This window comes from Spermophilus citellus, assembly GCF_964194105.1.
Source record: "Spermophilus citellus genome assembly, chromosome: 3".
Taxonomy (NCBI): Eukaryota; Metazoa; Chordata; class Mammalia; order Rodentia; family Sciuridae; genus Spermophilus; species Spermophilus citellus.
Window position 1 is genome coordinate 30,340,414 of NC_138184.1, and position 60,948 is coordinate 30,401,361.

Sequence of the window (60,948 nt, forward strand, 5' to 3'; positions counted from 1 at the left end):
GAAATCTGGTATCGCTATACCGCCTGATTCACACTTCCTGTTTAGAATTGCTTTTGCTATTCTGGGTCTTTTATTTTTCCATATGAATTTCATGATTGCTTTATCTATTTCTACAAGAAATGCCGTTGGGATTTTGATTGGCATTGCATTAAACCTATAGAGAACTTTTGGTAGTATCGCCATTTTGATGATGTTAGTTCTGCCTATCCACGAACAGGGTATATTTTTCCATCTTCTAAGATCTTCTTCTACTTCTCTCTTTAGGGTTCTGTAGTTTTCATTGTATAAATCTTTCACCTCTTTTTTTTTTTTAAAGAGAGAGTGAGAGAGGAGAGAGAGAGAGAGAGAGAGAGAGAGAGAGAGAGAATTTTTAATATTTATTTTTTAGTTCTCGGCGGACACAACATCTTTGTTGGTATGTGGTGCTGAGGATCGAACCCTGGCCGCATGCATGCCAGGCGAGCGCGCTACCGCTTGAGCCACATCCCCAGCCCTGTTTGATTATTTTTTATAATCTCTATCTCCTGATAAAGATGCTTAACTTCTTCTTTTATCTATTTATTTAATTCATTCTCAATGTGTTCTTTCGCTGCTTGAATTTGCTGTCTCGTATCCTCTTTAAGGTTCCATTCCATCTGTCTAAGGTGTTCCTTGAGTTCTTTATATGACCATTTTTCTGATGACTCTAGGTCCTCCTGAATATTTAGGCTGTCTTGCATTGTTTGTACTCCTTTTCTTCCTTGCTTTTTCAAGCTGCTCATGTTACTTCTTGTTCTGTTTGACTGCTGAGTTACTGCTTACTCCTATAAATTTATTTGATGGGGGCTGGGGATGTGGCTCAAGCGGTAGCGCGCTGGCCTGGCATGCGTGCAGCCCGGGTTTGATCCTCAGCACCACATACAAACAAAGATGTTGTGTCCGCCAATAACTAAAATAAATAAATATTAAAAAAATTCTCTCTCTCTCTCTCTCTCTCTCTCTCTCTCTCTCTCTCTCTCTCCCCTCTCTCTTTAAAAAAATAAATAAATTTATTTGATGCTTAGGAGGAAAGGTATTAGAAGGGAAGGGAAGAAGTCACTAAAGAGAATGAGAGTAAGCAGGTAGAATTCAAGGAAGGGGGAATAAGAAAATTGAAAAGAAATGAAAACACAAAAGAAGGAAAAAAAAGGAAATAAAACAAGAAAAAAATTTTAAAAATAATAATAAAAAAATAAAAATTAAAATTAGAAGAAAAAAATTTTTTTTTATTGGTTGTTCACAACATTACAAAGCTCTTGACATATCATATTTCATACATTAGATTGAAGTGGGTTATGAACCCCCAGTTTTACCCCAAATGCAGATTGCAGAATCACGTCGGTTACACATCCACAATTTTACATAATGCCCTATTAGTAATTGTTGTATTCTGCTACCTTTCCTATCCCCTACTATCCCCCCTCCCCTCCCCTCCCATCTTCTCTCTCTACCCCATCTACTGTAATTCATTTCTCTCCTTGTTTATTTTCCCATTCCCCTCACAACCTCTTATATGTAATTTTGTATAGCAATGAGGGTCTCCCTTCATTTCCATGCAATTTCCCTTTTCTCTCCCTTTCCCTCTCATCTCATGTCTCTGTTTAATGTTAATCTTTTCTTCCTGCTCTTCCTCCCTGCTCTGTTCATAGTTGCTCTCATTATATCAAAGAAGACATTTGGTATTTATTTTTTAGGGATTGGCTAGCTTCACTAAGCATAATCTGCTCTAGTGCCATCCATTTCCCTGAAAATTCTATGATTTTGTCATTTTTTATTGCTGCATAGTACTCCATTGTGTATAGATGCCACAAATTAGAAGAAAAAAAATTTTAAAAAAAATTGAAAAAAATTTAAAAAACAACAAGAAAGAAAAATGAAAATGAAAGGAAAAACCCAAATCAAAAAAAAAAAGAGAAAAAAATACTAATAAATGCAGTCTTAGAGTTTGATTAACTTCTCTTCCAGTAGGTGGCGCTGTGCCCACCAGGTCAAGTTTCTCCTGTCAACATGCAGGAACCAATCACTGTGCAGCAGCTCCTCCCAGACTGGGCGAGTCTCCAATCCTGAGTGTCTAGGGCCTCCTCTTGTGTCTAGTCACTTCCCACTTTTCCCCTAGCCAGGCCCCTCTCGCGGGTGCCGCTCATCACAATACTGGCTACACGCCAGGTCTGCTGCTCCCGGGAGCCCTGTTTTCATGAACGACTGGGCACACTCTTCCAGTTTGCCATTCCCTCAGACCCTAAGTTTGTAGAGCTTGGGGCTGAGAATCCTCAGCGAATTTTACTTGCCCTCCGGTAGCCACGCCCCCGGTAGCTGGTGCAAGAGACCTCAGTTGTCAGCACTGGTGGGAGCGGTAGCCGGGAGTTCTGCGCCGCAGGTCCCGCGCCATGTCTGATTCCCTGGGTCTTGCTATCGCGCTCATGGGAGAGCTGGGAGGCGCCCTTACAGGAGAGCTGGGAGGGGCCCTTAAGGTTTCCCCGATGTGTGGAGAGGGAAGGCTAGGGAATTACACACTTGTAGCCGCAGGTTTCAATGAAGTTATCTCCTCCGCCGCAGTCTGGTGACGTCATTTCTCTGTCATGGTGGTGTCTCTTGCAAATGGCGACAGTTCATTTCCTTTGCCGGGTGACCAATGCAACGGGTGGGTCCTTACTGTCTCTCCCAAGCCCCGTTTAAATCCTGTGGCCACTGCCTATGAAGGCTCGGTAGGCATTTACCTCCGTAGGATCAGAAGGGCTGACCAGTTGTTTCAGCTGGATGGATTAGTGCTGAGTCACAGCTGTTCGTCTGCGGGAAGCAGGTGAACGGGAGCTTGAATTCAGCCGATCCGGGCTCAGTGTGTGTTCTGAGAGGCCCAGACTGTTCGCCCCAGATCCACGTCAGCTCAGCATTGCCTAGTGATCCTGGGCAAACAGAATTTAGATTGTTTACGACTCCCTATGCCTGCACAGCTGAAGAGGTCAGAGACTTGATCTCTACGCGTCCACCGCCATGTTGGAATCCTCCTCATCTTATTTTGTATGTGAGGAAACTCCGTCTTAGAACTGTGGAGCAGCTTGCTCAAGACCATAGCATTAGAGACAAATCCAGGACTCAACTTGATATCTCGGCTCTATGGGTACTTAAAATGTTGAGTCCATGGACAGGAAGTAATAGAAGTACTCGGTAGCTTGTTAGACAGAATCTGAGGTCCCACCCAAGATCTATCTGAGGGTCATGAGGGATCTGGACACTGTCAAATGGACGGTGAGTTGGAATTATCATTTCCTGGCCAAGGCACTTAATGCCTGGTGTACATCTTCTAAATCTTTCTTCCCCTTCCCCTTCATTGGTGATTTGGAAACCACATGTTGAGGTGGCAGTATCACAGGATAAAGGGATCTTGGTTCCTTGAATTGCCAGTTGGAAGAGATCCCTGCTGACTGGCACCAGTATGATGCACTTTGTATGTCGTGCTAAACCAGTGATATTTTGTGGTCTATTTGTTACTACAGCATAGCCTGGCTAGTCTGTCCTGATTAACACAGTTGGAAAAAATCTCAACTCCTGATGTCTTCAGAAGGAGAAGATCTAGCAACGCTGGGCTTGGATTCCTCACTAGCAATAATCTTCTGGAGATGAGAGATGCCCTTTAGGGTGGGCATACATTCTGGATTTCACCTCAGTCCCCAACACTCCCAGTATAGATCCTGAACAAGACAGCTGAGAGGCAGATGCTTTTTTTTTTTTAATTTTTTTTTAGTTGTAGATGGACATGATACCTTTATTTATTTATTTTTATGTGGTGCTGAGGATCGAACCCAGTGCCTCACTTGTGTTAGGCAAGCGCTTTACCACTGAGCCACAACCCCAGCCCTGAGGCAGATGTTTTTTTTTGTCATCACTGTTGTGTAGTCTTTTTATTCTCTCTCTCCTCTCTCTCTCTCTCTCTCTCTCTCTCTCTTTAATATTTTTGCAGTGCTGGGGATTGAACCCAGGACCTTGCACATGCTAGGCAAGTGCCCTACCAATGAGCTACATCCCTAGCCTTTGTTTTCTTATAATCAAGAGGAAAGTAAAATATCTCTCTATGAATATCTTTAACAAAAGTGGGAAAATTAAATATAGATCTTGAAAGCTGTGATTTTAAAGAAAATTAAAAGAGAACAGTGTTCTTCCTGGAAAAATAGAGTCCTAAATGTTTAATGTGCAAAGCGGGTCTGTATCAGAAGCAGATAATGTAACGTGCTGTTCTGAAGTGGCCCATAGGAAGAACTATAATGGGTTTAGAGAAGAGATGCCTGTGCAAAACTTATTACTTAAAAAATGGGGCTTAAATTTCAACAGGGATTCCTTTGATGGTAAATTAAAATAAATGGTGCTGTCGTGAAATGTAGTCATCTATGAAGTGAGAAATCCATAGCCCACTCAATTCACTCATTTGCCCACCGACTTCCTACAGGCTTTTGAGACGGTGGGAATCGAAAGAGACAATGCATGAAGAATATTTAACATGGTAGAAACAATTTCCTAGTTTGGTGCTTGACCTGGTATGCTGATGACTCCACAAATGCTAATTTCCTTTCACTTTTTATTCATCTTGATCCCAGGAAAGGATACTGAAATAACTTCCCAGCTTTACCCTGAAGCCCCAAAATTCAATGTGGAAAGACATATAAGTAAGAAGGCCAACATAAGGGTCACATCTAACAAGGTAAGGAGACCAGGGAGAAAATCAAGGGGGTAGGGACTGGAATACTCACTCTAAAAAAAAAAAAAAAATGCTGAGAGGAGACATAATCCAAACTCTAAAATCTTAGACAGAAGGTATAGAAAGTGAGGCTTCTGTTCAGTACATACTTGTCCCTTTCCTACCAGACCTCCATGGGAGAACAGTACCTCTCCTTCCCATGGGGGTTAGGTTGGCCATGTGGCTACTTGGCTAATGAATATAGGAGGAACTGACAGTGTGTCAGGTCTCTTGATCGTCACCAAGAGAAGAATATGTCCCTTGTAGTCCATGACCTTCAGTGGGGACCACAGAAGGAACCCTATGGTGCAGATCCATAGTATGCAGCCAATTCCATCTGGCCTGTGGACCCACAGTAATAGATACATGCTGAGTGTTCATGCCACTGCATTTTGGGGTGCCTTGTTATGTGGCACTATTGAAGCAAGAGCTCTGGAAACTATGTGAAGAACTTCTCTAATATACAACAAAGAACTCTACTTCTCTAAATGGCAGAACCAGGCTTCTAGATGTTGTTCCAGCAAAACTTCAAAAAAGAAAATATTTGTATTTAACATCTCTTCATTAAAGCCTTCATTCTTATTCTAGCTGTTTCTTCTTTCCACGGCCTCCATTGCTGGGCTTCTGGTATAGATTTTTCCTACCTCATTATTCCCTTAAAATGAGATGTCTATTGGGGGTTTTCTATCTCTTTAACAGTAAGACTATTACTAAATAACACTTTCTCTATGGCAGACATTGTTTTAAGTGCTTGACAAAGTTTACCTCATTTATCTTTGCAGCCACCTTCTGTGAGAAGTACCACTTATGTGCCCATTTTACGGAAACGGAACACACAGAAGTAACATGATGGCCTCAAATGACACAGAAGTAATAAGTAGCTGAGTGGGAATTTAACCTTGGTAGAACTGACCCTAGATGCCAAGCTCTTCCCCTTGACACCAAAGGGTTAAATGGATAAAGTAATCTACATTAACATTAATTTATTATCCAATTTTAGTTTATTACTCCCTAGGATAACAAGGTCCTAGCTCATTGTATATGCAGAAGGCTCAGAGGAAATAAATCTAATTATGAGATTGTGCCCTTATGACAAACCACCAGAGATAATTTGAAGGTGATATTTCTTTTCATGTCCTTCAGATTATAGATACTCTAATTTCTAGGAAGGCTGAAGAAATGAGCAAAGTCAAATCTTAGAAGAATAATTTTAGCAAAATAGTTGGGGAAAATACTAATTGGATGACTGATGATGAAAACTCAAGTTTTTAAATTTTTATTTTATTCATTTTGGTTGTTGAAGGGCCTTTATTTTTAATTTATATGTGGTGCTGAGAATCAAACCCAGTGCCTCACACATTCAAGGCAAGCGCTCTACCACTGAGCCACAACCCAGCCCCCCAAAAAACTCAAGTTTTACTTGGGGGCTTTCTTGCCCCCAAGGTTGAGGAAACCTAGCATACATCCTGCTTCCCAAGTCTGGGCTGCTCCAGCACCTCAACCTGGAGATGGAGTCTGGCTTCAACTCTTCTTCCTTGTGCTTACGTGGATCCTAGCCCCAGAGGACACTGTCTGCTTCAGTTCTGTGGTCCCTGAATCACCACGTGAGTCATAGTCAAAGCTGCACCTTCTCATGGCTCCTAGAAAAATATCACTAAGACAAGGCAGGTGATTGTTTTTCATTTTACTGAAGACATTCGAAGACATAGAGGAGGGCACACATCACAGATTATATCATGGCGTCTCCAACTAGTTCCTCGTGTTAAACCCTTTCAAAAGCCCTTTTACCTTCTTTACATGAATCTTTTTTTTGGTGGGCAGTTCTCCAGCTCTGGCTGCATCTTTCAAGAGGAACAATCCTACTAGACCATATGTTACTCTAGTTTTCAGCCATGTCTTCCCCTAGAATTTTCATAAATCCAAATTTCTCTGTCTTGTGATGGTAAAAAAAAATATTCAGAAAATAGGGAGGTCAATAACATGATTACCATTCCCCCACAAGAAGACCTCCTTATGGATAAACTACCGCAATGAATAAAGGCGTTCAGCAAAATTGACAGATGGAAGATTGATATACAAATATTGGTGGCATGTCCACTAGCAATAACAAGAAGAATGTGGTATTTGCAAAAATGACCTTTTGTCTAATTGCAAAAACTACAGGATATCTAGTGATAAGTTTCACAGAATTGTCTAATAGTGCAAATTAACTGTTTCAATGAAGGAAAGTGGATTAAATAAACTATGATTTACCCCCAAAGCATAATTCTCTATAGCAGTTAAAATAAATGACCCAAGATTTACCTATATATCCATGTCTCAATCCTTTTTTTATTTTTTAATTTTATGTTTTTTTTAGTTGTAGATAGAAACAATACCTTTATTATTATTATTATTATTATTATTATTATTATTATTAATTGGGGGGCTGGGGATTGAACTCAGGGCACTCAGCCACTGAGCCACATCCCCAGCCCTATTGAGAGACAGGATCTCACTGAGTTGCTTAGTGCCTCGCTTTTGCTGAGGCTGGCTTTGAACTTGCAATCCCCCTGCTTCAGTCTCCTGAGTCTTCACTGGGATTACAGGCATGCACCACAGAGCCTGGCCTTTTATTTTATTGTTATGTGGTGCTGAGGATTGAACTCAGTGCCTCACATGTGCTAAAATAAAATAAAAAGAACTGGGGATGTGATTCAGTGGCTACAACCCCAGCCCATAAGGTCTTAATCCTAAAAACATTGAGTGAAAAATCAATTTGTAAAGGACACATACAGTAAATCAGGTAAAAATTAAAAACACACAAAACAATTGAATGTAGGAATATACACGTGCCGCAGTCTGGCTGGGCACAATTCAGGAGCCACTTGTCAAAAGAAACAAACTTTATTTTTAGAACCACACGCCAAACAAAACAGCTCCTCAGGAAAAACCCTCAGAGCCCAACTGCCACCACCGGTTTCCCACAAGCCTCTCTCCTCCACAAGCCTCTCCACCTCCCACCATCCTCCTGCTCTTGAGGCCGATTGGCTGGGTTGAGTGGGCGGAGCCAAAATAGTCCCCCAATGAGCAGCTCCCTGGTCTGAAAGGGCAGGGAAACAGCCCAATGAGCATCACCACAGAGGAGCAAATCAGCTAGATGTTGCTGGGGCCGCTGTCGCTGTGAGCCAATCATCAGCTGGCAGTCTGAAAGTTTGTTGGGGCCCCTTGGGCTGTGGCTCTCAACATACAGGTGATTGAGAAAGAAATCTGCCTATTTTAAAAATAAAGACTACCTATAAACAAGAAGGGACTGGGTCAAATGGTGGTTCCATTCCAAGTTTTCTATGGAATCTCCTCTCACCATGCACAAGACTCAACTCAAAGTGGATTAATGACCTAGGAATTAGACCAGAGACCCTGTGCCTCATAAAGGAAAAAGTAGGCCCAAATCTTCATCATGCTGGATTAGGCTCTGATTTCCTTAACAAGACTCCTAAAGCACAAGAAATAAAATCAAGAATTAATAAATCGAATGTACTCAAAATAAAAAGCTTCTCTCAACATAAGAAACAATCAATGAGGTGAAGAGAGAGCCTACATTTGGGAGCAAATTTTTGCCTCATGCATGTCAGAGCACTAATCTCAAAGATATATAAAGAACTCAATAAACTTAACACCAAAAATGCAAACAACCCAATCAATAAATGGGCTAAGGAATTGAACAGACACTTCTCAGAACATATATATATCCGATCAACAAATACATGAAAAAATGTTCAATATCTCTAGAAATTAGAGAAATGCAAATCAAAACCAACTACTCTAAAATTTCATCTCACTCCAGTCAGAATGGCAGCTATCAAGAATCCAGATAACAGGGCTGAAGTTGTGGCTCAGTGGTAGAGCACTTGCTTAGCATGAGTGAGGCACTGGGTTTGATCCTCAGCACTACATACAAATAAATAAAGTAAAGGTCCATCAACAACTAAAAAAATATTTAAAAAAAAAAGAATACAGACAACAACAAATGTTGGTGAGGATGTGGGGGAAAAGGCACATTCACATTGCTGGTAGGACTACAAATTGGTGCAACCAGTCTGGAAAGCAGTATGGGGATTCCTTGGAAATCTTTTTTTCTTAGGGGCTGGGGATATAGTTCAGTTGGTAGAGTACTTGCTGCACATGCACAAGGCCCTGGGTTCAATCCCCAGCACCACAAGAAAAAAAAAAAAGAAATCTTTTCTTCTCTGTGTGTGCCTTGTGCACGCCAAGCAAGCACTGTACCACTGAGCTACATCCTCAACCTTAAAATCTTTTAAAATTAAAAATTATAATGAAAATTTTGTATGGGTTCAAGAAAGATTTCTTTTTTTCTTCTTTCTTTCTTTTTGGTACTGGGGATTGAACCCAGGGGTGCTTTACCCCTATGCTATTTCCTGAGCCCTTTTTATCTTTTATTTTGAGACAGGGTCTTGTTAAGTCACTTAGGGCCTTGCTAAGTTGCTGAGGTTGGCCTTGAAATTGTAAATCTCCTGCTTCAGCCTCTGAAGTCACTGGAATTACATGTATGTGTCATCATGCTGGCTTTGAGAAGGATTATATTTCTTCTTCTTTTCTTTCTTTCTTTATTTTCTTTTTTTTTTTTTTTTTTTTTTTTTGTGGTGTTGGTGACCAAACCCAGGGCCTTGTGCTTGTGTATGTTAAACAAATGTCCTACCACTGAGCTACATGTATAATTCTAAATGTCAAAGAAGAAAAAGTGTGATTCTTAACAGGAAATTAGTGAGGATAACCAAATGTAAAATGAGATGGAACTCCATGATTGAAAGTTTATCACACAGAAGAGTCAAATTTGATTTGTAATAATTTGCCTGGTTTTGAGAGAATCTTAGGCAATCTCGAGACAGGGCAAGTCACTTAACTCCACCCGCAGTTTTCCCCCTAGTGGTTGAGAGTGACCTCCCTTCCAGCTCTGTTGTTTTATGAACTCAGAGCTCTCTGTGAGGTATACATGAACTCTCTGTGAGATGAGCTTAGAACTCAGATCAGCTTGCAAGAAGGGACTGCTTCTGGCGAAAGTTAAGTGGCTGCTTTCTGTCAAGTTACAGATAAGCAGAAAAGGCTCCAAATGCAGAGGACAATGTTTGGAGATGCAATTGACACCTAGAGTGGCTGACCACTTAGGAACCAGCTGGAGTCGTGACAGGAGGGACACAGAGAATGTTAGACCTACAAAGCTGAGAGGATAGTTCCATCCCCTCTGATAACAGCAGTATTTAGAGAACAAGTGCACACACTTTTTTTCTTAAGTGTTAGGCTATTTTGAATTCTCTTTTTTTTTTTTTTTTTTTACTACATGGCCTGTAGTAAAAGTTGGGTAATTAAAATATGTATTATAAATTCAATAGTTACATTTTTGTTTGAAATCAATTGTAACAGAATTATGGTTATTTTTTTTAAAGGAAAGTAGTCTTATTTTTTAAAGATATGTACTGAAATATTTATGAATGGCAAGTTCAAGGCAAGCCTCAGCAACTTAGTGAGGCCCTAAGCAACTTAGCAAGACCCTTGTCTCAAAATGAAAAATAAAAAGGGCTGGGGATGTGGTTCAATGGTTAAACACCCCCAATCCTCAGTACAAAAAAAAAAAAAAAAAAAAAAAAAAAGCAATTCAATGCCTTGCATTGGCTTTAAAATAACTCAGAGATGCAGGAGGAGGGTGGGAGTCAAGGTAAAATAAGATTGGTGATATGCTGGTAGAAAGGGTTCATTATACCACTCTTTCTACCTTGACATATGTTTGAAATTTTCCATAATACAAAGGTAAGAAAAAATAAAAAATAAAGCAAATGCTGTATGACACAGCTTCTGTTCTCAGTCACCCATGTTTGTAGAAATTGTGCCCACTGACTCCAGACTCCACTGCTTGCCCGGGACATTTTCCTAATCTACCTGGCATCTGGTATGAAGTGATTTGCTTGCCATGCAACAAAAGACTTTTAAACCAATGTAGAAGTTGATTTATGACAGAATTCTAAGAAGTTTTCAAAAGAAATTTCAGGTCTTTGGGGAATGAAAACTATCACAGTCCCCATCAAACACCAGTAAAACTCCCCCACCCCCACCCTGGGAACTGTGGATTGACCCCAGATGCACTCTACAATTAAGCTACATCCCCAGCCCTTTTTGTTTTTATATTGGGATAAGGTCTCTGATAAATTGTGCAGGCTGGACTTGAACTTGTGATCCTCTTGCCTCAGCCTTCCCAGTTGTTGGGGTTACAGGCCAAGTGTCACTGCCTTGCCCAACAAAGCATTTCTTAAAGAAAAGCTGAACTTAGATGTGTTAAGTACCTATAATATCCCAACTTCTGTTTTAGTACACTAGTTTTTTTTTTAAATGAAAATTGGTTTAATTAGATATCAATATTATTATCATCATCTTAGAGATGATAAAGTTTGACTTTGGCAAAATCATGTAGCTAATATGTTTGGAGATAGGATACCAGTTCACAGATGGATAAATCCAAAGCCTGTTTCTTTCTATTGCACAATCTTAGTTTGTGGTCCTGTGTATGGATATCCACCTGGAAGTTTGTTAGAGATGATGAATCAATTGCAGGCCCTACTCCAGTCCTACTGAGGCAGAATCTGCATTTTAATGAGGTTCCAAGGGCACTCAGTGCATATTTGTTTATTTATTTACATTTTTGGGGAGTACCTAGTATCGCACTGGGGGCATTCTACCTCTGAGCCACATCCTCAAGCCCTATTTTGTATTTTATTTAGAGTCAGTGTCTCACTGAGTTGCTTGGCAACTTGCTTTTGCTGAGGCTGACTTTGAACTCGTGATCCTCCTGCCTCAGCCTTCTAAGCTGCTGGGATTACAGGTGTGCACCAGCATACCCCGTTCATGGGCAAATTTAAATCATTCAAACTTTAAGAAACTGCTCTACAAAACAATCTTATGAATTGATCTCAAATAAAAATAACAATAAACATTTCTATTAACACTGTAATTATAATAAGACAAATTTGTTTGTTTGATTATTTATTCCTCACAATAACTTTTTTACTAGAGTTCAGAAAACAGGCTTCATAGTTTAAATAACTTGGAGGTCATACAGGTAGTAAGCTACTCAGTTGAACTCAAATTGGTCTGATTCTGGAGCCTGGACTGTCAGCCATTGCAAAGACAAATCATAACTGTCTCTAGACTAAAGTAGACCAAGTTGGTATGAATATGAAATCACCTGCAGCTACAAACGATAGCACATTTCTAAAAATACTATGGAATTTCATATTTTTTTTTCCATTTACCTAACATCAAGCCCCCACAGTTAAAAAACTTAATTACCTTTGTGACCCACTGTTGGTAAATCTCTAAGATTAGTTATTTGATACCTTCTCCTTTAGGAAGCAAAGAAAGTAGCAGAGTGTTAACACTGGAAATCTAAGAAGTAAGTAGCATTAAAAAAGGATAATGGACTTGAACTTCAGAGTATTTGATTACAAGGAAAAAAGAGCTTCTAAAAATATACATAATATGTACCCAGCTAACAATACATGAATTAACGAATATTTTTCTTTCTTTTTCCCCCCCAAGGGTTAAAAGAACAGATTAAAACAACAGTGATAGCTAAGCATCCTAAAAAGCCTACCTGTGCTGTATTGAAAAACGTGTAACTGGATACTTAAAATATGTTGATGAAGAAGAAACACTCTTCTAGACTAAAAGACAAGTCTCTTCGCTCTCCGTGTGTTTCACTGATTGCTCAAGCTGCTGTGAATGTGAATTGATTTTATAGGTTGTTACCCTTTCATTCATTCCCCCATTTTCCAGGAATGCATATGGATACTGTGTTGAGGGGCTCAATTTGAAGTGAAAGACAACTCCAATGATTACTTTATACTGGACTTAAAAAAAAATACTCAGAGGTTGGGAATGTAGACCAGTGGTAGAGTGCTTGCCTAGAATGTGTGAGGCTGTGGGTTTGATGCCCAGGACTAAAAATGAAAGAAAGAAAAAAATCTGTAGGATTTTCCTTTTTGTTTTTTTTTTTTTTGTTTCCGGGAATTGAACTCAGGGGTGTTTTACCACTGAGCTACATAGATCCCCTACATGCCCAGCCCTAGTTATTTTTAATTTTGAGACATGGTCTTGCTAAGTTGATCAGGCCGGCCTTGAATTGGTGATCCTCCTGTCTTAGCCTCCTGAGTTACTTGGGATCATATGGGCATATGCCACTATGCTCGGCTGGGAATTATTTTTCAGTGATTCATTTCTAAACCAACAAAGAATTCTTCTTTGAAAAATTTAATCCTAAAAGTATTCTTGCATACAAACATGCATACATACATATACACATACCCAAGGGCTTAAAATACAGTGGGGCAATTTTGCTTCCATAATAGAGGAAATTCGCTATTTAGGGATTTGTATGAGGGGAAAAAAAAAACTACCCAGAAAGTTTAGTTCTACTTTTTCTTGTCATGTAGTTCCTTACCTATTTGTGCTAAGATTTGATGTTATGTGAGGGCTTATCTGATAAAAAGCCCTAATTGTAGATCTGTAATTAAGGGAAGTAGTGACAAAATAAATAAATTCAATATTGATCATTGCATTCATTCTAAGGAGTACTTAGAGTAAGATAAACATGATTCAAAGGGGGAAAAAATCAGGACTTTGGGTGTCTGTTTTCCCTCTAATTGGGCCCCTATTTGGATGCAAGTAAGGTCTTTATTATTATTTTATTTTTTAGGACTTTATTTTTGAGCATTACCTTTTTGTCTCAAATGTCAGGGATAGAGCTGTTCAAATTCTAACACTGTTTTATTATTTGAGTTGCTCATAGAGTCAGACCTTATGAGTCCACTCAGCTTCCTTACTTCTTTTTTCTTGTGGTTTTGGCTTTTCAGTAGGCATTTGTATCAACTGTGACTGCCAGCATTTGGCACAGTGGGGGAAGCAAGTCTTATGTGAAAACCTGCCTGTGGCAGCCTGTGTGAGCTGATACAACAGGAAGCAGCTCAGAATGGTGGCTGCCTTGTTCCAGTTCCCAAACACAGAGGAAGGCATCCCCAACAGAGAGGAAGTGGTTCTCTATCCCGCATCCCAGACCTACAGAAGTTTCCCCTCCAATCAAACTAGTTTTCTGCAGAGCTCTTGTGCCTGCCAAATGATCACTTTTCTGGAGGTAGCAAAATGCCCACGTTGTGGCCCTGAAGAAGCTGATGAGTAAGCAGAGGATGCTGCTCAACAGAGAAAGAAGAGGAAAAAGAGACAAGCAGAGAGCAGAGATGTACAGCTCCCAGTGGACAGAGCTAGGGGGAAGGAGCTGTCCTCTTCTGTTTAGTGTTCCAATTCCCACTTCCAGGCCCTGAGGCTCAGCTGAATCAGAAATTCCACTAAAGAAGCTGAACCACCTGGGGTACACCCTGGCTATCCCAGGATGATCTGAGCACGTCTCCAATACAACCACAGTGTACCAGTACTGATGAGTCTAAGGAAGCCCAGAGCCTAAGGTAATGCTCAGTAAATCTGTGTTCCTATAACCTAGAATAGCAATGGAGTGGAGTGTATAATATATTTTCTTTTAAAAGGCCTTATACACTCCACTCCATTGCCATATATATATATATATATATATATATATATGCACATATATACATATATATATATACACACACATATATATATATAAGCTGTCAATGGATCTTTATTAATTTATTTATATGCAGTGCTAAGAATAGAACCCAGTGCCTCTCACACATGCTAGTCAAGTGCTCTACCATCGAGCCTCAGCCCCAGCCCAGATTTATGTATTTTTTAAGTGGTTAAGATATTATTATTAGAGCTCTTGTTTTCAGGTGTTGGAATGAAGGATTTCTACTCCCATTTTCTTATCTCTCCTCTCTCTCTCTCCCTCTCTCTCTCTCTCTCTTTCTCTCTCTCTCTCTCTCTCTCTCTCTCTCTCTCACACACACACACACACACACACACCCTGAAATGTTAGAACCCTGATGACCAGTGGATTAGTTCCTTTATTCATATCTTCACCAAATCTTCACCAAATGCTTGCCCTCTTCCAGGTGCTAAGTGCTTAGGGTTTATAACTGAAAAAGAAGACAAAGTTCCTTGTAATCAGAGGTCAAGTTCCAGTAGATAAGTAAATTTGGCGTTATATTAGAGGATAATGAGGGCTATAAAAAACAAAATGGCGCTGGGCATGGTGGCGCATGCCTGTAATTCCAGCAGCTTGGGAGGCAGAGGCAGGAGGATCATGAGTTCAAAGCCAGCCTCAGCAAAAGTGAGGTGCTAAGCATCTCAGTGAGACCCTGTCTCTAAATGGGGCTGGGATGTGGCTCAGTGGTCGAGTGCCCCTGAGTTCAATCCTCAGTACCCCCCAAAACAAAACAACAACAACAAAAAAGGCAAGCAAGGTAGTCTGGAATTCCAGGGGTGAAAGCCAGGTTGCCATGCTGAATGGCGTGGTCAGGGCAGACCTCTTCATCAGTTGAGACCTGAGCAAACACATGGCAGGAAGAGAGGAACTTATCCAACTGACTCTCTGGGGGAAGCTCTGGCTTGGATAGCTCCACACCTCTTTATTTATTTATTTATTTTTTTGGTACTGGGTATTGAACTCAGGGGTACTGGACCACAGAGCCATATCCCCAACCTCCCCAGCTGCTAGGATTAGAGGTGTGTGCCACCATTACCCATTGTCTGTCCTCTTTCCTCCTCTATAAAATGAATATGGGCTGTGTTAGATTAAGTGGGTACTTTAAGGCAGACAGAACATGTAGAACACAGGCCTCAAAGCAAAGGGATGAGTGTCATGTTCAAGCAGCAGCAGCCGAGCTGAGTGGATAGGAGGAATTGAGGAGGAGAGCAGAATGGGGGTTAGAGAAGCAATGGGGGCCAGATCCTATATGGCCTTATGGGTCCTTGTAAAATCTTTGACTTTTAGTCTGATTAAAATGAGGAGTCACTGTAGGGTTTGGGGTAGAAGATGACATAGTCTGACATATTTTTGAAGAATCACTTTAGATGCCATATTTAAGACCTTTAACAGTAATTCAGTCAATTGATGATAGCTCAGACTAAGGGGATATCAGTGGATGAGTGATAAGAAGTTGGATTATGGGTATGTGGGAAGGTAGAGACAACAGGATTCCTCATGGATTCCATGTGTGGTATGAGAGACATAGAAGTCAAGAATGACTCAGCTTTTTGCCCTGAGAAAAAAGGAGTTGCTACTTAATGAAGAAGATGGGTAGTAGAGCTTTTGTAAGGAAAGGTTAGATTTATTTTGGGGCATATTGAGTTTGAGAGGCCTATTAAACATCTAAGTGGAGATGTGGAAAAGGCAATTGAATGTATTAATTTGGAGTTCCAAATGGAGTTCTGGGCTGGAAAGATAATTTATAAGTCTTTACCATAGACAGACATCTTTCAGGATTGTTGGGGAGCAGTACAGAGAGATAGGTTCTAGAACCCCTTTTGGAATCCAATATCGGAGAATGCTCAAGTCCCTTATATAAAATGGTGCCGTATTTGCATAAAACCTATGCACATCCTCCCATATACTTTACATCATCTCTAGGTATGCTTCTAAGGCCCAGTAAATGCCATATATAAAGTTGGCAACTGTATTGTTTAGGGAATAATCACACACACACACACAAACACACACAGACACAAATCTGTGTATGTTTAGTACAGATGCAATTAAAAAATATTTTTGATCTGTGGTTAGTTGAATTTGGGGAAGAAAAATTTGCAGAAGCAGACCCTGAAACTATGGAGGGTAACTGGGGATGGAATTTAAAGTAATGGGACTGGATGGTATAACCAATGGAGTGAGTGTAAATAGAGAAGAGGAACAAAGACTGAGCCGTGGGGTCCTCCAACATTAGCAGTCAGGAAAATGAGGAAGTAACAGTAGAGACCAAGAAGAAACAACTAGTGAGGGGGATACCACCCAGGAGAATGTGGTGACCTGGAAGCCACGCTACGAAGGCTACCTAGAAGGAATGCTCAGTTGTATCACGTGCTGTTTCTGGGTCCAGAGAGGCAAGGGTGCAGAATCACCACTGCACTTAGCAACAAGGAGGTCACTGACAAGGGAAGAACAGTTTCTGTGGAGTCACGGGGGTTAAAGTCTGATCAAAGTAGATCAAAATAGTAAGAGGGAAGAGGCTTTTAAGACGGGAAATAAAATAAAATCTTTTAAAGAGTTTTGCTGTTAAGGAGAAAAGATAAATGTAGCAACAGTTGGTAAAGGAGTGGAGTTCAGAGAAATTTCTTTCTTTTTAAGGTAGAACTAATAGTATGTGTATATGCTAACATGGATGATCCAATTATCAGAAAATAATTATATAGAGAAGGTGGGGAGCATTGTCAGAACAATGTCCTTGAGTTGTGGATAGGAGATGGGATCTACTGCATAGATTGCTTTAGTACAAAAGTATGGATTATCTTTCTGAAGAGTAAAAAGTGCAGAAACTGGAAACCAAGTAGATACACTAGTGGGAATCTGTAGAAGTTGTAAAGTCTTCTGAGGAGGGGAAAAAAAAAAAGAAAAAGAATACAAAACAAAATATTAGGAATCAAAATGGCTTTGAATTTCTCCATGGCAGCATTACAATCCAACAGACAAGGAAGCAAGGCCTTTAAAAACCTAAGGGATGATCATTTGCAACCTAAAAAATCTACATTTAGTGAAGATAGAGTAAATGCATTTTCTTTTTTTTTAAAAATATCTTTATTTTTATGTGGTGCTGAGGATTGAACCCAGGGCCTCACGCATGCAAGGCAAGGGCTCTACCACTGAGCTGTAACCGCAGCCCATAAGTGCATTTTCAAATGTACAAAATGTGCTGGATATAATTTGCCCCTCCAGATTCTTCTCTATTCCACTTTGTGCTCTGGAAGGTATTCATACCTGTGTGAATTACCTTACTTGGATTTTCTTGTCCTCTGTCTTCTGATTGGATTTTGTCAAAGTGGGAGACACTGGCAGAAGACCAGGGGTAGCAAAAGAGAGGTCAGTGCTCTATCCCTTTACTAACACATCTCCAAAAATTTACACTAGCATTCAAAGTGTAAAATTTAGTTCTCTACTGAAATAAGGAATTAAGAAAGAAGACATGGGATTGAGGCAAAGAGAAAACCTAGAGCAATAGTGAAAGGAGACCCTAGATGACAGCTTGGCATACAGAACAACCAATTCATATTAGGGCAGGCCAGAAGATGAAATTGTTAGAAAACCCAATAAGGATTTTGTACAACTTGGACAAGAATTTGACACCAAATTAGAGTTAAGGGCATATAAATCAAAGTAAAAGAAAACCAAGATGGTTGTTAATTTTAGATGTAAGAAAAAAAATAATTATAGCATAAGAAGAGCTTGCCAGGCGTGGTGGCACACACTTATAATCCCAGCAGCTCAGGAGGCAGAGGCAGGAGGATCACAAGTTCAAAGCCAGCCTCAGCAAATTAGTGAGGCCCTAAACAACGTAGTGAGACTCTGTGTCAAATTAAAAAATAAAAAAAAATGGCTGAATGGCTGAGGATGTAACTCAATAGTTAAGTGCCCGTGGGTCCAATCCCCAGTTACTCTGCCCCCCAAAAAAGTATCTTAATTATACAGAGCATTTATGCAACAAAAATTTCAAGGGAGTACTGAATCTTCCCTTTTACAGACTTTCTTATAATATGTAAGTTTCCTATGTTTGTAATGTAAAGATTTTCATGGAAGGTATTTTTCATAATAGCATCTAGAGTTGTCAGGATATTTATTCTAACATGATTTGACTATGGTCATTTGACAGAGTGGAAAGGTAGAAATTCAAAATCTCAAATAACCAATTAACCTTTGATTTGTGTGACCTGGTAAATTCATTACCTAATTTTTCTATCCATTTCAAAGTATGAGATGGCAAATCACAACACCTTGAATGCCTGGCATATAGTAGGCATTCATAAACAAAATTGAGGGGGAGCCCAGCTTGGTGGAACACGCTTGTAATTCCAGTGGCTCAGGAGGCTGAGGCAGGAGGATCATGAGTTCAAGCCAACCTCAGCAACAGTAAGGCACTAAGCAACTCAGTGAGACCCTGTCTCTAAATAAAATATAAAATAGGGCTGGGGATGTGGCTCAGTGGTAGAGTGCTTGCCTAGCATGCATGAGGCATTGGGTTTGATCCTCAGCTCCACATAAAAATAAAGATATTGTGTACACCTAAAACTAAAAAATAAATATTAAGGGGCTGGGGATGTGGCTCAAGTGGTAGCACGCTCGCCTGGCATGCGTGCCACCAGGGTTCAATCCTCAGCACCACATACAAACAAAGATGTTGTGTCCGCTGAACACTAGAAAAATAAATAAATATTTAAAAAAATATATATATAAAATAACAGTAACCTAAAGACTCAATTTCAACTGGGAGTCACTATCCAGCTTGCTACTACAGGAAGTCTGGCATTGTGTTCTGGTGCTTTCCGAATCATAACAAAATAAGGAATTTTAGCTGCAGTTCAGTAGGTACATCAATTCCAGGGGTTGGCCAGAGAGTAATGGTTTGAAAAAATAAAGGAATAACTAGTCATTAACAATAATTAACATGCATTCTGCACGTAAAATTTTCTAGTCACTGTTCTAAGCCATTTTACATGAATCATCCCATTTAATCTTCATAATAACTCTAGGTCCTTTTTAACACCTTCTTACAGATAAAAGAAACAGACTCAGAAAGGCTAAGTGAGTTGTCTAAAGTTACACAGCCAATAAACTGGTGAATCTAGACCTGAACTTTGATTAGCCAGCCTCCAAAGCCTTCCAGACTTCTAACTGCAATGTTAACACATAGCAAATACCATCTTTAGCTGTGAATTTTCTCACTTGCATAACAGCTTTGTTCAGGTCATACGTTAGCAAGTGAAGTTGTTAGCATCTTCAAATATGAAATGGTATGGAAAGTGTACAAAGGCCAGGTTATTTTAAGCAACTGCTCTTACAAGAGCTTTAAAACCATTATCTTTTGGAAGTGGGGCTCAGACATTCAAATACACTTAATCGGTAACAGTTCTAACAGAAAGGGAGTTATTTGGGGGCTGCTTTTGTTATTCTGTGCCTACTGCATTAAGTGTGGGATAAACGTGTGGTGACTGGATAGATGACTCATATAATGGAGCTTTTCCGATCTCACGCGGACAATCTCGCAAAACATCAGGACCTTTCCAAAACAGTTTTCTGTCACTCAGGGGCTTGGAGGCTGGGAGAATCTGCTCCTGATGTGGGTCTGGTTTGAGGAACTCCTCGCTACTTGAGAGGGAAGAAACCCAGGATCCCAGGAATACTGCAAATCCCGGCTGCAGCAACAGCAGGGCGGCCCATTTCTATCTTGGCACAGGTATAGGCTGGGAACTGGAGCCTGAATGAACGATGGGCTCTTAATGACTTTGGTGGAATTCCGCGCCGGTTGCGAGATTTATGGACCCGACTGAAGGGTGGAAAGGAGCGCTGCTCATTTGACACACCCAACCCACTTTTCCGCCCGGGATGCGCTTCTGCACCGCGAAATCAGCGGAATACAGACTGCGGCGGATACCGGTCAAGCCCAACACGCACGCGCAGCCCCTTGGTAACCGCCAGCCCGCGGCGCACGCGCAGTCCATCCTAACTCTAGGTCAGTCTCTGCCCAGCCCGAGCCCCGCCCCCGCAGGCCCCGCCCCGCTCCCGTGAGCTGAACACCCCATATCCGGGTTCCCGCCGCTGCCGCCCCGCTCATTCAGCCTGACCGGGAGTGGTGTGGTTCCCGACCAAAATGGCGACCGTGGGGCGAGTCGGCTCGTTCGGTTCCTCTCCACCGGGATTAGCCTCGGCTTATACCGGCGGCCCCTTGGCCAACGAGCTCGCGTCGGGCAACGGCGGCGCTGCAGCCGGCGACGACGAGGACGGGCAGAATCTTTGGTAACGATCCCACCCCTCCCAGGGTTCCCGCTGGCTTTCCCGGCCTGGCAGACGCCTTGGGGTCCCGTGCCCGCCGGAGCTCGGCGCTGGGCCCGGCCACTGAGCTCTGGGAGGAGCGCGCCCGGGCGCGCCGAGGCCCGGCCGTCCCTCTCGTGGTGCGGCTCCGGCCCCTCGTCCCTGGCCTCAGCCTGCGCCTTGCTTCCCGTTAGGTCCTGCATCCTCAGCGAGGTCTCCACCCGCTCGCGCTCCAAGCTCCCGGCGGGGAAGAACGTGCTGCTGCTAGGTAAGCGTCCCCTGCCTCGTCGCACCCCTCAGGGTCCACCCCGTCCCGGCCGGGGTCCCGGTGCGCGGACCCGCTCGCTCACTGTCTTTGTGCGGACAGCTGAGATCGACCGCGCCCCGCCTCCCGACCTGTCGCTGACGGCTGGGAAGTAAGGGAACCCGGTCCTCAGCCCAGGACCCGAGGGGACCCGCCCTCCCTCAAGTCCCTCCCTCCTCCTCCCTGGGGTGTGAGGGTGGCCCTGTCAGCCTCCCCGGGGAGGAAGAGAATGGATCGCCCATCTGAGGGATTCTAGTGGCCTGGGGTTTACCTAGTATACAGAGACAGTTTTTCTTTCTTAACAAAAATAGGTAACAGGAAGCTGTCCGTGACAGCTCCAGTGCAAATGGCATGCCATTAATATTTAATAGGCGATTTTTTGTATAATTGACAGAGAAGGTAGAACTAAGACTGGTAGTCGTGATAAATGATCTTATTTGATTCAGCGTTCTCGGGTACAGTGTGCTTGTGTTGCAGTTGCTTTTTTAACCGTCAGTTAATAATGCTGAAATAAGCGAAGGGCAGTAGAACACCTTTCCAGTTCATTCCCTTCCGCTAAACGGATATACTAAGGAGAAATGACCTAATGTCTCAATTTTCTTGATTGTTCTGTATCTCGTTGGTTCTCTGAAGTTATGTATTTTCATCCTTACTGAATGGGGGTGGAGGTAGAGGACTGAGGGAGAACAATTCTCAGTTTCACATTTTTGCAGGTTCAGCTCCTGCATCCTTTACAGGAGAGATTTCTTCTATATTTTAAAAATAAAAGATATTGAAGTTTGGTTTATAAGATGATGGTTAAATTTTAAAACTTTGGTATTGGTGTCTCAATACTTTTTGTCATGTAAATCTAAAAACAGGAAAGGAAACAAAGAAATGCTATTTGACAGGGTCCACAGTTTAATGAATTGTTAGATAGGAAAAGAACGATTTATTTTTCATGAATACTATAATGTAGAATACATACAAGTTGAAAAATTATCTTTTTACCTGTGTTTTTAATGTGATTGAAAGCACATAGGTTACATTGGCATGGATTAAATAAAGGCCTTATTATATACAAGTCCTTTGATTTTAAGCAGGTCGCTTATCTATAAACCTCAGTTTATTCATCTTTAAAATGGATGTTGTAGAAATAATAATGTCTGTCTCCTGAGATTGTGGGGAGGATTAAATGAGATAATGTTTGTAAAGTGAAGATAGCACAATGCCAATGTAATGGACTTATTTTAACTGAATTAGAAAACATTTGTTTGAACTCTTCAAAAACTTAATTGGTGCCTACATGAAGTGATATTGACAGGGCAGAGATAGGATCAAAAAGTTAAAAAAATGAGAAAATATTTTAAGTTTATTAATTTAAACAAATTACTAATTACTAAAAGATTTTAGACCAGATGACCTCATTGAAATTTAATTACTTTAGGTTAAATAAGACTTCTTTTCAAATACTGCCATTGTAAAGATAAGATTCCAGAATTTTGTTTTCATTTTATAAATTCCCTCTAGTTATTCTTGTATGTTAGATATTACAGGGTGGCTGGGATGGTTCTATTTTTGGTGAAACAAAAGTAGCAGTTTTCTTGGTGCCCTTAATTTGCACTGAGGTTTTATTCTTTTTTTCTTTCTTCCCCTAAGACCCTTTTGACACTGAATCAATACATAAGACCTAGTGTACTTAAAGGTCCTAGACTCCTCCACTCCTCCATACTTAGAACAGATTAAATTTCCTTTTTATGAACTGAATAGTTCAGAAAGCCTCATCTGGTATCAAGTTATATAAGCTGGCAATTTAATATTTTTCTTTTAGTACCATTGGGATTTTCATAAAGTCCTTTTAGCTTTGAAAGACACTAGTAACTGTTTACACAAATAGCATTAATTTTCTAGAGTACCTCTCAAGATTTCTTAGAGAAGTTTTACAATCTCTTATGGTAGTGTTCAGGGTGTTGTAATAGAGAAAAGAAATATGCAAGTAGAGATTGTGGTTTTCTTTGTAATGAGTTTGAGGATGTTAGGGAGATGCTTGGACCTAATATAGGTCTTTCATGAATGATCATACTCTGGAGTCCCATATATAAAAAAATCCAACCTGAGACCATAATAAGACTTTACATTTCCAGAAGTAGCCCAGTGTAGGAAAGATGATATGGGCCTATGTAACACCCCTTGCACACAGACACATACACACATATGTGTACACGCACACACATATAGAAGTTGCAGTTATCTTAGATTGCTAAATGACCTCCCTTCCCTAGAGGAGAATGGAGTCAAGACTAGGAATATGTGTATGTATGTTAGCTATTCTCAAAACATTTTCATACGAATCTCTATTTACCCTCTTACCCCTCCCCAATCTGGGAGGTGAATGTAATCACCAGTTTATAGATGAGATAATAAATTAATACCTTGTAAGAGGGTTCTCCAAGGTCATACTGCTGTAAAATTCATGTATTTTGTGACTCTAGCATGACTTTCCAGCTTGATAGAAGTCTGCAGGGAGAGTGCCAGGTACAAAACTCTTCTTACTGTATTGCTATCCTCAACCAAAAGTACTGGTAATTATTGTCATGGAAAAGCCAAATATTTATTAGATCTTTTTTTTTTTTTTTTAGTTGTAGATGGACACGATACCTTTTTTAAAATTTATTTTTATGTGGTGCTGAGGACCAAACCAAGTGCCTCACTTGTGCTAGGCAAGTACTCTACCTCTGAGCTTACAACCCCAGCTGCTGGACCAAATATTTATGTAACTTACTGAAGAAAATAACTATGGCCATGACTCTTGTGTTTAAGTGTCATTCAATCTACCTAGGCCTGATTCCTGCCAAAATCCAGGAAGACTAACATTTATGTTTAATCTCTTTCTTTTCTTTCATACTGGATATTGAATCCAGGGGTGTTTCACTACTGAGCTATATCTCCAGCAGCCATTTTGAGACAGGGTCTCAAAATTCCAGGCTGGCCTGGAATGTGGTATCCTCCTGCCTCAGTCTCCCTAGTAACTTTACAGGCATGTGCCACCAAGCCTGGCTTATTTTTTTATTTTTATTTTTTAAATTTTTTTGCAGTGCTGGGGATTGAACTCAGGGCCTGTTGAATGTAGGCAAGTGATCTACCACTGAGCTACATCTCCAGGCCCTAAAGTGTGTTTCAGTATTAAAGGTAGGACTTCTTGTGCATGTGTTTTAAGTAGGTTTAACTCATTATAAATTGCCATTTAAGAACTATTTTTCCTCTTTGTTTTACATTTAATAAATTTTACTATAATTAATTATATTTTTCTAGCTACCTTTAAGTGCATTTTCTCTATATCTTGATTACTTTCCCATGTTTTAGTAAGAAAACTCCCAAAGGAAAATAGCAGTATTCCTAACATGGAACACTTAAATGTACTAGTCATGTAAGGATTGTTTACATACTCTATCACCATGAAGATCAGGAAACAGACACAAATCTGTTAAGTAACTTGCTAGAAGGTAACAAAGAAAGGCAAAAGTCAGGATTTGAAATTGTACATTATGGATCCAGAGCCAGTACTCCTAATTTGGTAAATTGAGATTTGTTTGAAAATGCTAATCTGTATGCTAACCTATCTCCCTAAAGGAAAAGAGCTTTCTTTGTGGGAAAAGCAAGAGGGTATTTAGTAGTAAAGGAATTTTATCTGCTATTCCTCAGTGTGTCTGTTTCAGCACAAAAGTGTCTCATTGATTTAGATTAATTGAAACCATTGTCAACCAAGATATATATGTAATCATGGTTCCCAACATTTTAGTAAGAAAAGTCCCTAAGGAAAATAATAGTAATACCTAACATGGGGCACTTAAATGTACTAGTCCTGTAAGGATTGTTTACATACTCTCTATCACCATGAAGATCAGGAAACAGACAAATCTTTTAAATAACTTGCTAGAAGGTAACATAGAAAGGCAAAAATCGGGATTTGAAATTGTACATTCTGGATCCATATCCATATCTATCTATAATGCCTGGCTTTATAGATAGGAGATCTGTATCACTTTTTTAAAAAAATTTATCTATTGGGTTTTTTTTTTTTTATTAGTTGTTTGTATCACTTTTTTGATTTGCAGGTTGTGTGAATTACCAAGAGCTACCTGGCCCTTTGGCAAGTCATTTAAGCCTCATTTTTCTCATCTGCAAATTTTAAACTCTTAGGATTTAGGGATCTCCAAAGCCTTAGACTGGTCTAACATTTTTTTTTTCTTAATTCTAAGTCTTGTGTTTATTTTTAAAGAAGTATTCTAAACCATATTACAGTTGGGTTTAAATCAGTAAAAGTATTCCTTTGCAGATTGGACTGTTTAATTTTATTCAGAGAAGTTTAGAGTCTCTATATTGTTTCTTGAAGGCATTAGTCCAGGGTGCTGTGCAGCCAAAAAAAATCTCAAAATGTTGAGTATCATCAAGGATTATATTTGAAAGTCTTTTTTTTTTTTTAAACATAAATCAGGAAGAAAACTAGCCTATATTATGCTTGAATTACTGCAAATAGGATATCTCAGGGTATACACAGTGGAACTAGAGAGCTGTTCAGAAGTAACGAAGTAACTTGTAACCATGGAGGGAGTGCAAGGCTTAATATGTGAGGGCTGATTTTAAAAGTAATAAAGAATGTTTAGTCTGAAACTATTAATCTTGTGCAGAGATAGAATTAAAGATCACCAAAATTCCATGACTGGTGGGAAAAATGGATTTTTATTAGTTGAAGTACATTAATGGTATTTTCTGGCATGATTGGTTATGGGAATATAATGTAAGGAATAGAATTTCTCATATAATACTGAATTGGTGATTTTCAAAGAATTAACATAAAATTTCTATGTGTTTATCATGTGTTACTGCCACTAAAATAGCAAACATAAAGTGAGAGTCAGGTGACATATTTTAGTGGTTAGTGTCAGCAAACTTTTCTGTACAGGGCCAGATAATAGTGTAGGCTCTTAAAGTCAAATGGTGTCTGTTGCAACTGTTCAATTCTGTTCTGGTAGTTCCCAAACAGCCACAGACATTATATAAATGAAATGAGCATTCATTTCAGTGTTTCAATAAAGCTTTAACTACAGAAACAAGCAGCAGATTAGTTTGGGCCTGAAGTCTGTGAATCTTTGCTTTAGGTTATTGTGGTCATCAATTTTATCAATAAGCAAAGATGCCACTTAATAGAGGTTCCTGGTTAGTAGGTTATGGTAGTTGGTACATATTAGGTGCTCAGTGAATATGTACTGGATGAATGATGAAAAGGTTTTACTTAAAGAATCATTGTTATTCTAGGTGGAGATACAGTTGAATATAGATTTAAGAACTGAGGGGAGTTCATAAAATATTTCCCACAGTGCTGTTGTCGAAAACAGAAAAAAGAGGGGCCATCTGGGGCTGTAGCTCAGTGGCAGAGTGCTTGCCTAGCATGTTTGAGGCACTGGGTTTGATCCTTAGACCACATTAAAAAAATAAACAAATAACATAAAGGTATGATGTCCATCTACAACTACAAAAAAAAAAAAATTTTTTTAAACCCAGAAACTGGCCAAGTGCAGTGGTGCACACTTATATTCCCAGCAGCTTGGGACACTGAGCCAGGAGGACCGTGAGTTCAAAGCTAGCCTCAGAAACTTGGCAAGGCCCTAAGCAACTCAGTGAGACCCTGTCTCAAAATAAATACAAAAAAGGGCTAAGGATTAAGCACCCCTGGGTTCAATTCCTGGTACCAAACCAAACAAAACAAAACCAGAAAATAGCTGGAAGAATCACACATGAAGATTGCTAGAATGGTTATTCAGCTGATGTGAAGTCTATATGAGAGAGATGTCGGCAAAAGCACTGTGAATATGCAAAAACAGAAAAGAAGCTTGAATTAGGAAAAAATTCCAAAATTCAACATGGGATCCCGTCACTAATGAGGGAATAAAAATGGGCTAATCTATTTACTTTATTTGTAATATCTGGGCAGTGACTGTTAAACCTCACAGATTATCTCTATATTCATTTGTTCACCAAACATTTATTAGAAGTATGCTGTGCAGAAAACGTTTTCCTGGGCCATCTGTGGAAAACAGGGCTGATTTGGTCCCTGCCCTCCAGAACCTATAAACTGGGGAAAAAAATTCAAAGTAGTAAAAACCAAATATGTCACTATAAATGGAAAAGGTGATATGTATCTGAGTAAAATTTTGTTAAGCAGGGTGGGAAGGAAAATACTGGGTTGAGGAAACATGTGAAAAGGACCCAATGCATGCTGCAAAAGGCTGAGGCAGTTCAGGCATGGTAGAAGGACCCAGAGGCCCAGGATCTGAAGTTCAGCCCTTCCTGTCTTTGAAAGCTGTGAGATTATTTAATACTTCCTTGGATTAAAGAAACCAAAAGATATTAAATGTAACACACCTCAAAGTTGGAAGTCATTACTTAAATTATAAACATAATGCATGTTTCTTATCAGAGAAAGAGAAAAATAGAAGTTAAAAAATGAAAATAATGCATGATTCTACCACCTGGAGATAATCAGTATTTTTTCTATGTGTATATTTGTTTTCTTAAAAATAGATTTATACTTTATATATCATTTTCTAACAAGATTTTTTTTCACCTCATGTACTATGGTTCACTTCATGAAATGTGGTTGTTTTTGTTTTAACTTTAAAAATTATACATGCTCAAAAAAGACAGCTTGAAAAACATCAGTAATAACAACAACAACAATACACATAAACACAGCTCCCAATTACAAAGTTGTTCTCCCATCCCTGAGGATAATCACTATTACTTCTGGTGCAAGTCTTCCCGAAGCTGTACTCAGTGAACAAGTGGAATAGGATCCTTTCATCCCTGTTCACTATTTTCACAGCCCCTGTCACATTCTGCAAGGCTTTCAAAAAAGTCTGGTATACTCAGAATGTTGTAAGTGGGCACATTCTCTTACAACACTTACCTTTCCCTACTAGAACTTTGACCTTGGAATCCCCCTCCTGTTATATACACCCTTGGGCAATCCTGCCCACAGAGTGCTGCCCACAGGGTTGGGCTGTTACTAATAGGAGATGGTTTGGGCTATGAGAGATTCTGGTTTCTTCCTTGGGTGTTCGCTCTACCCTGAATCAGCACTTGGAGAAGGCCAGCTGCCATGAATGGGGACATGCAGCCTGTGGAGAGGCCCAGAGGTGTGGAATGGAGTCTCTGCTGAGGCCTCCTGCCCACATCCATAGGATAGCTTGGAAGTCCAGAAACATGATTTTATTTTCATGTTAATAAATATGGATTTATCCCTTTTGTTGACTGAATAGTATGTATGGCTGTACTGTAATTATAACTGGTTGATAGATCATTATTGTTAGACCTTATTTTCCACTTTTCCCAGTATTATCTTGGGGATTAGTTGCTAGAAGCGGAATTGTTAGGTCAAAAGTACATATCTTTTAAATCTTTATATATATTGCCAAACAGTCTTCTAGGAAAGCTATACCATTTTACGTTTCCACCATCAGTATATGGATATATGGGTATTTGTTCAGGATAATTGCCAACACTATTATTTTAATCTTTGCTTGTGTATACCATATTTATTGATAAAAACCATTGCTTTAGTAGGATTTTGTCTTCTGGAGCAGAAGAACTATTAATAAGCATTGAGTATTTATTGGCCTTAGTAAATGTTTATTGAATTAAACTAAATGATTTTTTAAAAGATATTTTTTAAAAGATGGACACAATATCTTTATTTATTTTATATGTGGTGCTGAGGATCAAACCCAGTACCTCACAAGTGCGAGGCAAGCGCTCTACTGCTGAGCTATAACCCCAGCCCCAAACTAAATAATTTTAGTTCATATGTAGCAGGAGTAAGGTAAATGATTAAGAATAAATTATATTTTTAATGTAACATGGATTGCTGAGTGATGAAATCAAAGGTAGGGCTTGGCTAGCTTAAAGATAGGAGCCATCAGGTGTTGTGCCGGTTACTTGTGTTGAGTGTTCTGCTAGGTAATTTATTATATAATATGTTTACTGTTTTACCAAAGAGGGTTTTAAGCCCCGGCTTAGCTAGGTTTCAAAATCGGGTTGTCTTTATATTATATAGCTCACTCCTTGGTATTTTGTAGAGGTGTAGTCTTGAATAGACATGCATAAAAGTTAACTTGTAATCACCAAGTCCTGCAGGTGGGGAGTAGACTCCCTGCTTTTATTCACTGAGGTGAGGGAAAAGATGCCCTCTGTGAAATGGGGAGCAGACTAAAAGCTCCCACCCATCTGGGTCCTCCAAATAACCTAGAGAAGGCCATATCAGAAGAGCTGAACGCAAAGTAGTTCAGCGAGGTCCCTCGTAGTTCTTGTCACCAGAGTTTTCAGATGATTTATTTTATTTCGCACAAAGCCAAATTTTTTTAAAAATATCAATTTTCCAATGTTACTTTCTCTTACATATGACAAATCAGATATATGATAGGTTGAAATTCCTTCTCTACTGATTATTATGATGCTGTGGACCATAATGTGTCTTCTAACAGCAGTATGGAAATGTGAATCAAATCTCTACAGAGATAGCCGGTGTCTGGCACATGAGCGGGCACAACTCAGAAAGATTACAGTGCTTCAGTCTACACCAGGGGAGGAAACTCAGAAAGAAGAGGCAGTGTACTGCTTAATTTCACCCAATGTCATCCCTTTTTATCCTTCAGCTAGTACTGCTTTACCTTTTAGGATTATTGGAAGGATTATATGCGGTGTTGGTAAATCACTTCAAACAGTGTCATCCTTTGGAAGTATTCAGGTTAGCAGTTGTCAATGGGTTATGTGTTCTTAAGTGTTTTGCATGACTACTCATTTTCACATGACTCATATTTTCTTGTTATCTTTTTAATGCACTGCTGGTATCTTACAAAGAAGTTATATTTCTAGTGTCTCTCTGATCAAGAAGCAATGAATGAGTGAGTGACTTGAAAGACTATGACTGGAGGACTGAAACTTTGAGGTCAGCCTGGCAACTTAAGACTTTGTCTCAAAATAAAATAAAAAGGGATGGGGTGTGGCTTAGTGATAGAGTGCCCTGGCTTAACAGTACTAAAAAAAAAAAAAAAAAAGTAATGGATGACAGTAATGATGTTTAATCTATTACCTGTTAGAGATCTGTCAGGAAAGTAAAACAGTGTCATAAGCATGGCTTTAAATCTCTATGGTTTGGGCAACTTTGTGTGAATTTTGAGATTTGTAATCAATTTTGTTTTCAAATTTGAGCTGAAGTGAGAACTGATGGCCTTGTATGCTTTGTGGTAAAATAAAACTTAAGTGCTTGGATCTTATACTTGACTTACAGAGAATAACTTATTTTTATGGGAGATAGACAAATAATTTGTAATGCAGGTTTATTTGCTGTGGAGAATTTCATTTTAGTCTGATCAATAAACCTGTCCTCCTTTGGTCCATCCATGGTCCCGTGGGGTTTGGACCATGGTCTGTGTTTGAGTGGTCAGCAAGCTAAGGATGGCTTTTTGTTTTTCCAATATTTAAAGCAGTATGGGAGGAAAATATATGACAGAGACCTTAAGTGGCCTGTTAAAATATTTAGTGTCTAGTCCTTTACACAAAAAGCTTCAGCATGTGGACACGAAAATAGCTCCATTATAATAATATTAATCTAGTGAATTGTTTTGGTTTGTTTTTAAAATACCTTTAACATAGGCTCTTCAAGGGAAAGAAAGGAAGAAGAAGTGCTGGGGAATAATATTGGCCAAATTATATTTTGTGCTTGTATTAATATGTAACAACAAATCCCACTATCATGTATAACTATAATGCACCAATAAAAAATAAAATATGCCCTCCAACAGAAAATCTAGTATATAAAATGAAAATTTAGGTAAAATGTTCTGTACTTTATAGGAGGGCTTTCATATGGGCTGTTTAAACAGAAACTCTCTGCTTATATAAGTGTATATATAGATCAGTATTGGGCTGGCAGACTTAAAGCTGGTGTGTCTGTTTCACTGCCTGCTGCTGGCCAAGGACCTGAAGATAGGTTAATTTTTCAGCATTGTCTGAAGTTACACAGGCCCCATTGCTGTACTTGCCACTTTAAAAGTATATTATTTGGGGGCTGGGGTTGTGGCTCAGTGGCAGAGTACTCACCTACCATGTGTGAGGCACTGGGTTTGATCCTCAGCACCACATAAATGAATGAATGAATGAATGAGTGAGTTGTATCCATCTACAACTAAAAAAAATTTTTTTAAAGAGTACTACTTATGAAGAAAAAAATACATATGCAGTTATTTCTACTTTACTCCTCAAACTAATAGTCTATAAAATATTCTCCAAAAATATATTGTAATTTAGAGACATGTTTCTTGAATAGAGAGTGAGAGAGGGGAGAGAGAGAGAGAGAGAGAGAATTTTTAATATTTATTTTTTAGTTCTCGGCGGACACAACATCTTTGTTGGTATGTGGTGCTGAGGATTGAACCTGGGCCGCACGCATGCCAGGTGAGCGTGCTACCGCTTGAGCCACATCCCCAGCCCTAAAAATAATTTTTAATAACCCAATCAATAAATAGGCAAAGGAACAGAACAGACACTTCCACAGAAGAAATACGAATGGTCAAAATATATATGAAAAATGTTCAGCATCACTAGAAATTAGAGACATGCAAACTAAAAGTGTACTGAGATTTCATCTCACTCTAGTCAGAATGGCAATTATCAAGAATACAAGTAACAATAAATGTTGGTGAGGATGTGGGGAGAAAAGTACCCTCATACATTGCCAGTGGGACTGCAAATTGGTGTAGCCACCATGGAAAGCAGTATGTAGATTCCTTAGAAAACTTGAAATGGAACCACCATTTGACCCAGCTATCCTATTCCTTGGTCTATACCCATAGGACTTAAAATCAGCATACTACAGTGATGCAGTCACATCCATGTTTGTCCTTCAATGGATGAATGGATAAAGAAAATGTGATGTATACACACACACACACACACACACACACACACACATACACACAGTAGAATATTACTCAGCCATAAAGAAGAATTAAATTATGGCATTTGCCAGTAAATAGATAGAACTGGAGAATATCATGCTAAGTGAAACAAGCCAGTCCCCAAAAACTAAAGTCCAAATGTTCTCTCTGATTTGTGGATGCTAACCCAAAACAAGGGAGGTTGGGGAATAATAAGAAATAGATTGGTCTAGACAAAGGGTAATGAAGGGAAGGGAAGGGAAGGGGAGGTGAATAGGAAAAGACAGTAGAATTAATTGGAGATAACTTTCCTAGCCTTGTATTTTATACACAACCAGGGTAACTCCGTACAAGAGTGGGAACCTAATAGAACAAGTTATACTTTATGTATGTATATTCTGCCAAAATACATTCTACTGTCATGTATAACTAAAAATTAATAATAATTTTAAGTGTCTATCAGTTTCAAAGGATAGGCATCCTGAGTTTTAACTTTTTTTTTTTAATGTTGCAGTTGCATAGTAGAATAAAGGGAGAAGGTTCACACTTATTATTTTTGCTTTGGAGGTACTGGTGATTGAACCCAGGGTCTCAAGTGTGCTAGGAAGTGCTGTACTACAGAGCTACACCCCCAGCCCAAGATGGACTTTTTAGTATCTTTAAACATAGTCCAGCTTGGCTGTGGCAAAGTAGCTTCCAACCAGCAACAATGACTGAGAAAAGTTTTTTCCTACATTTAGTGAAGGAATAATGAGCTTATACTATTAATTGACTTGTTACTGAATGAGATAACCCATTGAGTTTTGTATGTATGGATAATGAAGGATTTTAATAGAATGTAAGGGATTGTCTATACATGGGACACATTTCTGTTTTTGATGAGCAAGCACGAAGTACCTGTTAGGAAATAATATGACATTTTCTAAGCGATTCAGGAGTCTAAGACAAGAGTTTGAGGCCAGCCTCAGCAAATAAGCAAGGCCCTAAGCAACTTAATGAGACTCTGTCTCAAAGAATAAAAAGGTCTGGGAATGTAGCTCACATTCTCAGAGTCCCTGGGTTCAATCTCCAATACTGGGGGGTGGAGTGGGGACAGAAAAGAAAATAATAGGACAGTTTTTCTTCTCTTTAATCTTCTTAAAAGCCAGGTCTTTATATCCTGCTATGGTTAAGAGAACCTGCCCAAAAAGTATTTGTTGAATGAGGGGATAGACTTGATATTCTCTGCAGGAAACAGACCCATGACGTTAAGTGATATCCTCAGTGTGTCCGCTGCTATTGGGAGTACAAAGGAGGGCGCTTAACCAAACTTAGGAGTCAAAGAAAGAAAGCTTCCTAGAGACCTGAAGGATAAGCTTGGGTTTTCTCAAGTGAGGGGAAGGGAAGAATATTCTAAAGAGAAGTGAAGATTTAGAGTTGGGAGTGAGTGATGCTTCTCTGCTGCACTGGAAGAAGTTGCTGGAAACTAGATGTCTACAGAGCTTAACATTGCAGATGGGGGGCTGGATATGATAGAGGTGGGTAGGAGAGGTAAAGGGGACTTTGTAAGAAGTGTTGACTTTTATGTCTTGTCTTTTACCTGCAAGAGCCGTGGGAAGACCCTAAAGGGTTTTTCTCACATCTTATGAAAATTCCAAACATAGAAAGTAGAAGGAATTTTATAATTAATCTTCATGAATCCCAACTTAGATTCTGCCATTAACATTTAACTACATTTGCTTTATCAGAGGTGTCCTAACTGATTTATTTCAAAATATGTTGTAAATATCAGGAGGTTTCCCTCTAAATACTTCTGCATACATATCATTAACCAGAATTCCTGAACAATCTTAAGAGAGAATGGCCTGATAAGATTGCTTTGGGAAGACCGCTTACCTGTAGGACAGGAAATGAAGTGTGGCATACACTTAAAGATTATTTGTTTTTGTTTGGTTTGTTTCTGGTTTTGGTACTGGGGATTGAACCTGGGGCCTCACACATGTCAGGCAAGCAGTCTACCACTGAACTTATACTTCTAGCTCTCCCTACTTCCCCTTTTTGAGACACAGTTTTGCTAAGTTGCCCAGCCAGGCCTCAAACTTGAAATCCTGCCTCAGCCTCCTGAGTAGATGGGATTACAGGTGTGCACCACTGTGCCAGGCTAATGCTTATTTTTGAGTGATATATTTACAGAGTGAGAAGACAACTGGGAGGTGGCCAGGAGTTAATAAGCTTTTTGCTTAAAGACAACAAAGAAGACAGATAATATCATTGAAAGCTGTATATATCTTTGCAGATATTTCAGATAAAAAAAAAACCCAAGATTTTGAAGAATCTTTGTCTTCATTGGTCTTTTCGATTTTTCATGAAATAGTTCTATTCTTAGGTGTACACATTTGCCATCAAGACAATCATGTCAGAGTGCATTTAGGTATAAAGTGAAAGTCGTAAAAAAGTCAATATAATTGAGGCATAAGACTTATGAAAAGAAGAAATGGGCTTAAAATATCTGTAAAATATGAGTGTAGATTTCATCTAATTTCCAGGTATTATTAGAGTTGACAGATGATAGATGAGAGAAAAATAGCTCTCATATTTTGTTTCACTAAAGCAAAGTGCTTCTTCAAACATTTTGAGAAACTTTCTCTTTGCCAAGCACTGGTTAGGTTGTTAGAAAATTCTTGGGATTAGGGAGTCAAGAGAATTGCATTCCCAAGGAAGTTGACTTGGCTTTGGGGAGGCTTGAATTCTTACCATTCTATCAATCTTTGTGGCCATGGCCTCAATTTCCTCATCTATAAGAAGATCAGATTTTGCTCAAGTCTCTGATAACCCCAGATGCTATGTTTATGAAATCTTTATTCTCAATGTGATCACTTCTGATTTTTTTTAACAGAAATGAAGAATTTTGAAATCATAAGGTGGGGAAAAAGTCTCAAACTAATGTTTAACATATTACATTTATTTGACCACATATTCTTTTATTTAAAGTTTATTTTAAAAAAAGAATTTATAAGGTGCTGAATGCTAAGTATAACTGTCATCATTTAAAATTCCAGAAGAGAGACTCTCAGAATGGTATTTTCAGAGAGAATCAAGAGAAAAGGAATATCCACCTATCACTTAGTTATTGACGGCTTGTACTGACACACTACCTGACAACTGAGTAGGCTGAAGCAGAAGGATCATAAGTTCCAAGACAGCCTCGATGATCTAAGGAAACCCTGTCTCAAAATTAAAAGGGCCAGGCATGGTGGCACATGCTGTAATCTCAGCAGCTTGGGAGGCTGAGGAGGAGGATTGTGATTTTAAAGCTAGCCTCAGCAACTTAGTGAGACACTTAGCAACAACTCAGTGAGACCCTGTCTCTAAATAAAATATAAAAAAAGACTAGATATAGTTCAGTGGTTAAGAACCCCAGGGTTCAATCCTCAGTACAGAAAAAGTAAAATAAAATAAAAATAAAAAGGCTGGGGGTATAGCTCAGTAGTAGAATACTTGCCTAGCATGTGAAGCTGTGGTGTTCTATATTGTCTCCCCATCCCCTGAAAAATTACTTACAGAAGATGTCATTTGTTACAGGATATAACAAGACTTAACAAGAGCAGCAGCAATACTGGGAGAGAGAATCCTGGTGGTGATGGAGTTTGTATCTTTGATTCTGTAGCTACCCAGTTTTCTTCTATCAGATTACCTTTTTGGTTGAAGCTAGTTCCAGCTGGGCTTTTCACATGGCACCAGAAAGCGTCTTTAAATAATCCATGTCTTTTTTTTTTTTTTTTAATATGTATTTAGGTGAAGATGGAGCTGGAAAAACAAGCTTAATAAGAAAAATTCAGGGAATAGAGGAGTACAAGAAAGGAAGAGGATTGGAATATTTGTACTTAAATGTACATGATGAAGACAGGGATGGTGAGAGTCAATTTATTTATTTTTAAATTTTTTTTAGTTGTTGATATACCTTTATTTATACGTGGTGCTGAGAATCAAACCCAGTGCCTCACACATGCCAGGCAAGGGCACTACTGCTGAACTACAGCCCCAGCCCAATTTATTTCTTAATATACGTTTACTGAAGTCTGTTCTGAGGCATTTTGTTGCTCACCCTAGCCCTTGACCTTTCTTAGTGTATCATTTTTTACTAGACTCTGCGATATCATGCGGGGCAGTTAAGTACTTATGTTTATGTATACTTTATTGATCTGGGATTGGGGTTCACATAATGATACTTTAAAGCCTCTTAGGGTATTATGGGGGTCATGTAATGATATTTTTTTTAAAGAGAGAGTGAGAGAGGGAGAGAGAGAAAGAGAGAGAAATTTAATATTTATTTATTAGTTATCGGCGGACACAACATCTTTGTTTGTATGTGGTGCTGAGAATCGAACCCGGGCCGCATGCATGCCAGGCGAGCGTACTACCGCTTGAGCCACATCCCCAGCCCCCATGTAATGATATTTTTAAATAGCTTAGGGTTTTCTGATATATAGATGTTAGCCTTCTGGCTGTCCATGAAGAATTTTAATTTCTCAGTTTATCTTCCCTCAGGTAGTGATTGTTTTGCTGATTCCCTTTTCCCCATTTTCTAATAATAACATAATCTATTCTAGTTTTTTTTCATCTGGTCAATCTTTTTTTTTCTTATATCAATCATTAGCCTTCTCATTTTTGTATATGATATCTTTAGTAGTCATGGCTTTATCTGCTCTTAGTAAAAATATTAACATGTTGGGCTGGTTATATTGCTCACCAGCCCACATGGTAGAGCCTTTTGCTGAGTGTGAGATCCTGGGTTCAGTCCCCAGCACCACATATGAATATACATACATAAATAAAACACATTATGTACTCTCTTGGCTTTGGGTTAAGATTCATGAAGTAAAGGTTGCTTTGGTGCTCTGGTGGGCCATTAAATCATTTTAGGCCTTTACTAAATTTGTAGATGTGACCTAAATATTTTGTTGAACTTTATCAAAGCTATTGATATCTCCTGTGGAGATGCCCTAAAATATCAAGTAGTATTGTTAGTTAGATGAAGTGATTTAATACTGTTGCCTTGGTAACTTTCTTTTGTCTGTTATAGATCAAACAAGATGTAATGTATGGATCTTAGATGGAGACCTTTATCACAAAGGGCTCCTTAAATTTTCACTGGATGCCATGTCTCTGAAGGACACTCTAGTTATGTTTGTCGTTGATATGTCAAAGCCTTGGACTGCTTTGGATTCTTTACAGAAGTGGGCAAGTGTTGTTAGAGAACATGTTGACAAATTGAAAATCCCTCCTGAAGAGATGAAAGAAATGGAACAAAAGCGTGAGTAATCTAGAAATATAGGTTTCATATACCAAATATATTAATTAAAATGTTATATTATGAATGAGGTTTAATGAAGGAAACAAAATTGACTACTGTTTTTGAAATTTAATTTGGGTGACATGCTAGGTTTTAATATAGTTTTAAATTGGAGACATACATGATGGTAAACTTTGACTAAGGTGCCTTTTCTTCTTGCCAAAAGATTGTGAGTGTTCACTTTGAGAAGTAATTTTTTAGGGGGAGAAATAGGAATCTTTCTTCAGCTGCTCATTTCCAGAAGTTTTATTTCTTGATAGTAATCTCACCAACTTTGTTCAAATGAAATATGCTTGAAAAGATGTTAATGACATAAAATAAAAAGATGTTAAGATGATTGAATTATTTATAAAGTACATAATACATTTTGCACATGCTCTTATGAATTGGAAATTTTCATAGAGATTATGAAAGTGAAACAGGATTATTTCTAACAGGTTGTAAACCTGAGAGTTCTTCAATTGCCAGTGTTGAACTTTGCCTAAGGAAATTTGTAGATGAAATTGTTTATTACCATTAGCCAGTGATAACTTTTAGGGGTAAATTTAAATGTAAGGAAAGAAACTTAAAGGAAATTTTTGTCAAGTCATTGAAAAGGATGTCTAATGCTTTTAATCTGTATTTTTTCTCCCCTGTTGACCTTGGCCTATAGCATTGCCACCCCACCCTGACCCCTGAATCTAATTTATACTAGAGCAGTAGTGCTCATCCTGTGGTCCCTGAACCAACAGCATCAATATCAGTATAGCTGGGAACCTGAAAGAAATTTTCACCTCAGAGTACTGAACGAGAAACTCTTGAAGGTGGATCCAGTGATCTGTGATTTAATAAGCTCTTTGGGTGATTCTAGTACATGATAAAATTTGAGAGTAACTGTTAGATTTCAACCTCTGATCTTTATTAAAGATATTAGCCACAAGAGCTGCTAGTGGTATGTAACATGACCCTTGGTTCCTGGGGACTCCTACTCAGCTATTCAGGATTCCCTATTCCTTAATCTCATGTAATTTCAGAAGTTTTCTTCCATAGGAGTCAATATTCATAATCCATAGTTAAGCAACTAGCTCATAGTTGCTTAAAAAAATAACTTTTTCTCTAATTATGTAAGTAATATACTTACCTGTATTAAATTTCACAAAATATGCCTTAGTATATTTTTTCTGAAATTCTTTTTATTTCTAAGCTGAAGTTTTTTATTTTCTTCATTATCTCTCTCTTAATGTTATTTTCTTACAGCATTAAGTATTTAAAAACTTGCCATTTTATGGGTCTGCACAGTATTTCCTCACATTCTGTTTTTAATTCTATGTAGTGGATAAATTTCTTTCCAGATATGTTGTTTTGCTTTTAAACATGAAAAACAATGTTAAATGGAAATTCCTGTGTTTGTACTTCCCTGATTGTGTCCTTGAGAATTCCTAGAAAGGTAATTACTGAGTCAAGCATACATTATTAAGACTTTCAACATATTCACTTTGTTTTTTTTTAATTTACTTTTTTTTAAAATGATAATTTTGACAGTCTTGCAAATGATTTCAAAAAGTTTATCTGCATTGGTAATAGCTCATTAATTTTTATTAGGTTTTTTTTTTTTAAAGAGAGAGTGAGAGAGGAGAGTGAGAGAGAGAGAGAGAATTTTTTTAATATTTATTTTTTAGTTCTCGGCGGACACAACATCTTTGTTGGTATGTGGTGCTGAGGATCGAACCCGGGCCGCACGCATGCCAGGCGAGCGTGCTACCGCTTGAGCCACATCCCCAGCCCCAATTTTTATTAGGTTTGAAGAATGAACTTGGTACAAGATTGAGCTTATGTAAAAGGAAACCTGAATAAAGGGCTTAGAAAAAGAAATAAAGAAAAGTAATATTAGAAAAAGTTATCTAGCAGCTGGGCACTCATGCCTGTAATCCCAGCCTCTGGAGGCTGAGACAGGAGGATCTAGAGTCCAAAGCCAGCCTCAGCAACAGCAAGGTGCTAAGCAATTCATTGAGATACTGTCTCTAAATAATTAAAACACAAGATAGGGCTGGAGATGTAGCTCAGTGGCCAAGTGCCCCTGAGTTCAATTCCTGCTACCACAAAAAGAAAAGTTACCTAGCAATGTGGGTTTTTTTTTTTAATTTAAATTTTTATTTTATTGTAATACCAGGGATTGAATCCAGGGTGCTCTATTACTGAGCTACATCTCCAGTCCTTTTCATTTTTTATTTTGAGACACGGTCTCACTGTTACCAAGGCTGGCCTTGAACTTGTGATCCTCTTGCCTCAGCCTCAAGTTGCTTGGATTACAGATGTGCATCACTGTTCAACTAATACTGTTTTAAATTGTAGGATGTTTTTTCTCCCACATTTATTTATTTTTTATTCTGTAGTACTCATCCTAGAAGGTAAAGAGTCAAAGGTATAGTATAACTTGTCCAAAGTCTTTTTTCACAAACTGAATCAGACCTACATAGAGCTCTACTCTTTGAATTATCAGTGCAGTATTGTGGCTCAAAATTATTACTGTGGGGGCTGGGGATGTGGCTCAAGCGGTAGCGCAATTGCCTGGCGTGTGTGCGGCCCGGGTTCGATCCTCAGCACCATACACCAACAAAGATGTTGTGTCTGCCAAGAACTAAAAAATTAAAAAAAAAAATTATTACTGTGGTTCCAGTGCCTGCATACTCTTCTATGAAACATTTTTTTTTTTTAAATTTTGATACTGAGGATTAAATCCAGGGGCACTTCGCCAGATGAAGGTGCAGAGTCATGAACTATACCCCTAGGCTTTTTTTTATTTTTATTTCTTTGAGACAGGGTATTGCTGAGTTCCCCAGGCTGGCCTTGAACTTGCAATCCTTCTGCCTTAGCCCCCCAGTCTCTAAGATTACAGGCATGCGCCACCATGCTGGGCCCAGAATAGATTTCTCAAACAATTTTTTGTTTTTTCTCTTACAAAAATTAAGTATAAACTCGAGTAAACTATATATTTAAACTATGGCAGAAATAACTATGTTTACTTTTATTTTCAGTGATTAGAGACTTCCAAGAATATGTAGAGCCAGGAGAAGACTTTCCAGCCTCTCCTCAGAGAAGAAACACGGCATTGCAGGAAGACAAAGACGACAGTGTAGTTTTACCTCTGGGTGCAGATACACTTACACATAACTTGGGCATTCCAGTCCTTGTAGTTTGCACAAAGGTTAGTTTGCTTCTTACAGATTTTACTACTGATACTCACCAAGCAATGAACAACTACTTTGTTTTCCATGTTGTTTTGGAGTTGCATTAGTTTTATCACATAGAAATAATAGTTTTAAAATATTTGATGGTGCTTAAATGTTTGTTAATTTGTGACTTAAAAAAAATTATTTCATTGTTTTCCTAGACATTTCACTTGTAAAAATGTTGCCCTAGAGTTAAGTTGCTTGTGTCTATAGAAGATGAGGTGTAGCTTTCAGGGCCATCGCAAAAGGTGGGCAGAGGTAAAAGTAAATCTTTCAGTTCCAATCCCCACACACCAGAAAATTCTGGTGTAGCAGATGACAGTGTGAAGGAAAGGAAGGTACAGAGTCATTATGCTGCTTCAGTGTTATGCATTTTTCCTTTTCTTGGCTACAGCTTCTGTGATCATGATCATAATTGTTTTAAAGTGTTACTTAAGATACTTAGTGATTGAATTTCATTTTCATAATTTCAGTTAAACTTCATTGTACAGTCAGTATAGTATACATAATTACAGGTGAAACGATAGTTTATTAATTTTGTAAAATTTTTTTAACATTACATTTTGATATATTAATATACTTAAAATGGACTTATAAACATCTTGAAGCACCTATTATGATATAAAGTTGGTAGGCAATTATCTAGGGTTTCTTACTTATTAAAAAAAAGGTGATTGGGGATGGGATTGTGGTTCAGTGGTAGAGCGCTAGCCCAGCACATGTGAGGCCCTGGGTTTGATCCTCAGCACCACATAAAAATAAAATAAAGATATTTTGACCATCTACAACTAAAAAATTAATATTAAAAAGGTGATGATAGAGCCAGGCACAGTAGCACATGCCTATAATCCCAGTGACTCAGTGGTCTGTTTTTGTATTGTTTAGCAAACAAGCTATTTGTTGGCACGTTTCCCTGTTTTATGCCTCAACTTTTCTCATAAAAAGCAGTCTTATTTTCCAAAGAAAAATGTTAAGTTTAAAGGGTCCTGAATCATTATCAAAAGAGCCATAGAATGATTCATAAAATTTTCATGCCTGAAGATAGCATCTACTGTGTTTTATAAAATCTTCAAACACCATTAGATATACTTAAGTTTAAGAGCTTTTAAATGTGTAAGGGGACCAGAGAATGTATGTGGAAGTGTGTGGTTCAGCTTCTTCCATTTAAAAGACTGGAAATGGATATTCAGGGAGACCACGTTTCTTGTTTTAAGTCCACATGCTCTGATTCAGTTAACTTTTTGTTTTTGTTGAACTCGGGGCCTCATGCATGCTAAAGAAGTGTTCTACAACTGCTACAGTTAAAGTCTCTTTATTAAACTGCCATGTTTCAGCAAAAGTGTCATTAAGTCAACAGATTAAAGTATCTTTAATTATTTGAAATCACTCTCAATAGCCTAACAAGTGCTAGTCAATTAGACAAGGAGCTGGGTGTTTTGGTAGATACCTGTAATCACAGCAACCTGGGACAGTAAGGCAGGAGGATTGCAAGTTTGAAGCCATTTTTGGTAACTAAGCAAAACCCAGTCTCAAAATTAAAAATAAAAAGAGCTGGGGGGGGGATATAGCTTAGAGGTAGAACAACCTGGGTTCAAACCCCAGTATCTTTAAAAAAAAAAAAAAAAAAACAACCTGATGCAAGAAGATTCTGTCCTATAATGTTTATATGTATAGCAAAGAAGTTACATATAAAATTTGAACCCAAACTAATATTAGATATAGTGAACATTATTAAAAGTTTAGTTTTTAAACTTCATACCTTTCAGAAGGGTTTGGAAAAAATATTTGAATTCAGAATTGTTTCACTAATTGTACAGGTAGCATTTCAAAAATAAACTGAAATTCCCTTTGTTATTGGTGAGATTGTAGTGAGCATGAATAAAAACATCAGAAAAGAAATGAAAATCAGTTGGGAATTATAGGATGAAAGAGGAACTGGTGAGAGGTGAAGACTCCCTGGTTATAGTGATGTGTTTTAAAGAACTGGATTAGATTTTAGATTAAAAAATTATTATAGAATTCAGAGTCAAGTTAGCAAGTATGACTGATATTGGACCAGGTCCGAGTTTCTAGAGAGGGGGACCTCAACTCAAGGCTGAGTGGGGTTCTTGACAAATGTGGCAGAAATAAGTTAAAGGCACAGACAGATTTATTTAGAAAACCAAAGACACATTCAAGGGAGAATGTCGGCCATCTTCAGAGTAAGAGACCCTTTTGGGTTCTCAGGCTCTTTTTTAAAAGGAAAATGGTAGAGAGTGGGCATGGGAAGGTGTATGGGGATGACATCAGTCTGATGATCACAAGCTGATTTATGGTGGTCTGGCATTCTCAGAATCCTTAAGCTAACAAGGTCTTCATTATCTGATCAGTTGGAAAGTACCCTATATTATAGGTTTCTTGAAATAGTATATCTCTCTTTGCTTTATTTATTACATAGAGTAATTAATAGTACAGTTTTCCTAAGTGAAATTTGGGAGTATCAGACCTGGGAGAAAAATTGGCTTGGGGAGGAAAGGTATGTGGGACTTAAGCTTTTAGATTAAAGTTGCATTCTTCTTGTCTTTTCTTTTGTCTCTTTCTTCTGTATTTTTTCTTTCCTATCCTATTTCATGACCACTTAGTATAAGCTCAGCTTGTTATTCTTCATTCTTTCATGTTCCAGAACTTTCTCTGTGGTGTTCTGATCAGATGCAACATAACATAGAAGTCAGTGCTTTTTAAAGAAAGTTACTAAAACTCCAGCTAAAAGTATTAACTTATATTCTCGTGTTTATTTTATTCAGTCACAGTAGCAGAGTGGTAGGTTTGTGATGTTCCTCATCCAGAATTGAACTGTTTAAATTATTACATTTAATTTTGATTAAATAATTTTAACTCAACAGTGTGATGCCATTAGTGTATTGGAGAAAGAACATGACTACAGAGATGAACATTTCGATTTTATCCAGTCACACATCCGGAAGTTTTGTTTACAGTGTATCCTTTTAATAACATTTATGGATGCAGTGTACCCTATCTATTTTGTTTTTAAAAATAAAGGAAATTGATGTGCTTTAGAAATTCTGTAAATGTTATTTTTCTTGTACGTGGTTGGAAATTTAATTTTAGTTCCCAAGTCATTTATATGTGAATATTTTAGGTATGAAAACAAGTGTTAATATGTAAGTTTGATATGCTACTTTTAAAATACTATTCTTAAGAAAAATCATTAATTTTTTTTTAAAGAGAGAGTGGGGGGGGGAGAGAGAGAGAGAGTGAGTGAGAGAGAGAGAATTTTAATATTTATTTTTTAGTTTTCGGCGGACACAACATCTTTGTATGTGGTGCTGAGGATCGAACCCGGGCCGCACGCATGCCAGGCGAGCGCGCTACTGCTTGAGCCACATCCCCAGCCCCGAAAAATCATTAATTATGGAAAATTCTAATGCAAAGGCATTGTGTACATATCTGATTAAAAAACTATTTGCTTATTGGGGATGGGTGGTGTGAGGCAAGGTCAATCTTCAAGTTTGTGTATTTTCTTTTTTAGTTTGTTTAATATGTTATCTTCTCCATAAAGAGTCTAAATTATGGGCTTCAAAATATGGCTATATGTTTAGCTAAGACCTATTGGATTGGAATTGTACAAAATGTAAATGGAGAATCTGTACTTTTTAAAAGTATTATATTTATGACCACAAGATTGGAAAACCCATCATAGGCAGCCTTTTTAATTTAGATTGCGGGGATTAAGTGAGCCAGTGAGTAACATTTACTACTAAGAGAAAGAGGAAATGAGAGTTACAGTGAATGTTTTCAAGAGAATTCACAGTTGGAAACTCAGTCACACCTTGAGTACACTGAAGAGAGCTAGCTATTCCCTCCTGCTCCTGTTTGATCAGATATTTACAATTATATTCCACAGCCAGATCTTTTGAGTGTAAGAGTAATTAAATTATAACATTAGGAATAGTAACAAGCAATGAAATTTTATTAGGGATAGATAATAATAAGCAATACATACATGTTCCTAATATGTGCAGTTTATAAATCATTTTATTAATGGACAGTTAGTTTAGAAGGCACTTAGAGAAAGCTTAGCTGGATAGATGACTTGACACTGGCAGCTTCTCTTTCCTCTTTCTTCAGATCTTTCTCTCTTCATGGGCCTTTCTTTTTTATGTCACCTAATGGTTGAGTTGCATTGCATTAAATAGCGCTTGTCTACATACTATCAAGAAATGGGAGTAATTGAAATAGAAACTTAGAGACTTTTGATTATCTTTGAAAAATAGAAAATTTGAGAATAGTCTCTTTATAAACACTTTTTAATGCTGTACTTGAAACTGTAAATATAAAAATGTAATCAAGAGGGAAACTGTCCACTAAAATAGACTTTTAGAGCCACTTGATTTTTAAAAGAATACAAAATGTGAGAAGTCACTTCAAGTTAGTGAGGTATATGTTTATCAATGAGTGAAGGTGACTGTTCAAAATCATTTTTATTTAAAAATTTTCAGTTGCAATGCAGATTTGTCAACTATAGAAATTTTGAGGGGGTTTTTTTGGTACCTGGGATTGAACCCAGGGTTGCTTAACCACTGAGCCACATCCCCTGCTCTTTTTTATATTTTATTTAGAGACAGGGTCTCCTTGAGTTGCTTAGGGCTTCGCTAAGTTGCTGAAGCTGGCGTCAACTTTGATTCTCCTGCCTTAGCATCCTGAGCTGTTGGGATTACAGGTGTGTGCCACTGTGTTTGGCAGAAATCTCGGTTCTTAATACGGGCAAGATCATTAATATAAAGTTCACACAATTAAGCCTCTGCTTAAAGTTTTAATTTTTTTTTCCAGTAAGTTAAATTAAGCAGTACTAGTTTTAGATTCATAAACTTCAGGCTATGTCCTAGAAAATGTGAGTAACCAGTTCAGAAGTTAGACCACTCCCAGCATTTCATGTTGGCTTAAGTCACCATCTCTTTCTAGGGAACACAATGATCAGTGCTAAACTGTGATCCTAAGGGTTAGTTATAGAATTTATGTTAGCCACTATGAATATATCATTTGTCAATAGTCACATTGCATCTTTTTCTATAGGCTGCTTGGTCTTTTTTTAGATAAAAGGTCAAAGGTAGTCTGGGATTGTAGCTCAGTGGTTGAGCACTTGCCTCGCACATGTGAGGCACTGGGTTCGATCCTCAGCACCACATTAAAAATAAATAAATTAAATAAAGGTATTATGTCTACCTACAACTAAAATAATTTTTTTTAAAAAAAGATCAAAGGTAGAATCTGCTTTGATTAATATATCCTTGTGTGTATTGGTATTGTTTGAAGTGTGGGCCATTGTGTAGTCAGTTTTTTTCCCTACTGTGACTAAAAGATCTGACCGGAACAATTGTAGAGGAGTAAAAGTTTATTTGGAGGCTTAACGGTTTCAGAATTCCTAGGCTTTCTCCATTCCTTAGGATCAAGATGAGGCAGAATATCATGGCAGAAGAGTGTGGCAGAATATCATGGCAGAAGCAGCTCATATGACGATCAGGAAACAGAGCGATCTCCACTTGATAGATGCAAATATATATCCCAAAGCCACATCCCTAATACCCACCTCCAGCCTCACCCTACCATTTCAGTTACCACTCAATTAATCCCTATTGGGATTAATTCACCGAATGGGTTAAGACTCTCACAACCCAATTATTTCTCCTCTGAACCTTCTTGCATTGTCTCACACGTGAGCTTTAGGGGGACACCTCACATCCAAACCATAACAGCCATGAAATCTACTGTTTTCCTTGGGTCATCTTGAAAACTTTTCATTGGTAACAATTGACTCCACCTTTTCTCAATATTCGGTTGTCCGAGTCCTCTTTGAGCTGAGTCTCATGAGCTTTGTTCTGCAAGTCTTAATTCCTAGGATTAGTAAAAACTGTAAGAAATATTTTTTTGAAAAGGCAAAGAATTATTGACAAAAATATCCCCTCCTTCATGAAGTTTAAGGATGGTTAAAATCAAAATTCTCTCTTTATGTCCTTTAAATGGTTGTATGCATATTACTAAATTTACCTTTACTTCTTGGCTTAATGAGGCTTCTATCCTTCTAAATTAAATTAATTATGTAAACATTTTTTTTAGATTCTAGCCCATTTGTAAGTATTTTATATTGTTTTGTCAGTGCTGGGATTGAACCCAGGCCTTTTGAATGCCAAGTTATATAACCTTGGAATTTATTTATTTCTTTATTTTTAAATATTTATTTTTTAGTTGTATATGGACACAATACCTTTATTTTATTTATTTTTATGTGATGCTGAGGATCGGACCCAGGGCCCCAGATGTGCTAGGTGAACACTCTACCCCCGAGCCACAACCCCAGTCCCTGGAATTTATTTTTTTAAACTAACAGGCATATAGATGTAAAGGTTAAGCTGAGAATGCACAGTTTTATGGAAACTATTTATAGAATTTGTCCAAAATTTTCTTTAATTATATTATTCAGATGGTGCAGCACTTATTTACACTTCAGTAAAAGAAAATAAAAATATAGACTTAGTATATAAATACATCGTTCAGAAACTATATGGATTTCCTTATAAGATTCCTGCTATTGTTGTGGAAAAGGATGCAGTATTTATGTAAGTATACTGTTAAATGTGTGCATTATTGCTACTACTTGATGAGCCACCATTTTCAGGTTTGAGATGGGACCAGTAGACCTCTCCATGATGAGTAGGTGAGAATCTGTTCCTCGATTATTTATTTATTTCCTGGCCTTAGTTTTATTGCTGGTTGTTTTGAAAGGCCTTTGCCATGTAGCTGAACTTTCTATTAGTATATCTATATTAGTATATCTACTAATTTTTTAATTGATTATGATACATTTTGACCAAATATGTAATCTGACGTGCTTTTAGAAAGTTAACCTGAATAAAACTGAGAGGTAATAATTATTGCCCTCTCCCCCAGAAAAAAAAGGGGGGGTAAAACTATATAATAACATTTAAACATAAGGAATTTGGTAATCATTTTAAGTAGAAATTAGTGAAATAAAAATTGAACATTATAATAAAAATTAATTAGTTTTCCATATTGGTCAAATTGACTTCATTAAAATACTCCTTTTACATTATTGTGGATTGAATGAAAAAAAATATGTTATAAATGTTTGAGAATTTACATATCCATTTTTTTACAGTCCAGCAGGGTGGGATAATGATAAGAAAATAGGAATATTACATGAAAACTTTCAAACATTGAAAGCAGAAGATAATTTTGAAGACATCATAACTAAACCACCTGTCCGAAAGGTAACAATTTTAGTAAACAGTTTCCATATTTCGGCTTTTAAACTGAGAGGTAGGCCATAACTTTAAGGTTGTAGGTAGAAAAGCAAGAATGTCCTGTACAATCAGGGGAGTTTCAAAGTGTAATTTGTGTGTTTCTAATGTACAGTTCATATAAGGATTTGTTTTAGCAAAGTATGAATCAACTATTCAGTCACTGAATCTTGTTAGCCTTAGGCATATTTATATAAGCAAATATTATTGCTGAATATATTAATATAGTGCTTGGGAAATCAAAGGGTGGCACAGTGAATATGTGGATCTTGAAATAATTTAAATAGCTGGGCGCAGTGGCACATACATGTAATCCCAGCAGCTACCAACACTGAGACAGGAGAATCTGAGTTAAAAGCCAGTTTCAGCAAAAAGAGAGGCACTAAACAACTCAGACCCTGTCTCTAAATAAGATACAAAAAATAGGACTGGGGATGTGGCTCCATGGTCGATTGCGCAAGTTCATTCCCTGATACCCACCCCCATAATTTTTTTTTTTAAACAGGTAGAATCTGTGAACTTTACAGTTTATAGCTGAGCCAAAAGCCAAAAAAAGGTTGCTAGGATAGTTTTCTTAGTTCTACCTATTGAGACAGATCTCAGATCTTTTCCACAGTTACTAGTTACATTAACCCACAACTATCCAAGAGTTTCCAGTTTTCTGTATTTTATTTTTGACAACCATGTTATTCTATAGCTGTTAAATCAGGTAATGTTCTCACATATACATCTTGATTTCATGTTAAACAATACATGATAGATACAGATGTAGGTGTTTCTCAAAAGTATAAAAAATTAATGTTTACATATAGTACTTTTCTCCGACTTCCTTTTGATTTAGACATGCATTTTAGAGGAAAATGATTTTGATTTAGTACATATTAGGATTCTTAAAGGAGGGGAGGGAAAGGTGAAATGCTGGTATATAGATTCTGCCTATTTAAATAATGGGGAATGATACTGGCCAAATTATATTGTTATACATCATGTGTATGTATGCATATTTAGCAACAGATCTCACCATCATGTGTAAGTATAATGCACCAAAAAAAAATATGAAAAAAACGTTCTTAAGAATCCAAACATTTGTTGGGCATAGTGGCACATGCCTGTAATCCCAGTGGCTCGGGAGGCTGAGGCAGTTTAAAGTTTAAAGCCAGATTAAACTGATATTGCAAGTTTAAAGCCAGCCTTAGCAACTAAATGAGGTCCTAAGCAACTTAACAAGACTTTGTCTCAAAATTTAAAAAAGGGCTGGGGATATGGCTCAGTGGTTAAGCACCCCCGGGTTCAATCCCTAGTACCTCCTCCCCACAAAAAAATCCAAATATTCACAAAGTAGAGCATCTATCTTTTGTTTTTGGGTTATTGGTAATAAGTGAGCTCAAATGAAAATTCAATTGACACATATTTAAATAGATTTGGATAGCTATTAAAAGAAATGCATACATCAGAATTAAATAACCCAGCAAAAATGTTTCCCATTCTCTTACCAACAAATTATACTTTTTAAGTTTTCTTTTTATTTTATTAATTCCTCAAATACTTATTGAGCACCAACTCAGGCACTGTTTAGGTACTAACTGGGAAGGAGGAGAATGCAAGCAATAAACTTAACTCATAGGTCGTCCATTGAGTTGGGAATAAGGGTTATGAAGATAAAGCAGTGTGTGCAGAGAATAAGGGGACTGGGCCTTGAGGGATGCTGTTTTAGAGAAGGTCCCCCTTGTAAAAGGGCAGAATGTTGAAGGCAAGAGGAATATGAAAGTACAAATGCTCCCAGGGAAAAATGTGAAAGCAAGGTAGACCGCAAAGAGCTGTGAGGTAGACAGACCTGGTGGGAGATGAAAGGCAGAGTTAGAATCTTTGGGGACTTTATCATTAGGTCGTGGTAAGGACTTTGGATTTTACTCTGAGTAGGATGCAAAGTGTTGAGAGCGTTTGAGCAGAGGCATGATGTAATCTAATTGAACCCTTTGACTCTTGAGAAGAAAATAGACTGAGCCTGTGTTATACAGCAAGAGTAGAAGCAGGAGACTTTTGCAATTTTATTTCTAATTTCTTTAATTTCTAATGATTCAGCTGATAGAAGAGCATATATATCTGTTTCTTTTTTCTTTCCTTTTTTTTTTAATTGCAGGGAAACCAGAGACAAGTTGCATTTAACCCAACTGGGATATTACTGACCCTTTTAAAACACCCAGCAGTTATTCAACAAATTGTATAAGCATGAATGTGGCTCTAGGGCTGTGCTGTTAAAATACAGTAGTCATTAGTCACATGTAGCTTTCAAATGTAAAGTAAGATCAAAAAACTCACTTCCTTGCTCATACTAGCCAATTTCAAGTATTTAATAGCCACTAGAGGCTAGTGACTGCTGTATGAAATTTCACAGATATAGAACATATATATCATTACAGATAGTTATTGGTCAGCCCTACTAAAAGGGTCACTCGTGTAAATGTAAATATAGTACCCAGAAAATAAGTTATTAATGGTCTTAGTAAAATAAATTAAACTTGCTCATTTATGTATTGCTCGTTTCAGTTTGTACATGAGAAGGAAATTATGGCAGAAGATGATCAAGTATTTCTTATGAAGTTACAGGTATGAAATTGTATCAGAAGCAGACTTAATATAGTTAATGAATAAACTGTTCTTTTATGTATTTTAAAAATAAAGTGATACATGCTGTGAATGTCTAAACTAGGATTCTTTTGTTTTTTGTTTTTTAGTCCCTTTTAGCAAAGCAGCCACCAACTGCAGCTGGAAGGCCTGTGGTCAGTATTATAAATTTTGACATAATTATTAAAATTCAGTGCATTATTGTTTCTTTTTTAAATTGTATTCACATCTGATGGGTTTACTTTAATATAATTCTTCTGGTTGTGAAATTTTTTAAAAAATGTTTTTTCTTTATTTTGTTTTTATGTCGTGCTGAGGATTGAACCCAGTGCCTCACACGTCCTAGGCGAGCACTCTACCACTGAACTACAACCCCAGCCCAAGAAATGTTCTTTAAGTCTTTTTCAAAATATCTGAATCATATAAAGATGTATTTTGCAATGTTTTATTATGTGTCCATTACTAAATTCTCACAAGCTTGAGAAGCAGGTACTGTTCATTAGCCCCATTTTGCAGATGGGGAATCAGGGGCTTCAGAGGACATTGTGGCTTGCCTGAGATTATTTAGTTGGTAGGATATAAATCCAGATTGAAACCCAGATCTGACTCCAAACTTAATCTCATAACCACACCTCATTTCTTTATACATTTTCCCTTATCCACTGAAGGAAAAATTAGTATTCTAAAACGTGATGGGCCTTTGATATTCTATAATAATGAGGACAAGATTCCTAATGTTTTTGTTGATGGGTGGTAGTATAAAAGGCAGTAGAATAGATGGCGGATCATGGCAAGTAATTTGTGAATTTGAAAGTTTTAGGTTTTAGTATTTGTGGTTTTCCTATTTTTACCTAGGATGCCTCACCAAGAGTCCCTGGAGGCTCGCCTAGAACACCAAACAGATCTGTGTCATCCAATGTTGCCAGTGTGTCACCCATCCCTGCTGGGTCAAAAAAAATTGATCCAAACATGAAAGGTATATCTCTTTCTTAGAGAAAATAACACAATACATTGTACAGTGGGGAAGAAAATGTACTTAGCATCTCACCTAAATATAACTTATTTTCATTCTTGTGCAATACCCTCTAATCTCTGTCTCTGTAGACGTAATCTCATGGTTAATCAGATTCTAAACCATTACAGTATATTTACAGTATATTTTTAGTGTATCACTATGCACATGGTGAAACTTTTATTATGTTTAATCATTTTCCTATGGTAGGTCATTGGAGAAATTCATTTTTATACTATAATTGGTAATCTGCAATTACCATAAGGAAAAAATATGCAAAATAGTTGTCCGTGTAGGAATAATTGTGATAGATGGGATTAGTAGGTTGTACCTTTTGATGTCTTTCAAATGAAGTATTTAATGTTATATCAATATTCAGTGTTCCAGTTTTACCACAACCTAATTGTTATATTTTAAATACTAACAACCATTTCTCATCTAGTGGTATTTCTATTCCGTGAAATCACTTATTACTACCCTTTGCCCATTTATCTCTTAGAATTTCTAGTTTTCATATAGGATTGAGGAACTTTTTGTAATACTAAGACAAATATTTCTCAATGTTACTTGAAATGCTTTTGACCTTTTAATAACATTCTAATTTTTAAATTATCTTACACTTGCAGTTTACTCATTTGTTTTATGTATGAGTGTATTAAAGAGTATGAGTAGTTATTCAGCTAAAACTCAAACTAATATATCCTGAATATAGCTCTTAAACTTTTAGTCTCATTTGTTTTCTATGTGTGATTACTCTAATAATTTATGGGAAAAATCTAATGTTTTGAGTAGCTTTTTTGAAATTTTTTGGTATGTGTTTGTGTTTTATAGCTGGAGCTACAAGTGAAGGTGTCCTGGCAAATTTCTTCAATAGTTTGTTGAGTAAAAAGACTGGCTCTCCTGGAGGCCCTGCTGGTAGTGGTAGCCCTGGAGGTGGGGCTGGAGGTGGGAGCGGTGTTTTACCACCGTCTGCCAAAAAGTCAGGTACAGTTACTTAGAGCAAGTCACTTTTCTTTGAAAACAGCTTTATGGAGGTATAATTTACCTACAATGAAATTCACACATTTAAAGTGTACAGATCATTGATTTTTAGTATTTTTACAAAGTTGTGGAAAACATCTCCATAACCTCATTTTAGGACATTTTTTCATTTCCCCCAAAAGAAACTTCAAACCTTCCCTGTCTCTTAGCTTCTTAGTCCTAGGCAGTCACTTATCTGTTTTCTGTGTCAATGGTTTTCCCTGTCTGGACATTTCACATAAATGGGAATCATACACTCATTATGTCTTGTTTAACATAATTTTTGTTGTAGTTGTTATTTGGTACTGGGGATCGAAACCAGGGATGCTTTACCACTGAACTATATCCCCATCCTTTTTCTATTTTTTATTTTGAGACAGAGTCTTGCTAAGTTGCTGAGGGTCTCATTAAGTTGCTGGGGCTGGCCTTGAACTTGTGATCCTCCTGCCTCAGCCTCCAGAGTCGCTGGGATTACAGGCATGTGCCATCATGCCTGGCAAACATAATATTTTGAGGTTCATCCAGCATGCATCATTAATTCATTTCTTTTTATTGCTGAATAACATTCCATTGTGTAGATATGCCACACTTTTTTATCTATTCATTGGTTGGTAGATCTTTGGATTATTTCCTTTAAAAAAAAAAAAACTACTATGAATAATGCTACTATGAGCATTCATTTTTATGTGATCATAAATTTTTAATTCTCTTGGGTAAATACTTATGAATTCTAGGTTACATGGTAACTCTGTTGTTTTGTTTTGTGGTACTAGGGATTGAACCAGGGGCTCTCTACCCCGAGTTATATCCCCAGCCCTTTTATTTTGAGACAGTCTTGCTAAGTTGCTAAGGCTGGTCTCAAACTTGGAATCCTTCTGCCTCAGCCTCCCAAGTTGCTGGAATTACAGGCAAGTGCCAGTGGGTGCAGCAACTCTGTTTAAAATTTTTAAGGCCTGCCATGAAGTTTTTCAAAATGCTGCATCATTTTACACTCCCATCAAAAGGTTATGAGGATTCCAGTTTCTCATACCCTCTTCAGCATTTGTTATTGTTCATTTATAGTTACAATTCATTTGTCTTGCTTCCAGATTCCAAAATTTTGTTGCTGTTTTATTATTGTTTTAAGTTTATACTTTCTGACTGCGTAACTTTCTTATTTTTTGCTTTTATTCTTTTTGTCCTAATATTTTTATGAGATTAAATCATAGGTGCCAGTTTTACCTCCATTTAGTAACAGATCTCACAATTTAAAATGAGATAATTTATTTTTAAATTAAGGATGTTTAACTTCAGCATGTTTGATAAAATTAGTGAAGGAGTTGGCAATTTTAAGTGAAGACACATTGGCGTGGATACTTTAACTGTATCTAAATCTTATTTCTTTCCTTTTCCTTCAATGTAGGCCAGAAGCCTGTCCTATCAGATGTTCATGCAGAACTAGACAGAATTACCCGGAAACCAGTTTCAGTTTCTCCTCCAACACCTACATCTCCTACGGAAGGAGAAGCTTCTTGAAGATACCAAATAAAGCCATTTATTCAGTTTTCTGGGATAATGTAAACTTGCCTCTGCCTTTTCCTTCAAAGGTGGAATTAGGGAGCTGGAGTGCTTTTACAGATGGACTAAATTTATGTCTTTTTTTTTTCTTTGTGGCTGCCCATTTTTATAAAAGGAGCTATACAGAAGAAAAAAAATATTCTACATTACGTAGAATTGCTGTTTGCATTGCCATTTTTGCATAGGGAAGTAATTTTGGATTTTGAAAATCTCAAAATTTATAAATCTGAAATACAACCATGTGATCTTATTTTAAAGGCTAAATTATTATATAGGAGGGTTTAGAGAAGGGCAGACAATATGCAATTTGGACATTTAACTGACTTGGAAGTCCAAACTTGTTTTAGTTAAGACTATTTAAAATCATTTTTAAAAATTTGTGTGTTTTGCTGAAAAAGAAAATTGTCAGATTTTGCACATCACATAAATGTACCAATACCTGGGATATGCTGAGAAAACAGATAGCATTTGATACACTAGTCATCACTCAAATCAGTGATCCTATAAGTTGTCATCAAAATATGATTTAGATATTGGCCAAGATATGTTCTGAAACTGAGAAGGAAAGAAAGCACACTGCCTAAATGTGTAAAAGAAAAATGCAGAGGTTATGAAAATGTAAAGAGGTAACAGTCTTTGGATTTGTCTATACATATATATATATATATATATGGCTCTGCCTTAATATACTCCTTTTTTGTTTGTGACTTTCAACTGTAATCAGTTAATAAAGTATTTATTCTCTGCATTTGGGTTCAAATAACTTGTATTTTCTTATATAATTTGTCAGCTAATGAATAAGATTCATTAGGAATTTGAAATGTTTGGCTTATAGAATTACTGAGTATTCTGATCTTTCCGAGAGACAAATTAATATGAGATTCATTCTCCTTTAAGTTTCCTTAATTTGGGATTTTACCTTGATCAACACATTTTGTCCCACAGATACATTTTGAACTACAGAATCTTATGCCAACGTTTCCAGGGACTGAAAATACAACCATTGTCATTATTTAGTAGGAAGAAAAATTTGGCAAATGTGCTGGGCACGGTGTTGCAAGCTTGTAATCTCAGGGGCACAGGAGGCTGAGGCAAGAGGATTGCTTGTTCAGACCCAGCCTCAGCAACTTAAGACCCTAAGCAACTCAAAGAGACCCTGTCTCTAAATAAAATTTTTTAAAAAGGCTAGGGATGTGGCTCAGTAGTTAAGCGCCTCTGGATTCAGTCTCTGGTACAAAAAAATATTTTTTTTTAGATATTTTATTCATTTATTTATATGTGGTGCTCACACATGCTAGGCAAGTGCTCTACCACTGAGCCACAACTATAGCCCCTGTGATTCATTCTTTTTGGTGCATGCAGTGGTAAAAATTCTTATTGCAGCATAATATTCCAGTGTCCAAGTATGTCTATTATGCTATATCAATGAGTATGCACTGTTTTCCTATTGCTACTACAAAAAGTTCCCCCAAATTTAGTGGCTTAAAATAATACAAGCTAATCTTTTTTTTTTTTTTTGAGAGAGAGAATTTCAATATTTATTTTTTTAGTTTTTGGCGGACACACATCCTTGTTTGTATGTGGTGCTGAGGATCGAACCCGGGCTGCACGCACCCCAGGTGAGCGCGCTACCACTTGAGCCACATCCCCAGCCCTAACACAAGCTAATCTTACTAAAGGATGTCAGCAGTCCAAAATGAGTCTCACTAAGTTAAGATGTCAGCAGGGTGCATTTCTTTTAGAGGCTCCAAAGAAGCATCTGTTTCCTTTCTTCCCAGCTTCCAGAGGCAGCCTGTATTCCATAGCTCTCGGCCCCTTCTCCATCTTCAAAGCCAGCAATAATTTTTGGAGGGTGCAGGGGATACTGGAGATTGAACCCAGGAGCACTGATCTACTTCCCCAGTCCTTTTTGAGACAGGGTCTTGTTAAATTGCTGAGGCTGGCCTCAAACTTGTGATCCTCCTGCTTTAGTCTCCCAAATTGCTAGGATTACAGGCATGTACCACCACTCCTGGATCAGCAATAGTGTCTTCACCTGTCGGCAGCCACCACATTTCTTTCAACTTTAAAAGTTTTGCCTCCCTCTTATAAGGGCCCAAGTTCTTCAAGTGGGTCTACATATATAACGTACATGTGTAATGTGCTTTTAACAGGTTTTTTTTGCTTGTTTGTTTTCGGTTTGGGTACTGTGGATTGAACCCCGGGGCACCCTATCATTGAGCATCATCCCCAGCGCTTTTTATTTTGGTACAGGCCCACTCTAAGTTGCTTAGGGCCTCTCAAAATTATTGAACTGGGGATTTTCCTGCCTCAGCCTCCTGAGTGGCTGGGCTTACAGATGTGTGCCATTGTGCCTGGCCAACACTGTACACTTCACTCTTGCTTGTGTGGTTTCTGAAGAGAAGTCAGATAAAATTCTTTGTTCCTCTAACTGCTTTGAGGATTTTTCTTAATTTTTTAATTTTCTGCAGTTTGCATGTGATATATGCTTGTGTGTAGTTTGGGGGCATTAATTTTGCTTTATGTTTTCTGAATATCCCAGATCTCTTCGTTTGATGTCCAGTGATTTGGGGAAATTCTCAGTCACTGCTTCAGATATTCTGTTTCTTTCTCTTTCTTCTGATAGACCCATTACCCCTATCTTTTGTAGTTGTCCCACAGTTTGAATATTTTTTTTTTGCTTTCAATTTTGGAAGTGTCTATTAAATGCTCCAGCTCAGAAATGTCCTCAGCCTCAGTCTGATCTACTAATGAGCCCACCAAAGGCATTCTTTGTTCTTTTCTTATCTCTAGCATTTATGTTAAAGCTTTTTTAGAATTTCCACCTCTGCTTGCATTATCCATCTATTCTTGTATGTTTACTTTTTCCATTTTTGTCAGCATATTAGTCATAGTTGTTTTAAATACTTGTTCTGAGAATTCCAACATCCTTTGCATATCTGAGTCTGGGTCTGATGTTTGCTCTGTTTCTTAAAACTTTTTGTTTTGTTTTGTTTTGTTTACTCCTTTAGTATGCCTTGCAACTTTTAAATTAATAACTGAAGATGATGTATGGTGAAAGAAACTCTGGTAAATAAGCCTTTAGTGATGTGGTGGTAAGATGTGGGGGCAAAGGAACTCATGCTACAGTCCTATGATTAGATCTCAGTTTTAGTAAGGACCCCTTTAGAATGGCTGGAGGGGTTGGTTACCAGGTTGGTTAGGCTCTGGTAAAATAGTTTCTCCCGCAAGCAGTCCTTGTTAAGAGGAATAGAATGCTCTGTTGTATTTCAAAATGGGTACTTTCCCCCTTCCTATCAGAGTGGTGGGGAGTTTCCCTGTTCTTCCTTATGTGAACCTGCTAGAGCTCCTGGAGTAGAACCCACAGGGTTCTGGGGACCCTCTTATGACTGGGCTTGGTCACACAGAGCCTCTAGCAATTCATCAGTTATGTTCAAATTTCTTATTCCTGTGCTGGTTCCCATCAAGGCCTCTGCCTTGGAGTGTCTTTGGTAAATTGTGATTGTGTACCTGTCTCTGATTGGGAGGATTGTACTTGTGATTTCTTTGACAGACCTAAGAAGAGTTGTTTGTGTCTTTCCTGTTTGTTGAGCTCCATACTTGTTAGGGTGGACCGATTATCTCTACCTCTCAAAATCCTTCATCATATTTGCAAAGTCCCTTGGTTTTAAGTCAGGTAACAGACAAAGGTTTTAGGATGTGGATAGCTTTGGGGATCTGTTTCTCAGCCTACCACAGGATGTTTGGGTAATTTTCAGTTTTTAAGTTGCTATTAAGAGTAGTGCGGGCTGGTTGTGGCTCAGTGGTAGAGTGCTTGCTCAGTGGTATAAGGCACTTGGTTTGATCCTCAGCACCACATAAAAATAAAGTAAAGGCATTTCATCCATTTACAACTAAAAATATTTTTTAAAAGAATAAGAAAAAAGAGTAGTGCTATTGTGAATGCTCTTAAATATATCTTGTGAAAAATGTGTTTTCATTTCTTTTGGGTGCACAGGTTGAGCATCCTTAATCTGAAAATCCAAAATCTGAAGTGCTGCCAAATCTGAATTTTTTTGCATACCAATAAGACACTACAAGTGGAAAATTCCACACCCTGAAACTTTATTTTATGAACAGATATATTCAAATACTGTATAAGATTACCTTCAGGCCAGTGTAGTGGTGTACACCTAGAATCCCAGCAACTTGGGAGGCTGAGGCAGGAGAATCACAAGTTCAAAGCTAACCTCAGCTACTTAAGCAACTTAGCAAAACCCTGTCTTAGAGGCTGGGGTTGTGGCTCAGTGGTAGAGTGCTCGCCTACCATGCATGAAGCACTGGATTCGATTCTTAGCACCAATAAATGTAAAATAAAAATATTGTGTCCACCTAAAACTAAAAAAAAAAGAAAAATCCTTGTCTTGTAGCTCAATGGTACAGTGCTCACCTAACATGGGTTGAGGCACTGGGTTAAGACTTCAGCATCACATAAAAAAAAAATAAATAAAGGTATTATATCTATCTGCAACTCAAAATTTTAAAAAAACCATGTTTGTATAAGTATGTCAAAATAGACTACTGTCGTGTATAACTAAAAAGAACAACAACAACAAAAAATGGGGCTGGGGTTGTGGCTTAGAGGTGGAGTGCTCACCTACCATGTGTGGAACACCAGGTTCGATCCTCAGCACCATATAAAAATAAAATAAAGATATTGTGCCCACCTACAACTAAAAAATAAATATTTAAAAAAAAAAACGGGCTGGGGATATAGCTCAGTTGGTAGAGTGCTTGCATGCACTAGGCTGTGAGTTCAATCCCCAGCACCAATAGATAGATAGATAGATAGATAGATAGATAGATAGATAGATAGATAAATAGATAAATAGATAAATAAATAAAAAACAAAAAGGGTTGGCCAAAAAAAAAAAAACATTCAGGCTTTGTGTATAATGTATATATGAGAAACATAAATGAATTTTATGTTTAAACTTGGTCCTACCCCAAAGATATTTCATTATTGTATTTGTAAACATTTTAAAAATATCTGAAATCTCAAATGCTTCTGGTCCCAAGAATTCTGGATAAAAGATACTCAACCAGTATATGGTAGAGTGGATTGTTGGGTCCACAGGGTATATGTGTATTCAGCGTTAGCAGATAAAGCCAAAAGGTTTTTCCAGAGTGGTTATGAGAATTCACATTCTTGAGAAAACATTTTCAAGTAACATATCTGATAAGGCCTACTATACAGAATACATTTAAAAACAGTATAACAATAAGGCAAATAACTCAAATTAGAAATGGCAAAGGAGGGCTGGGGTGGCATGGGTGAGGCACTGGTTCGATTCTCACCACCACATACAAATAAATGATTAAAATAAAGGTTCATCAACAACTGAAAATTTTTTTTAAATGGGCAAAGGATTTGAGGAAATATTTTTTTTTCAAAGAAATTATGTAAGTGGTCAACAAGAACATGAAGTCTGACAGTTTCAGTCATTGGGTTTATGTAAATAAAACCCACAAAGAGTTACCAATTAACAGCCACTAGTATTGCTAAAATTACAAATGGGAAGTTTGGTGAGGATATGGAGAAATTAGATCCCCATACATTGCTGATGGGAATGCAAAATGGTACAACAGCTTTGGAAAACAATTTGATGTCAGGCATCCATAGCACATGCCTGTAATCCCAGCAATTCAGGAGGCTGAGGCAAAAGGATCCCAAGTTCAAGGCCAGCCTTAGAAACTTAGCAAAGGGTCTAAGCCACTTAGCCAGGTCTGTCTCCAAAGATAAAGATAAAAAGGGCTGGGATGTGGTTCAGTGATAAAGCACCCCTGGGTTCAATTTATTGATACTGGGGATTGAATCCAGTATTTATTGATACTGGGTTCAATCCCCAGTATCAATCAATAAATAAGCAAAAGCAAACAGAATTTCCATCACTACCAGTAACATATGAAGGTTCCAACAACATAGTTCATCTGTAATTTATTTTGGATTTTTCTACATATAGTTGTGTCATATGCAAATAATGAGTTTTACCTCTTTCTAATGCTTTGCTTTATTATGCCTGTACTGCAGTACAGAAAAGTATAGAACTGGTAAGAAGAAACATGGTTAATTATTCCCATCTCAAAGGGAAAACTTTTAATATTTCACCATTAAGTATGACTCATCTACAGTCATCTGATTATAAGTGGAACACGGTGTGTGTGTGTGTGTGTGTGTGTGTGTGTGTGTGTGTGTGTGTGTGTGTGTGTAGGGAGGGGGAGAGAGAGAGAGAGAGAGAGAGAGAAATATAAACACATATGTTTGGGGCAGAGTAGTGCCCTGTCCCATTGTATCACCACAATCTTTTTAAAATTAATTGGTGATTTCCCAAGTTTCATCATCTTCACTGTGCTGAAGATAACCTGCACACGTGTAGAGGATAAATGAGGATAAGTGAGATGGAGGATGCGGGGGCGCTTCCTAAACTATAAAGTGTTATGCAAATGCAAGCTTTTATAGCTACCACAGAAGGAATCTTAATTTTCATAAGTTTTTCAAATACTCATACCATGAAGAAATTATTTCAGCACACATATTTATCTATCTACTCTAAATGTTTTGTTGTAATCAGGCCCCTTCTGAAAAGCCTATTACCCTGAATTCTTATTTCTAGAAAGAAAAGTTGTATCTGGGCATGGTGGCGCCTGCTTATAATGCCAGCAACTTGGGAGCCTGAGGCAGGAGGATTGCAAATTCAAGGCCAGGCTTAGCAACTTAGCAAACTCCTAAACAACTAAGTGAGACCCTGTTTCAAGATAAAAAATTTAAAAAAAGGATTGAGCATGGTTCAGTGGTTAAGAAACCCTGGGTTCAATCCTTAGTACCAAAAAAGAAAAA

General features: G+C 37.8%; 1 protein-coding gene across 1 annotated transcript; it reads left to right on the plus strand.

Annotated features, from left to right (window-relative positions):
* The first annotated feature begins 20,459 nt into the window (after positions 1-20,459).
* Positions 20,460-54,819, plus strand: DYNC1LI1 (dynein cytoplasmic 1 light intermediate chain 1). The gene is made up of 13 exons (XM_081285665.1): positions 20,460-20,708; positions 20,918-20,991; positions 35,775-35,891; positions 37,063-37,293; positions 40,347-40,516; positions 43,424-43,517; positions 47,020-47,155; positions 47,716-47,827; positions 50,405-50,464; positions 50,593-50,637; positions 51,338-51,458; positions 52,326-52,478; positions 53,917-54,819. The coding sequence occupies exons 1-13, from the start codon at positions 20,563-20,565 to the stop codon at positions 54,027-54,029; spliced, it is 1,572 nt and encodes a 523-aa protein (XP_081141791.1). The 5' UTR covers positions 20,460-20,562; the 3' UTR covers positions 54,030-54,819.
* The last annotated feature ends 6,129 nt before the right edge of the window (positions 54,820-60,948 follow it).

What these genes read in the sequence shown, in the direction of transcription:
- DYNC1LI1 (XM_081285665.1), top strand. Translation starts at nt 20,563, where the DNA reads ATGGCGACCGTGGGGCGAGTCGGCTCGTTCGGTTCCTCTCCACCGGGA. An exon ending in TCCTTGTAGTTTGCACAAAG is followed by an intron (nt 40,517 to 43,423) that starts GTTAGTTTGCTT and finishes TTAACTCAACAG; the next exon opens with TGTGATGCCATTAGTGTATT. An exon ending in AATTGATCCAAACATGAAAG is followed by an intron (nt 51,459 to 52,325) that starts GTATATCTCTTT and finishes TGTGTTTTATAG; the next exon opens with CTGGAGCTACAAGTGAAGGT.